Here is a 71,779-nt window from a genome sequence, read left to right as displayed (position 1 = left end):
CCTTTACTATTCAACATAGTGCTGGAAGTTCTAGCCAATACAATTAGGCAAGACAAGGAAATCAAGGGAATCCAAATGGGAGCAGAAGAGGTCAAACTCTCCCTCTTTGCTGACGACATGATCTTATACTTAGAGAACCCCAAAGACTCAACCACAAGACTCCTAGAAGTCATCCAAAAATACAGTAATGTTTCAGGATATAAAATCAATGTCCACAAGTCAGTAGCCTTTGTGTACACCAATAACAGTCAAGATGAGAAGCTAATTAAGGACACAACTGCCTTCACCATAGTTTCAAAGAAAATGAAATACCTAGGAATATACCTAACGAAGGAGGTGAAGGACCTCTATAAAGAAAACTATGAACTCCTCAGAAAGGAAATAGCAGAGGATATTAACAAATGGAAGAACATACCATGCTCATGGATGGGAAGAATCACCATTGTTAAAATGTCTATACTTCCCAAAGCAATCTACCTATTCAATGCCATTCCTATCAAAGTACCTACATCGTACTTTCAAGATTTGGAAAAAATGATTCTGCGTTTTGTATGGAACCGGAAAAAACCCCGTATAGCTAAGGCAGTTCTTAGTAACAAAAATAAAGCTGGGGGCATCAGCATACCAGATTTTAGTCTGTACTACAAAGCCATAGTGGTCAAGACAGCATGGTACTGGCACAAAAACAGAGACATAGACACTTGGAATCGAATTGAACACCAAGAAATGAAACTAACATCTTACAACCACCTAATCTTTGATAAACCAAACAAGAACTTACCTTGGGGGAAAGACTCCCTATTCAATAAATGGTGTTGGGAGAACTGGATGTCTACATGTAAAAGACTGAAACTGGACCCACACCTTTCCCCACTCACAAAAATTGATTCAAGATGGATAAAGGACTTAAATTTAAGGTATGAAACAATAAAAATCCTCAAAGAAAGCATAGGAAAAACACTGGAAGATATTGGCCTGGGGGAAGACTTCATGAAGAAGACTGCCATGGCAATTGCAACAACAACAAAAATAAACAAATGGGACTTCATTAAACTGAAAAGCTTCTGTACAGCTAAGGAGACAATAACCAAAGCAAAGAGACAACCCACACAATGGGAAAGGATATTTGCATATTTTCAATCAGACAAAAGCTTGATAACCAGGATCTATAGAGAACTCAAATTAATCCACATGAAAAAAGCCAATAATCCCTTATATCAATGGGCAAGAGACATGAATAGAACTTTCTCTAAAGACGACAGACGAATGGCTAACAAACACATGAAAAAATGTTCATCATCTCTATATATTAGAGAAATGCAAATCAAAACATCCCTGAGATATCATCTAACCCCAGTGAGAATGGCCCACATCACAAAATCTCAAAACTGCAGATGCTGGCGTGGATGTGGAGAGAAGGGAACACTTTTACACTGCTGGTGGGACTGCAAACTAGTACAACCTTTCTGGAAGGAAGTATGGAGAAACCTCAAAGCACTCAATCTAGACCTCCCATTCGATCCTGCAATCCTATTACTGGGCATCTACCCAGAGGGAAAGAAATCCTTTTATCATAAGGACACTTGTACTAGACTGTTTATTGCAGCTCAATTTACAATCGCCAAAATGTGGAGACAGCCAAAATGCCCACCAACCCAGGAATGGATTAACAAGCTGTGGTATATGTATACCATGGAATACTATTCAGCCATTAAAAAAAATGGAGACTTTACATCCTTCATATTAACCTGGATGGAAGTGGAAGACATTATTCTTAGTGAAGCATCACAAGAATGGAGAAGCATGAATCCTATGTACTCAATCTTGATATGAGGACAATTAATGACAATTAAGTTTATGGGGGGGAAGCAGAAAGAGGGACGGAGGGAGGAGGGTGGGGCCTTAGTGTGTGTCACACTTTATGGGGGCAAGACATGATTGCAGAGGGACTTTACCTAACAATTGTAATCAGTGTAACTGGCTTATTGTACCCTCAATGAATCCCCAACAATAAAAAAAAAAAAAAAGAAAAAGAAAACATAGTACCTCTCTCTCAGGTTAATTTACATGTCAACCTGTTTCCCCCATCTATTCGTCCTCCCCAGCAACCACTTGCTACACCTTTATTCCACCTTCTCCCCCTCTCTTCGAAAAGGCATCTATAAAGATATCAGACCATCACTGAGACAATGGGTAATCATTCTTGTGGTTCACCCCATGCGCATGGTATTTGGAAATAAACCTTTCTCTTATTAATCTGCCGTAATTGTGGGTTGATCTTTCAGTGAACCAACCAAGGGAAAAGGGCAGGTTTATCTGCGATTCATACACAAGATAGTCTGGGCAGTTGCTAGATTGTACCTCCAGCTAAAAAGGTCTGAGCAGTGGATTATGATCTAGGTAAGAGGTTGGGAGTCAATCTGCTTACTAGTTCTGAGGCCCTGGCTGGAGACTCTGCACTCTGGCTTCATCACCTACAAACTGGGAAGGAAAATAGCTCATGGGTTGCTTGAAACAAAGCATTTATCACACGATGTAGCTGTTGTGGTGTTAGCCCTTGGTTGACCTTTTTATTAACTAGCTGCTGTGAGATACATAAGGCAGCATGGAAACCTACAGGCCCTGGTTCCAGGGCTCACCACCATTCTCTAGCTGTGTGACCACGGTCAAGTTACTGAACCTCTTTGAACTTGGTGCCCATGTCTGCAAAGCACAGATGGACCAATTTTGCAGATCAGTCTTCAGGATGAAGGACTCCGTGTGGTCAGCGGACACTCTGGTGCCCTGTCCAGATGCCCTCAGATGGCTTTTGCTCTTTCTGCATGCCCCTCCCACCTTCAGTGGGCCTTTGCTTCCAACAGCCATGCCTGCCACTCTTTTGGGGACGACCTCTCTCAAGCCAATAGAGATTTTGCCTTCATACACTGAGACCTGGGAGAGCCTGCTGGGGTTTGCCCACCCAGGGCAACTCCAGTCTTATGAGAGACAAGAATGGAAGTATGAAAGCCCAGTCCCCTGGCCTTAAATGGGGACAAGTTCTAAGGCGAAACTTCCAACCATTGCCCTTGTGGAATCAGGATGAAGCCACTCTTCACAGGACTCTGTGAGGTCCCACACTGCCGGCCTCCTCCCCTCCCCTGTCCTGTTCCCTTCTCCCTTACAGGCTTCTCCTGGGACCATTTCCTACATTTGCATTCAAGTAAAATACTCGCTTCTAGAAATAGTGTGCAGCGTCCCGTACCCCGCTGCTTCTCACACCAAATATGTCCAAAATAGAGTTGTCCTCCCACCTGTCTACTTCCATGGCCACGTGTCATGCTCCAAGCCCCAAACCTGCTAATCACACAGGGCTCCTTGCTCACCGTCACCCTTCACCGGGACTGACTGATCACCACATCTACTGCTCTGTGGCTCTAAATAGTCTCCTGGTGACTTCCACCTGCTTGTCTCTCCCACCACTGCCTGCTCTGAGCCTCTTTGACCTTCGGGAGCTGCTCCAGTTCATGCCGCAGTCTGAGAGCTTCCATAAACACCTTTTTATCTTATTACTCTCCTGCTTAAACTTCCACTCTGTGCGCCACTGCCGGCGCCATGCACATCAACTTACTAATAAGTAAGCCCTGAGCAACTTTCTCCTCATTTAACTTAGTATCATCCTTCAAAACTCAGCTCAGGCATCACCATCTCCGGGAGGCTTCCTGGATGCACCAGTCTGAATTAGATGGATGGGCTGCTCTTGGCCCAAGGCACGCTGTACAAGTCCTCATCACTGCCCTTCCATGCTGTCCAGACGCCCTCTGTTTACTGGTGAGTTCCCTGAGGGTGCCCTGCTTCTCACTTATCTCACTGTCTCATTACCAGGCCTGGCACACAGTGGCCACTCAACAAGTGCTAATGAGGCAACAGCACATGTAAAATTTCCTGACATGCAGTGGGGTTTAAAAATCTACCATCCTCCTCTCCAGCCCGGGGGGTGGGGGGTGGGGGGGGCCATATCTTGAACTTGCTTTACCAATTATCTCCACTTGCCTGCAGATGCAATCCAGGGCAGAATCACATGTGTTATTTGTAAATGATTTGCCTGAAATTTGCATATAATTGGCTTATGCCTACAGAATCTCTTCTCAGGCTATTTGATTTTAATGCTGAAGTCACATCATTGCTATATGCAGGGGAGAAGTTTGCTCTACCCAAAGCCTTGAGCTGGTGGGACTTCAGGGTTAAGAAGAGATCAGGGCTGAGTCCAGTGGGATGCTAGCCTTTGGGAAAACACAATAGTGCAGAGCGGAGACTGGGGTCCAGCAGCAGCAGGAATCAGGGCCTGAGGCAGTCAGGAGAGATGTCAATGCTGCAATAATACCCAGAGATATGTGAGGACAGATTTTAAGGTGATTTTAATAAAATCCAAAAGCACAAGTAGATACTAGCACACTGAAGGACTTGGGGGACCCCCAGGTTAATCCATTGGAATGCCCCAAGTGTGGGTTCTCACCTAGCTGGTGGTACCCTCCACCCTAGCCCTGCTACCTCCCCATCACCTTGTACCCTCTGGGACTGCTCAGCACCTCCCCTGCCCACCATGAGCATCATGAACAGTACCCTCAGGCTGCACAGCCCACCCTTCAGGGCTCAGGCAATCTGGATTTGGGTGTATAGAATGGACCAGCCGACTGGGGCCCACCACCGGCTTGGTCTCATGCACAGATGGACACTGTCACATTTTAGCAAGTCATACCCAGCTAGCATGATATTGTAGGTAGAGTTTTCTAAACTCCAAATAGGAAACACCACGAAGTGCTGGCTGCTTCACACCTTGTTTCACCAGCCTACATGGTGCCAGACAGATGATCTCACAGCACTAAAGACACTCACCATGAACCCCAAAACTCCTGTGCTTGGCTTACATTTTCTGCCTGGCATCTAGGAAGCATGTCTTGCAAATCAGCCCTTTTGGAGGTAACATTGCTGCAGAACCAGTTGTGCTCTGGAGTATCTTTGAATACACACACACAAAAAAAACCCAACTCATAAAAAGTTATTTTCAGCTTCCTGTAGTTCTCAAACACCAGTAGCCTAAAGCTACATAAGAATCGCCTTAATAGCAATTTTTAAATGTGTGTGCTAGATCTGTCTCCCCAGAAATTCTGATTCCATTTGTCTTGAATGAGCCCTCACATCTGTGTTACTGAGAAGCAGCCAGGGATGAACCCCACCGACATACCCACTGTCAGCAAGATGAAGACCTGCCCTTGATTCTGTTGCTACGCAGAGATTAGTTACAAGTGGGCAAGGCTCCGTGAGAATAAGGTTCCCAGGCAAGCATGGCTGCATGTCCATTCAAATAGCATGCAGGTTCGTCATGAGGCAACAACTAATGTTACAGTTTCGGTAAAGTGGTGTCTTTTATGGGCAGCAGTTTAACAGTCCGCCTGCTTGAGATACAGCCATTTGTTATTTTCTTTGCTGTAGAATTTCTGGTAGAAGGAAAGTTGATCTGCCCACCCCACCTCCAGCTATATAGACATCTGAGTTGCAGTTATATCATCTTATTAAACTCAATTAGCAAAATGAATAACGAAGCCTGTGGTGCAGGATGATTTGTTTATGTTTATTTTTGCCAAAGCAAGAACTTGCCTTTTAAGACCTAGGAATAAGGTCAAATTCCTCATTAAAATATACAGAGGAACAATAAAGTCCATACATTTTGTGTTTCATCTAAAACTGTCAGGCCCCCTCACCACAGCAGGGGTTGTTTCCATGCTCAGATGAGAGGGTTGCTCAGCCTCATTTAATTAACACCTGCCCTTCAATCCCCAATATCCCTTGAAATTGACTACTCTTTGCCCAAATAGACTTTTCCACCTGTCTCAGCAATTTAGGGAGAGATGCTTTGAAGTACCTTTTCAAAATCCCCTGCTAATGATCTGGTAATTATTGTGGTGACTTTTCAATGAGGTGTGAAGTGCGCAGCTAGCTGTCAGCCAAGAGAATCCCAAGGTACTGGGGAAGAGGGACACAGCAAAGGAGAAAGAGAAAAAGTCGTGAGCCTAGGCTTCTTCCCAAGTCACAGGGATATTCCTATATGAGCAGAGGAGCAGCCCTGCCTAAGGCTGACGTGGCCACCAACAGCCCCTTTTAACAGATGAGACTTTTCTGAAGTCTGGGGACCAGTCTGATTGTAGAATCTGGGGAAACTACATAAATAACCCCCAAATTCCCACCAATACTATAGGAAGCAATGCCAAGTCCACGGCGAGCTCCAGGCAGGGGCCACACTTCTGCACACAGACTGGAACGTTGTCCTCAGTCCCCTCCCAGTTCAGCCCCTCCTTCACCTTCACAGTCTACAAGCATCTTAAAGGGTCAGGCTGCCATCCAGAGAGCAGCCAGAGTGAAAGCTGCTGATGCTTTTTTCCTGGAATTCTTGTTTTCAGATGGACCACACAGCCATCCGGGGCCAAACAAGATCTACTGTGCTGGGCACCCGAGTACATCATCCATCTCCTGACCACACTCCCCCAACATCCATCTTCCATTTGTCAAAGTGAGAGAGCAAAGCAGAGACCTGTCACAGGGTGCTGGATCTCGAACAGTCCGACCGCCCCTTGTAACAAAGGCAGCTGTGAAACACACCAGGGCGCTGTCACATCTGAGCTGGTCCTCCCTTTCCCTACTCTGAGGACCCAGCTGGAATCTTTTGGAGCAGAGGACATCATCTGGTGCAGCCAAAGATGAAACCCACTGCCCCGTGTTTTATCAGTGACACACCCTAGGAAGGTGACATGACATGCTCTGGATCAAAGCCTTACTAGTGGGACTAGAACCAGGTCCCCTAGGATTTTTCCACCACCCATGGTTTTTCCATATTTACACATATTTTCTTTGTATTTACACATGCTGGCTTGTTGGGTCTCCCCAGCAGACAGTAAGGGCCTTGAGAGCAGGGACAGCTAGGCCAGCTGTGCCCTTGGCCATCTCTGACACACCTTGGCACAGTGGGAACTGAGCACCATTGTGCAGAACCATCTACCTCCCTGACTTGGCTTGAGGGGCTCTGGACTCCAGACCCCTGCTGCTCCAAACCTGCTCCCAACACTGGCACCTTCTGTGGCATGAAGACCATGGGTGTGGTTCTAATTTCTAATTTCTTAATAGACATTCTCTTTCCAAGTTACAGGCCCTGATCTCAATCTCTTTAGTTAAAAAAACCAACAGATGGGTGGTCTGGAGGAACTGGGAACTGGATGCTCCATGCATGAGCATTTACATGTAACTTTTTCACCCTCCAATCATGATACCATGTGACAAGATGGAGAAAATAGTGTTCACCAAAATTTTCCTTAGGCAGAGTACTGTTTGTGTGGAGAATAAATACTCCAAGCCAGTATTTCTCAAAGTGTGGTCCCCAGACTACAGCATCAGCATCACCCGGAACTACCTGGGGCCCTGCTAGAGATGCACATTCTCAGGTCCCACCTCAACCTGCTAGATTGGAGATGCTGGGGTGGGACTCAGCACCTGTGCTCATAAGAGCTCTCTAGGGGTTCTGGTGGCAGGTGAGGCCTGAGAAGCAGGATGGCAGGCATTTGCAGGGAGGGCTCCACTGTCTTGTAAGGAGGAGGGGTCTGGGTGTTGCATCACCCTAGGAGGGTGATGTCCTAGGGTGAACTGGAAGGGAGGGGTTAGAAGAGGAGTACATGGCTCTTTGTGACTGAAAGAAAAGGATTTTGCATTTCCTTGAGCAATTTTTTTGTAGAGACAGAGTCTCACTTTATGGCCCTCAGTAGAGTGCCGTGGCCTCACACAGCTCACAGCAACCTCCAACTCCTGGGCTTAAGCGATTCTCTTGCCTCAGCCTCCCGAGTAGCTGGGACTACAGGCACCCGCCACAACGCCCGGCTAGAGCAATTTTTTTTTTTTTGAGACAGAGTCTCACTCTATACCCCTGGGTAGAGTATCCTGGTATCGCCATAGCTCACAGCAACCTCGATTTCTTGAGCCCAAGAGATTCTCTTGCCTCAGCCTCCCAAGTAGCTGGAACTACAGACACCTGCCATGGTAGCTGGCCAGTTTTTCTATTTTTAGTAGAGACAGGGGTGGTGGAGGTGGGGGGGTCTCACTTTCAGGCTGATCTTGAACTCCTGAGCTCAAGCAATCCACCTGCCTCAACTTCCCAGACTACTAGGATTACAAGCATGAGCTACCATTCCTCCTGGCCTTCCATGAGCAAACTTGGAGGGAAGGAGAGTGAAACAGTGAGGCTGGGTGCAAGGGAAGCCACGAGAGTGAGACCTCAAGATGGGGCACTGCAGGGCATCTGGACAACTAGAGAGCATATCAAGGGACTGTCAGTGGAATCCTCTGCCCAATGCATTGTGACCTCTTTACAGGACGTATAAATAAAGATACACAATCACATGTGTCCTGCATCCTGTGAACACCACGAGAGAGGCTAAATCTGCATGGTGGTTTCAATGCTACACTAAACAGAAAACTCTGTGAGTCTAATTGGAATGGGTGTAGGCTGTGAACATACCTACAAACCATCCCCTTATTTGTGGACATCTGGCTTATTTCGTTTTTTTCACTATTATAAACAACATATGATAAGCATCCTGGAGCTAAAAAAATTTTCTTTATTCATGATCACAACCTTGAAACACAGAGTCACAAAAGATGGGAATTCAGTTCAAATGCTCAGTACTATAAAGAACAGAAATTGCCCTTGAGAATGAGGAGGAGAAGAAAGTGTTATCCAGAGCATTTCTGAACATAATTAAGGAGAGAAAAAGAATTTTTTCTTGTTTTTAGAGAGTTATAGGTGTTCAAAGAGTAAAGCAAGGGATCCTCTAGGGATGTGAGGAGGGGGAGTAAAGGGGCTTCCCACTCAAAATTAAAGCTCCATGAGAGCTAAAGGTGTAGTGAGTGACCACTGAAGAGTTGACAGATAGCTGTTGTATTTGGTTGCAATATAAAAGATCCAATTCTAGCCACGTGCAGTGGCTCACACCTATAATCCCAGCACTTTGGTAGGCCAAGATGGGAAGATTGCTTGAGCCCAGGAGTTTGTGACCAGCCTGGGCAACATAGCAGGACCCTGTCTCCAGGAAAAAATAAGAAAAAAAGTTAACCAGGCATGGTAGTGTACACCTGTAGTCCCAGCTACTTGGGAGGCTAAGGCAGGATACCCCAAGCCCAGGAGTTTAAAGTTTATAGTGAGCTATGATGACTCCACTGTGATCCAGCCAGGGCAACAAAGTAAGATCTCATCTCTTAAAAAAAGAAAAGAGAGACCCAATTCAAGCTAGTTTAAGTAGAATTGTTTTGTTTTGTTTGAGACAGAGTCTCACTTTTTCACCCTGTGTAGAGTGCAGTAACATCATAGCTCACAGCAACATCAAATTCCTGGGCTTACGTGATCCTCTTGCCTCAGCCTCCTGAGTAGCTGAGACTACAGGCGCCTGCTACAACGCCCAGCTATTTTTTAGAGATGGGGATCTCGCTCTTTCTCAGGCTGGTCTCAAACTTGTGAGCTCAAGCAATTCACCTGCCTTGGCCTCCCAGAGTGCTAGTAGTACAGGCATGAGCCACCCCACCAGCCCTAAAATTGTATTTTAAAGCCCTCCATCTGGTCACAACAGGGCTAACACAGGCTTCAAGGCAGCTACCTCTAGGGTCTCAAAGGACAAGGTCAGGCCTTTCCGTATCTCTCACCTGCTGTTAGCCTTATTCCTTCCTACTGCACACTGGCTTTCTGTGTGCCAGGAGAGGAGGGAGCCTGGCAGGAGGGAAGGTGGGAAGAGCTACAAACAGCGCCAGTCTCATTTCATCCAGCTGGTGATTCCAGAGGCAAGAGCAGCTGCGTCTCTGCTGGCTTCATGCCAGGAAGGTCTCTGACTGGCTGGCTTGGGCCATATGCTTCCTCCTTGGGCAGATCACTGTGGTTGTGTGGTTGGGGCACCACGGTTGGCTAGGCCTCGGTCACATATCCACCCCTGAACCAGGGGGCAGGGTCCTCTAATTGGTAGCCCCACCAGAATCACATAGAATTAGGGAGCAGGTACCCAAGAGAAAGGGGTGTACCTTCCAGAAAAGAGTGGAGAAGGGATTTATGGTAGACAAAACCACAGAGATTCGTACCGTCTGTATTCCTCAGCACCCCAGCAGCTGCTGCTCATCCAGCACATTTTCTCCTTGAGCCCAGACATGGCCTTGGAATACTTTTATTTTTACAGATTTCCTGAGGAATAATTGATATACAAATAACTGAATATATTTAATCTGTACAATTTGATGAGTTGGGTCACACCCATAATACCATCACCATAATAAAGATAATAAACACATCCAGCACCTCCAATACGTTCTTTGTGTCCCTTAGTATGTGTGGCAGAAACTGTTCATGTTAAACCCTCTGAGTTTTAAGTGTGCAATATACCTTATTAACTGTAGGCATGACATCGTACGGGGGATCTCAGGAACTCATTCACTTCGTGTAATTGTAACTTCATACTCATTGAACAACTCCCATGCCCTGACAACTATCATTTTATTTTCTGCTCCTATAAGTTTAAGGATTTTAGACACTTCATATTAGTGGGATTATGCAGTATTTGTCCTTCGGCAACGGACTTTTCTCACTTAGCATGAGAAAAGCTACCCACGTTGTCACAAACGGTAAGGTTTCCTCCTTTGTAATAGCTCCCCAGTGCAAGTGTACACCACATTTCCTTCATCCAGCCACCGCCCATGGACATCTGTGTTGTTTTACCTCTGGGCTATCTCTTTGAATCCTGATTTCGATTCTTTTGGATAGATACCCAGGAGTGGGCTTTCTGGATCCGATGGTGGTTCTATTTTTAATTTTTTGAGGAACCCCCACACTGTGTTCCACAGCAGTCACGCCACTTCACATTCCCATCAACAGGGCAGTGTTTTCATCTCAGAATCCTTCTTACTTCTAGCCCAAGCACGCCTATGAGATAAACATGATTTTCCATTTTGGAGCTAAAACAGGATGCCAGGTCCTCAGCGAGTAAGGAATTCATTAAATGAGACCAGATTTAAGGAAGGAGTAGGCCATAGAAGAGCAGTTCAGAACCCCCCACTCTAGGAGCTGCCCCTGGGACGGTGGGTCACTGAGGGTATGAGTGTTGACAGACAGTAAGGAGGATGGGCCTTTGGTGGAGTGTGGGACGTTGTGAGCCTCTCTGTTTTGTCTACAGAAGTCCAAATAAGGTGTTTTCTTTCCACTTCTGTCACTCAAATGTCAGCCCCAAGTGGGCAGCTGGGGAGATCTCTGCGTTTCATTCATCTAGATTTCCACGGGAGACTGGCTTCAGAAGAGGTCTGATTCCTCCCACCTGTGTACTCTGTCACCTGGTCATCCACCAACCAAAGTAGGGAGCCACGCTAGGTGGAGGGGCAGGCTGGGACCACGGGCCCCAGCTGCAGGGTAGCACTGGACTCTTCTGTGGAGAGGCTCATGGCACACATCTCCAAAGGGTAAAGGGCTGAGCAAACCTGGGCACCGTCATGATGGAGGCTGCCATTGAGGGCGTCAGCCTGGCTGAGGACAGAGCACAGCAGGCCACCAGTGGTCCTAGCATACAGCTTTAAGCAACTGTTCCCCCTGGGGATTTTGCTAGTGTGTGAGGGACTGTAGGAGTTTGGTGAGCAGCCCAGGGACCAGGGTTAGATCCGAGTGATGGCAAGAACATGTAAGAGGAGGACAGAAAGAGACATTACCCAGGCTCCTCTCTGCTGGAATGTGGTAGGGAAGCAGGTTCAATCCCATCGGGGGAGGAGTCTGAGCAAGGGGCAGAGCCCTGAGTCTAGGTGTCCAGAGGCAGAGTCACAAGCTTGAAGTGTCCAGGGATACAGTTTATTTATTTATTTAGCACTCATTGAGCTTACCATTTGCCAGGTGTAGTTCCAAGTGCTTTACAAGTCCTATGAGACAAGTGCCTCACTGTTATCCCCATTTTACAGTCAAGAAAACTAAGGTTCAGAGTGGTAAGTACTATGTATGCCCAAGGCCACATAGCTGGCAGATGATTCAAACTCCGAGGCAACTTGTACCCTTTCAAATACAATGGCCTGGGTAGGACAGTCAGGAAGGCTCCACCCACAAACTACCCAGAATCTTCTGTGACTGGAAGGCCCAGGTCTTTGCTGCTCAGCCTGGTAATGGCCCACTGGACCCACTTGGGTCCTGGGCCAGGCTACAGATTCTTACCTATTCCTGTAGACTTCCTTAGAACTTGAGGCCAGGGTTTGTCTGGATACGCTTCCATCTCACATCTTTGTCTCATGGGGCCTGACCCAAGTCCTCGGCAGAGCTGGAAGGAACAAGGCTTAATTGCATCAGAACAGAAGCTTGCTGAATGCACTGATACCCTTGGCCCGTGCAATCAATCCTCTACCCTGTAAATCTAGTTAGAAGTGTGATTCTGGCAATTATAAACCCCATCATTTTCCTCTTCTTCCTTTTCCCTAAGTAAATTAGAAAGGCTCTTTGCTCTCACTTTGCAACCAGACCTCATTTCTAAAGTGCAGCTGTAAAAGCACTGCAAAGGGCTGTACGCAGAGAGGCGTCCACCTGATGCCCAGGCAGCCAAGGGGCTTGGCTTCCAGATCTGGTTTTGCTGCCAACTAGATTGTGATCTTTGGAAAGGCTAGGGCCCTTCTCTGTGCCTCGGTTGTCTCATGTATAAAATGAGGAGTCTGAACTAGGTGGTCCCTGGGATCCCTTCTAACTCTTCACAGCAGCTGAGTTCTGGGTTTGCCTGATTGCCAAGGATGGCTCCCTGGGGATGGGAATTTAGCTTCTTTTAAGCCAGGAGCTAGTCCTATTTCCTACATATGGTGACAAATCCCTGCAGGTGAAAATACACCAATTTCCACAGCAGTGTAAAGACAGAGGAGGAGACACATGCCTGTGTTCCAAAAAAGAGTACTTTCTGGAACTAAAAGTACTGGCTAGCAACATTCACTGAATCTGTACCCTGCGCTGAACTGATTGTTCTACAATAATGATGTCATCTTCCTCTCATAATAGAGCAGCTATTAAGCCCATTTCATAGACAATAAAACTGAGACTCAGCAAGATAAAATGGTGCATCTGAGCCAGGTTTGCCAGGCTCCAAAGGCCATGCTAATAGTCACATCTCTCATATTCCAAAATCTAAAAACTACAGTAGAAAAAGAGAGAATGGACAGACTTTCAGGTAACCTGAACAGGAAGGGACTGCCAGGCAGGACACCTGTGTGACTGAGCACACCTGAGCAAATTATAGAGGCTCTGCAAGCACGTGGTGGTCCATAGCCAAGAAGAGCTGCAGTTAGAAGGCACGAAGGCCTTGATAAATGCGTTCCAATGTTCCTGGCTCTCTCAAAATGGGCTTTTGCTTCCCCCATCTCTTTTCCCCCTGTAAATGGAATGCCAATTATTTAATTTGAAGGGAGCATTGGTGCTGTTTAGAAGCAGCATGAAGTAGATTTTTATGATGCTCGTTACTGGCTGATGAGGAACTTTCAGTTGCCTTGGCTTTGATGACACAGCTGTCACCAGGTTTGCCACACTGAAGTCCTTTGATTTTACAATTACAAATGCTAAATGCCATCTTAATTTGCTATAAAGTAGATATAAGAACCACAAAACATCATTTGCTTGAAAGGTCTTTGCCCCCAAAATTACTCTAAGTGGCATACAATTTCATAGAAATGTATGTTACCATTTTACAAAAAAAAAAAAAATTTTTAAGGAATCATTTCCATTAAGTTCATCCAATAGACATTAACTATGGAAATAAGTATGTAACAGCAGTTGTTTCACAGAAACCACTCTTCTGTCCCTATAAGTGTGGGCTAGTCAATTTCCCCCATCTTTTTTCTCTTTTTTCAATACCTCTCCAAGTAATTTGTAAATGCATTATTTAAAAATCCATCAATGTCATACCCAAAGGCTCCCACGCGTATCGGGAGCTGCAGGCTGAATGCTCTTTACCAGCAGTAACTGAATAGCTGCTCCATACCAGGTGCCATGCTGATCCTGAAGGCAGAGCAGTGGCAGAGCCAAGGCCCTCCCGGACAAGATGCCAGTAGGGGAGACATACCTGTGAGCAGGGAAACCACAGTCCAGAGCCTCAATAGGATGCAGCAGACTGAGAAGACACCCATAAGTATCTCAGTGTTGGCATAATTTATGAGTTGGAACTGAGTGCAGACAGGAGGCAGGAGAGCTGATGACCTGACCCTTGCCCAAGGCCTAGCAATCCTGCACCTCATCAGTAAAATGCGAAGATAACCACCTACTCACGGGGGTGTTAGCCATGGGGGAGGCCATTTAGCAGGGCTGCAATTAAGAACAAGGTTGTCAGACAAGGCTTGGTTCCGCCACTGTATGACTGACCATATAAGTGACTTAACCCACTGGGTTTACCTCACCTGTAAAATAGCCATAGTAATCTCTTCCTCATGGAACTGTAGCGGGATGCATTTCAGGTGCTTGTCATTTCAAGTCTGACACAGAGTAAGTGTCAGTTAAGGGCCAGCTATGTCTGGCACAGGTCCCAATGGCAGACTAAGCCCAGAAGAGGTGACCATTCACTAGGCATTTCTCTCCCCTTCAAGTTCTTTCCCACATGTAACACATGGACACAATTTTCCGCCTCCCAGTTCTCTCTTAGACGCTCCACATCTCTCTAGACTAGCAGAGGCTTATTTCCTCAAAAAGTCCTTGCTGAAATCTTACCAGATGCCCAGCATGACTACAGAAAAGAAATAGAAGCAGTGGCCCCTGCCCACTGTGCACACAGGGTATCCATGTGCAAACATTTAATGTGCCAGACAGAATTAAGTCTAAATAACAATGCAAGCTGGCAACAGTAGCCTTGTCCCAAGGGGACCGATGATTAATTACTAAATGAATTGTGCAGGCACTAACTGCTGCCAGAATTCTGCAGAAGCAACTCTTCCTTCTGATCGTGGTGGTCAAGAAAGATAAATGTCCACACCCTGGACACCGGGCAGGGACACTCTAGGAGATCACTGTGCTGCCTGGAAACAGGGCAGAGACTGTCAGGGGCTAAACCAGCCAAACTGGCGGTTTCCAGACCTCCACTCCAGCACCCCCTGGCAAACTCCAGCTCTTCAGCTGCTCCTGCAACCAGTCCTTGAGTTCCTCATCTGAGAAATGGGATTTCTCAGGGAGACAGGTATGAAAAGCATTCTTTCCCCAGTTTCCTAGTCCTCCCCCAAATATACGCTCAACAAAAATACCACAACCTTCACCAGTGGCTTTGATATAGCTGAGCCATTGGTTTCTGACCAATTCTCTTCTCTGTCCTATTTTTATGATTCCTTTGTGGTTCTTGCTTGTTTCTCAGTCTACCACGTGCGCAGTAATATCTTCCTTTCACCCACATAATAAAAGAGAACTAACGAATTAGTGTACCTGCCACATTCAGAGGTCATTGGATGAAAGGAATTCAAATAACCCACAGAGAACATTTTCTAAAGTTACTACTTCAATGGGCCTCATGAAGGACAGTGTCCTCATGGAGAGAGACACAGGAAATAAAGAAGATGAAATTACTGCACATCATTACTAATTATTTTCTTTGAAGTCATTAATTATTGCTTTTTAACAATACAGTCCATGTAGGAAAATTTGTTGTTTTTGTTTAATAGCCAAAACAGAGATTTATCAGTCTTTCATTCATTTTATAAAAATTAAAGGACTGGAGGAACTAGAAGGAGTCTAATTTGCCTTTCTTCCCTAAACTGGATGTAAGGAAGTCTAGATGGCTCTGTCCATCTCCACTCCTCGAGCCACTGCCCACCTCCTGCCTGCTGGGTTGATCTCATCTATTGAATTCACTCACTCATTCCTAAACTATTCATTGAACCACTGCTGTGTACCATGTACTGTTCCATTGAACAAAACAGATAAAGTCCTGCTTTGAGGGAGCAGATATTCAAATAAAGGAAGAGACATCAAACAAATGAATGAAAACAATTCAGTATATCATGGCCTGTGAACACCAGAAGTGGATCAATGCTTGAGGAAGAATGATGAGGATGGTGGGGACGGGCTCTATATAGAGAGAGTGGTCAGAAAGGCCTCTATGAAGACCTGACATCTGACAGAGATCTAAAGAAAGCGATGGAGCAAGCATGACAGCAGAAAGAACCATGCCTCAGGCACAGGAAATATGGCGTGGGCAAAGGCCCTGAGTCCAGAGTTTGCTCACAGTGTATATGGAACAGCCAGGAAGCCAGGACACCTGGAACAGAGCAGGCAAAGGCAAGGGAAGATGATAGGAGATGGATCAGAGAGTGGTGGGAACCACAGCTCATGAACAGGTTCCAGCCTAGAGCTCTAGCAGAGCCCTCCAGGACAGGCAGACTCACTTAGTCAGTCAACAACTGTGGGTTGAGCACCCTTTCCCCCAGCTAGCCCTCCAGGTCCCACTGAGCTGAAGGGAAGAGCACAAGGCAGTAATGGGAGGGAAAGGTGGTGGGACTTGGGGTTTTCTCTTTGTTCCCTTTCTTTCTTTTTTTTTTTTGTTTTGCAGAAGTATTATTTGTACATTTTAGAGAATACGAAAAATGCAGAAAAGAATAATGATGCAGAAACAGAAAAAGATATCAGGTAGCTGAGACTAGAAATACTTTCTCTTCTATTTTTCAGCCTTTGTGTAAGGCTGTTATATTTAAAATACATATATTTTTATAAAGAAACTCAACTGAAAGTTTATTTTTCAAAGTAAAATAGAATTGCACATACACTCCTTTAACTCATGCGCAGACTTTGCCACTCAACCTCCATGAGACGAAATGCCTCTAGTTCTTTAAAAAGTGCAAATTTTACAGACGGAGGAAACTATACTAACATTTTGGTTTTGCCACTAACTGCTGTGGTTCTTTACCTTCTCTGAGACTGGTAAAACAGATATCATAATCCATAGGATCACTATAAGATTAGAAATGAAGTGTATCAAACATCTGGCACATGGGAAGTACGGGTAGCCAGTCAGAGCTACTAGCAAATAAGCAAATTTGTTCAATCAACAAGTATTTACTGAGCCTCTACCTTGCACTAGGTACTTTTCCTGTTGCTGGTAAAAGTGGTAAATAAGATAGAAAATTACTGACATTATCTTCAGTTCTCAAATGCCAGTTATCCAAAAAAGATAGCAAATCAATCTAGAAACTAGAAGCTGTGTTATTATCTGAATGATAATTACACCTTGAACAAGGGCGAGGTGTTGAAAAAGTGGGCAGAATGCAGGTTGCTAGGACGCAGGGCTACAATGGTGCAACTTTGCAGGGAACTGCGTGGCTCCCCAAAGAGATGATTTCTCCCTTAGCTGCTGCCTTCTCTGCTACACAGAGAATGCCTGCAGGGTCTCAGGAAGCTCAGGAAGCCCCTGTCTCTGTCTGAAACCCCAAGAATGTCATCTGCTTTTATGGACAGCAGCCTGGCTCAAAATGCATCCCTGGAGCCCAGCCCTCAGGACCACCCAGTGCCCCTGTTCTTCAGCACCTGCCACCCACACAGCTCAGATGAAAACAGTTCTGCTACATCAGACAGAAGATTCTGTTCCTGATGTACAAGGCTGAAAGGTGAAGTAATTTTTAATAAAAGCATGAAAATTCACATTGTCCTCTCTGGCAGTACAACTTCCAAGCTCAAAAGTGATGAAGGCTGAAACAAAAGGGGGAGCAGTATCCTTTTGGGGGAAATTAACCCTTTCTGTAGAACCCAAGGACCATTCCAAATAGCCAGTGTGGGCCAGACTGCTACATCACTGCTACTTTACAGCGGCAGCCAGCCCGTGAGCACCTCTGAGGCAGACGCTGCGTTGGGAGGGCTTACTATATTATAGCACCCCTGCCAGGCAGGTACCACCCATCTCACCGTTCAGAAGGGGTAATCAAGACCAAGTCAGAATAATGACTTGCCTAACTGGTAAGAGGTGGGGTAAGTTGGGGGCCTATATTTTGAGATTGTTTTTCACAATTTCCTCAGCTCGGATTTGCTCATTGTTGGAAAACAAAGAACGAACCCTTCCAGAAATGTAATCAGCCGTGATGCCTAGCATGTAGTTCTGTCTTTTGCAGACCTGTGTTTTAGCTTAGCTGGTTTACAGGGAGGGCCATTTGTTGAGGCCTGTTTTTTCCTCCCTCCACCCCTTCCCTTTCAGGCTCAGGAATACCTGGTCTCAGAGGGCACAGCGGCTTCAACCCTCAGAGTCATTCCTCAAGACAGACATCAGTGAAGTTTATTTCCAAGAGCAAGATGCCAAATTACCAGGAAAGTGCTTTTCAGTATAAATCTGACCTCTTGACGCCTTATACTTGGCAGCCTTCCTCCCGCATAATATCCCAACGAGGATTAAACTGCCCCTTGACATGGATTCCAACACATACGTCTTCCATAAGTATGAGTTCACTCGATCAGTGGAGACCTGTGTCCTCCCCACACGAGATGAGAGGTTTCCTGTGCGTGAACTGTCCGGGACAGCAGAGCCACAGGACTCATACCACCCACCCACCCCCCAGCTACTCTCCACCCAAAACTCCGCAGAGGTCTTGGAATTTTCCTCAGGGTTCGCTTGCTGTGAGGAGAATCCCAAGTGGGTCTATTGTGTTGCATTAAAAACCAGCTAATCTCTCCAGATACAAGATTTTAAGAGACACTGTACAAAAGCCGAAAGAGTCGCGGGTTTCTGGCTCGTGGGGTGGCGGGGCGGAGGGCTTTTCTCCTCTCTGGTCCTCCGTTTCCCCCTCTGTAAGATGGAGGTGGGGGGGTCTGGGTGAGCACTAGGGCGAGACATCGCAGGCTTCCCTTAGGAGTGACAAAAGGGCGCTGTCGCGGCCCTGGAGCCTCCCTCCGAAGACGCACTTCCCTCGGAGCGCCAGGGTGGCAGGGCGGGTCTGCACCTGCCGGGCCCCCGCGCGGGCCTGAGAGGCCCGCCCGCACCTAGTCCGGAGCCTCCCGCCCCCTTCCCCGCCCCCGCGCGCGGAACTCCGCCCCCCCAGCCCCCGCGCCGTGCGAGCGGGGGGCGGAGCGAGCGGGGGACGGGGCGGGGCGGCGCGCGGGAGGCGGAGCCAAGCCGGGGAATCCTGCTCCCGGCAGGCGCCCGGCCCCACTCCGCAGCTCGGCGGTCCGAGGGCAGGCGCCGGGGGCGGTGGGGAACCCCGGACGCAGCCCGGTCTAGAGGGATCCCCGCGCCTAGCGAGCCGCCCCCGTGGGCTGGCAGGCGCCAGCGCTCCGCCGGCCACCGGCTCCCGCGGCCCCGTCGTCCGCTCGCCATGCAGCCGCCGCCGGCCCGGCGCGCGTAGGCGCCCGCCTCAGGCCATGCTGCCCCTGCTCGCCGCGCTGCTGGCCGCCGCCTGCCCGCTGCCGCCCGCCCTCGGCGGGGCCGCGGACGCGCCGGACCTTCTCGGGGCTGCCCCCAACGCTTCGGTCAACGCGTCGTCCGCAGACGAGCCGACCGCCCCGCGGCTGCTGGCCTCGGTGGCTCCCGGGCCCCCAGAGCGCCCGGGCCCGGAGGAGGCGCCCGCGGCGGCCCCGTGCAACATCAGCGTGCAGCGGCAGATGCTGAGCTCGCTGCTGGTGCGCTGGGGCCGCCCGCGGGGCTTCCAGTGCGACCTGCTGCTCTTCTCCACCAACGCGCACGGCCGCGCCTTCTTCGCCGCCGCCTTCCACCGCGTGGGGCCGCCGCTGCTCATCGAGCACCTGGGGCTGGCGGCGGGCGGCGCGCAGCAGGACCTGCGCCTCTGCGTAGGCTGCGGCTGGGTGCGCGGCCGCCGCCCGGGTCGCCTCCGGCCCGCCGGCGCCACCGCCACCGCCACCGCCGGGGCACCCACCGCGCTGCCCGCCTACCCCGCGGCCGAGCCGCCGGGGCCGCTGTGGCTGCAGGGCGAGCCGCTGCATTTCTGCTGCCTGGACTTCAGCCTGGAGGAGCTACAGGGCGAGCCGGGCTGGAGGCTGAACCGCAAGCCCATCGAGTCCACGCTGGTGGCCTGCTTCATGACCCTGGTCATCGTCGTGTGGAGCGTGGCCGCCCTCATCTGGCCGGTGCCCATCATCGCCGGCTTCTTGCCCAACGGCATGGAGCAGCGCCGGACCACTGCCAGCGCCACCGCGGCCACCCCCGCCGCAGTGCCGGCGGGGACCACCGCCGCTGCTGCCGCCGCCGCCGCTGCCGCCGCCGCCGCGGCCGTCACCTCGGGGGTGGTGACCAAGTGACAGCTCCGCTCCTCCCTGCGTCCGTCCTGTGTTTGCGCTCGCGGGTGCCTTTCCCTCCGGGACACTCGGCCGGTGTGCTTCGTGCTGTAGTTACCGTTAGTTGTTCTTCCCGGGTTGAGACCGCCGAGAGGCCCCGCGGTGCGTGACAAGGAAGGTTTGTGCTGCGCTCCCAGTTTCCCAGAGCGGTCTGCGAGCCCTGGGTCGAGGGTGGGATCCGCAGCTCGGAAGACCGAGAGAAGGGGAATGGGGCTCTTTCCCCTCTGTTGCATCCCCTGCCCGCCTCCCTCCCCACACCCACGTGCCCTATATTAATGGCAGAAAATGACCAAATCCTGTGTATTTGTTTTATATATTTAATAACTGTTTTAAATGAAAGTTTTAGTAAAAAAATACAAAACAAAAATATTAAATTGCTATTGCTGTAGTAAGAGAAGCTCTTTGTATCCAACATAGTTGTATTTGAAGTTTGTTGTTTTTTAATTTATTTTAAAAGGGGGGGATTTAACACCGATTTGTTGTTACTGCTGAAAATGAACTTTATGAACCTTTTCCAAGTTGATCTATCCAGTGACGTGGCCTGATGGGCATTTCTTGTATTTATGTGGGGGGGGTTTGGCTTTTAATACAGACATTTTCCTCCAGAGATGTGTAAGTAGTTTTTTTCTTTATTTGATTTAGGAAAAGGAATCCAAGAATTTCAAGATATTACCCTAAAATTCAAGAGACGGAATCTCCAAAAGGTCCGAGAAGGGTTAATTCTGTCTCCCTTACCTGACTGGAGAGGAGGAGATGAAAGCCTTGTTAACTTCCCCTGCTCGCCATTGTCCTGTTTCCCACCACACTGCTCCCTTTCATGGCCATCCCCTCCCTACTTATCATGGTGGCAAGTAGGGTTTTACCGTATTTGTCTTTTTACCCACTGTCCCAGTGTCTGCAAAACACAAAGTAAGGTGTCAGAATGGTAAAATCAATAGTCCTCTGAGCGCGATTGTCTTTCACAAACATGACTCATTTTAAAAGGCATATAGATTTCATCTTCATATGTGTGAACTTCAGCAGATGAGCACTTTTTAAAAGCTGGTTTTAAAACCTGATACATTACTTTGGTATTAAGAATTTTTTTTAAGGTGAACTCTTGGGGAATAGGTAGTAATGATCACAAGACTTTCTTCACTCCTGTTTTCCATATTAGTGTCTGGTTTTCAGAAGAGTAAAGAAAAAGTTCTTAAAGAGACACTATAACAAAAATTTTTAAAGCTTTTTTAAAAATTCTTGCTCCATCTATTCCCCCCTTTTTCATGAATACTTGAGATTTTTCTGGAGCTGTAGTTCTCAAAGTATGGTCCCTGAGCCAGCAACATCAGCATTACCTGGGAACTTGTTACAGATGCAAAACTGGGCTCCAACCAGGGCCTATGGAATCAGAAACTCTGGGATAGCAATCTATATTTTAACAAGCCCTCCAAGGGTTCTGGTACATTTCAAATTTGAGTACAGCTATGTGCTAGGGGAAACAAACCTGCAAATGTATGTAGCCTCCTTCTATCTGGAGATGTCTTTATTTAATCAAAGAAATGGAATACTTTTTTCCCCAGATGAATCTGGAAGAGAGGCTGGGTGGGTTCTCTGCAGCTTCAGCTGCTGCTCTGGTTCTTTGAGGTCCAGCCATACTCTGGCAGAGCACAGCCCTTGAGAGAGGTGGGGATGGAATGGGGGGAGGGAGGCTTTCTCCATTTCCTGGTTCCTGTATAGAAGTTCAGTGTAATGCAAGTCTGTTAGCCTTGAAAGTCACTTTAAATCTTCCCATGCCTCAAAACAAGATAGGTTGTGAACGTCACCGTTTTCCAACCCTGTTGTAACTAGCAGAAGAAAATAATTTTACTAACCTTGATCAATTTTAATATAACACTTGTAATTCTGGAAGACATGGGTATGCTTAGTAACACATAGTCACTCTACCTGCTTTTTTGCAAGATGAAAACTAAAGCAAGGGGCAGCACCTGTGGCTCAGTGAGTAGGGCGCCGGCCCCATAAACCAAGGGTGGTGGGTTGGAACCCGACCCCAGCCAAACTGCAACAGAAAATAGCTGGGCATTGTGGCGGGTGCCTGTAGTCCCAGCTACTTGGGAGGCTGAGCAAGAATCACCTAAGCCCAAGAACTGGAGGTTGCTGTGAGCTGTGACGCCACAGCCCTCTACTGAGGATGACAGAGTAAGACTCTGTCTCTAAAAAAAAAAAAAAGAGAGAGAGAAAGAAAGAAAACTAAGGCAAGGAGAGAGTCAGCCTCTTGTCTACAATCACACTGCTACAGAAGGCCGAGCTAAGTCTAAATCCAGGACTTCTCTCTCCCTGAATGGTATGTTTCTACTAGAAACTTCTTTTCCTAGGAGAATCAGGAGCTAGCTGCTCAAGGCCTACTCTTCTGCTGACCTGCCCTTACCACCATCAGATTTTGTGTAGCTACCAACCCAAAGGAACCAGATAGCATTAATTTTAAGTGAGACATACAGGCACCTAACAGAAATTAAAATATACATATAATGTATATGTGTGTGTGTGCACATGTGTATATATACGATGAGCCCTAATAAATACCTCTTTAGGGTAGGTTTGAAATATCCACATTTATTTCTGCATCAGTACACCTACCTAAAGGAAGATTTTCAGAATTGCCAGAGCAGCCTGCGTGTGGGTGTGTGAGTGTATGTCTTACCAGTGGACTGATTAATTCTAGAAGTGAGGGCGGAGCCTGTAGGACTTTTTGATCTTTTTCAGTGCAGATCACCTGCTGAGTAAAGCACCTCCAGCTCTAGCAAGTTCAGCTGTGGGGTCTGTGCCTTCTGGTCAGTTTGGCTCGCATCATCTCAGTAGTGGAACACTTTCAAGTATGTAATTCAGTAAGGATTAATCAGTAGTTCTTTGACAGAAAAGGAAGGATGCCATCTTGGGCCCAGCCCATTCATAAAGCTTCTTCAGGACAGCTTGAGTTTTCAGTAATACAGCTAAGTCCCTAGGACACCCAGGACAAATCCTCATTCTTGGTTATTTTGCTTGTCCTGAGAGAAAGTTTACCTCTGGGAAAGATGCAGTGGCTACAGTAGGCTGTCCTGCTGAGTTTTATGCATTCATTCTGAGAGCTGCGCAGGCTGCAGATCTGAACACCCTGGTCGCCTTTGAGACATGTTTTAACCAGAGAGCCACTGGACCCAAAGCCACCCCCACCCCAACCTGGGGTACCACATTCAGTGATGGATCTACACAGGGGCATAAAAATCCAGCCCTCTTGCCACAAGTCAGGACAGCTCTGTAGAGTCCTCCAAACTCCCTGCAGCCCCATCCCCACCCCATCTTCAGTTCAGGACTGACACCCCATAGGGATGGCTAAGGCTCCCATAAAAAAAGGTGTGAAGGGGCAGTGTCTATGGCTCAAAGGAGTAGGGTGCAGGCCCCATATGCCCCAGAGGTGGCGGGTTCAAACCTGGCCCTGGTCAAAAACTGCAAGAAAAAAAAAAGGTGTGAAAGTCAGCCTCCTCCATTCTCTTCCTTTCCACTGCATAAAACTAAGGGCTCTCCCTAACAGGCCTTTCACACACTAATCTCTCTTTCACAGCCTGCTTCTCAAGGAACCCACCCTGCCTTTGACAGTTTGCCTAATGGCACGACAGAATTGTTCTAGCCATCTGGTTCTTAGGCATTTATAAGGAGCACAGTCACATAAACAATTATATCATTTGCATCCTTTTACATAGATCACACATTTCTATTTTTTTCTCCTCTAGCTAGTCTTCTAATAATCACAGTTGGTAATGATATGGGAAATGTCCCCTAATGTCATTTCTTTTTAAATTATTACTCCTCACAGATAGACATGTCAAAAGAGAAAGCCTTGTTTCTTTCTCCCGCATCTCCTTATCACTCAGGATGTGCTGGGCTGTGCTGCAGTAACAAGCAACCCTAACTAGTAGCAGCTAATACATGGAGATTTTACTCCATGCTCATGCTACACGTCTGAAGGTGGCACTGCCTCTGTTCTTTGGAATCACTCAGCGGCCTTGGATGAAGGTGACTTCAACCCTACAATGTAGCCACTGTCATGTAGGTAGGAGGAGAAAATTCTAGAGAGTCTCATACAGGCAATTCAGTGTTCCAGCCGAGAAGTCACATTCTTTCTGCTTATTGATTAAAACTAGTCCTGTGACCCCACCCCATCACAAGGGAGCCCAGGAATTCCCATTTCCAGGTACCCAGAGGGAGAGGAGAGACTGATATCAGTGATATCCACAATGCCCAACAGTGATCCGCATACCTTCGTGATCTACAGGACACCCAGAACTCCAGGACTGGATTTGGTGAGTAGACAAAGGAGTCATCATAGGAGCGCCTCCTCTAGACTATCCTATGACATCCACATCACACATCCACACTGGAAGCTTCTCGTTGCTCCTGGGGGTTTTGTAGGCAATGGAGATCATTAGCCTAGTAGTTCTCCAAAGTTCGGGGAGAGGAGATTCCAAAACAACTCAACTTGGAAGCCTTAAACAAAAATACTCTCTGGATCCCCACAGTCTAGGAATTTTGAGAGATGGAAGAAGAGTTAGAATCAAAATGGGGAGAAAGGAATGGAGAGAGGTTCAGAATAAGCATCCCAGCTCTCTTGGCCTAGCCCTTCCCTCTTCCAAGCTCATTAACATCAGGGACAAGAAGAGAACAGAGGCTTCACCCTCCAAATATCTCCTCCCACTGGGGCCAAAGATTTTCTACTTCCCCTCTATGTTTCAAGTTGCAAGGACTGGGCCAGTTAAGAGCAATATAAATGACATTCAGTCTATGGCTAGGCCTTTCTCACAGGATATTGGGTTATAAGGGGACAGTGGTAGTGGTGGCAGCCACTAGAAAAAGGATAAAAATGACAGAGGCTAACTGCCCAGACTTAGCCTGGTCACTGGGGCTGGCAGCTCTTCGTGCACCTCAGCACCTCCTCTGTTCTCTCTCTGGTGGACATTCTGTTGTCCCCTGCCCCACACCAGGGCAGCCCTCTCTTAGTACCTTTGCCTTTCCGGGCTCTGCCGCCCCTCTTCCAGGACATCCGTCCCAATGCAATACTGACTTGTGGGGACTGTTTGGGGAACAAACCTTAACCTGGAGCACAGAATTCTCACTGCAGTCAATGTGGGCAGGCATTTGCCAGATACCACTTCCCTCCTGAGCACTTCCTTATCTTTGGATTTTGGGCAAAACCCCGTAGCATAGTCTCCACACATTAGATGTCAGCAGACGCCCTAGGTCTCCCAGGTGCCCCTCTCCATTCTCTGGGGCTTCTTGTTCTCCAATTCTTGGTAGTCTCTGGTTCTTACCCCAAGGACAAGTATTGCTACTGGACTTCTGCTCTCAGACATTTTCAAGAAGTTCACTCCTCTGGTCCTACAATCTTGCATCAGCTCTGAGTAACTTAACAAGATTTTCCAAACGCCCCACCCAGCAACTCTGTCCCAGGCCAGCTCCTGCTGTTTGCTCCAAAGCCAGGGTCTCTGCAGACAGTGGCCCCTAACCTTCTGCAGCCTTTTGTTTCTGGTCTCTCAGTCTTTTAAGAAGCTGCCTGCTCCTCTGCTCCTCATTTCCATTTGTCAAGAGGCCCCTAATGGGGCCTCTCTCTGCCTCCACATTCTTCAAGCCTGTGCTGACACTTGGGTGATTTCTGCCACACCCCAGGACAGGCCAAAAGTATTTTGAGGAGAGCAGGGATTCCCTGTGGTCATCTGAGGACGGTTGTAGGGCTGCTCACTCAGGACCACAAAAGGCCTCTCTCCCCATCTCACCCTTAGCAGATTCCTGGTGTTCTTCATGCCTGAGCATTCCCAGAACTGTCTCCGAGTACTGGAGTGAGCTTCTGTACCACAGGAGACCTGTTCTTTTGTGTACTTTCATGGGCTCAGTGATAAATATCAAAATAATTGGCATTCTTGGTAACACTCTCAGGTCTCCTTTTGACAGTGTGTACAACGTGCCTCCCTGCAAGCTTTCTTAGTACTCCAGAAAATAACCTACTATTAGGGTGCTCCCCACCTGGGACCCCCTTTGCTCTGGTATTAGAGTCCTTGCTAGGTTTCTGGGAAGTTCTATCAGATTCCCTGAGGCTCAGTGGGCATGGCAGGAAGATTGCTGACCATCTAGCTCTCCAACCCTCCCCAAACACCCCAGTTTGACCTCTAGACTGCCGGTTCAAAAAACTTGCTCAGAACCTAAATGAGCTCACATAGCCACCTCATGGTGGCTATGCTCCAGGTTCCTCCGAGCCACCCTTGTTACCCCGCCATTCTCAGTGGCTATGTGTTTATTCTATCCTAGAGGATAATGTCAGTGAATTCCAGCCTACCTCTAGGGCTTTCTTCTACATGAGCCACTCTGGTATGACTCACGCTATGCATGATCTAGAACTGTGGCCTTATTATTACAGTACTTTGGAATCTTATTTCAGAATATTTTATCATCATCAGGAGTCCCCTGGCTCAGGTTAATTCCATGTATATTTGTTCTTTTGGCAAAACAGATGCTGATTGTCTTACCACACTCCACCTTATCTCTTGTGTTTCTATACAACTCTGCAGCTGCTGAGGGAGGGCTACTCTAGAAAATAGTAATAATACTATATAATCATAATAAATATGATTGCTAATAATTTTTATTTTGAATTGGAGAGGGAAGGAAAAATGGAAGGAAAAATAGTAACTGAGAGGAGAGAAGAAAAAGAGAATTGAAACATCACTTTAGCACATTAACTGCCATGTGAGTTGTATTTAACTCATGCTAGTTTAAGCTCGGAGCCTCATAAAGCATATAGAATTGGTGACTAGGTGGCAAGGTCCATAACATGCATGCCTGCATGCTGGGAAGCCTCTGCTCATTATTTTCACTGTCAATTAACACATCTCAACAACCTCCTTTCACCCTTGCTCCAGCCAATCTGCCCAAGCACGCCACATGTGTTGGACTGTGTTCTCTGATTACCATAACTTCTGATTGTGTGTTTCTCTTTTTTTTCTTTTTTGAGACCGAGTCTCAAGCTTTTGCCCTGAGTAGAGTACCATGGTGTCACAGCTCACAGCAACCTCAAACTCTTGGGCTCAAGTGATTCTCTTGCCTCAGCCTCCTAAATACCTGGGACTACACACGCCCGCCACAACGCCTAGCTATTTTTTGTTGTTGTGGCAGTTGTCATTGTTGTTTTAGCTGGCCCAGGCCCAGTTTGAACCCGCCAGCCTCGGTGTAGGTGGCCGGCACCCTACCCACTGAGCTATGGCACCGCCTGTGTGTTTCCCCTTGAATGTCTAGTGGCTCTTTGAACTAAATCACTATGATAATATTTGGCAATGTGACATTGTTACACATACTTAGGGGGTATGATTTAGAGGTCATCATCCAGGACTACCAAGGACCACTCTGGACACAACTAAATACTTGTAGAATGACAAATGACTCAATTCTCATAAACAAATTCAATAAGTATATTGTGAGTCACGTACAACTCACGTGGTGTTTAGAGCAAAAGCTGATTATAGCGCCATGTGCATTGCATATAACTCATGCAGAGAAAACAATAAAAAATAAATTTTTCATTAAATTACAAAGGATCATTTTGGTTTGGAAAGTTTTTACACTTTCTGAATAAAACACCATGACCCTAAGGAAAAAGTTTTTTCTAGTCTGTAGTCAACATGTTAAGAAAAAAAGAGATCCCCTACTTCATCCCTCCTGCTCTCATAAAAAATAAGAGCCCCAAAGGCTCCCACACATGAGAGCACAAAGGCACAGGGGGAACTTGGAGCAGATGACCTGGAGCCATAGCCCAAGGCAGGCAAGGGGTGGGCAGTAGAAAGTGCAGGGAGGCTGGTGGCGGGAGCATGCATGGCCAGGAGCAGGTTCTGCAGGCTCCCCCCCATACAGCTATCCCCAAGGGGACAAACTCCATCATCTATCCTACGCCCTGAGGCAAGTTTCTCCTTCAACCTTGAAAGGCTTGGAACACTGAGTGCCAGTGTCTCACCCAGCCTCATAGGCACGTCCCATTGTTCCAGCTTAAGGCACATCCTTGAGAGGGCGCCTGTGTTGGTTAACAGCAGGCAGGTCCATCAGAGGCTGAAGAAGGACTCTTCCCTACACAGCATTCGTTGTCCTGATACTCTTGTGAAACACAATGTATATTCATTAGGGGAAGTAGTAGCCAGGAATCTGACACCAGCCTGGGCAATATAGTGAGACCCCATCTTTAAAAAAATGTTTTCTTGGGCGGCGCCTGTGGCTCAGTGAGCAGGGCGCCGGCCCCATATGCCGAGGGTGGCGAGTTCAAACCCAGCCCCGGCCAAAACTGCAACAACAAAAAAAATAGCCAGGTGTTGTGGCGTGCCCCTGTAGTCCCAGCTACTCAGGAGGCTGAGGCAAGAGAATCGCCTAAGCCCAGGAGTTGGAGGTTGCTGTGAGCTGTGTGATGCCACGGCACTCTACTGAGGGCAATAAAGTGAAACTCTGTCTCTACAAAAAAAAAAAAAAAAAAGTTTTCTTTTAAAAACTGTCCATTGTGGCACATGCCTGTAGTCTTAGCTAATCATGAGGCTGAGGCATGAGGATGGCTTTAGCCTGGGAGTTTGAGGCTACAGTAAGGTATGGCTGTGCCACTGCACTCCAGCCTGGGCAACAGAGTGAGATCCTGTCTCTAAAAAGAAAACTCATCTTCCTACTACCCCAAAATAAGCCCTGCAAACATTTTGTTGTACAAACTTCCAGTCTTGTTTTACACATGTACATGTGCCCATAAGTAAATTATTTATATTAAAAAATATAAATAATATTTTTATATTATTATATATACTGGGGGGGCAGTGCCTGTGGCGCAGTGGGTGGGGCGCTGGCCACATGTACTGAGGGTGGCAGGTTCAAACCTGGCCCCAGCCAAACTGCAACAACAATAAAAAAATAGCCAGGCATTGTGGTGGGTGCCTGTAGTCCCAGCTACTCAGGAGGCTGAGGCAAGAGAATCATCTAAGCCCAGGAGTTGGAAGTTGCTGTGAGCTGTGACGCCACAGCACTATACTGAGGGTGATGAAGTGAGATTCTGTCTCTACAGAAAAAAAAAATGGAATTTTGGGGTGGCACCTGTAGCTCAGTGGGTAGGGCACCAGCCCCACATACCAAGGGTGGTGGGTTCAAACCCGGCCCCGCCCAAACTGCAACAAAAAATAGCCGGGCATTGTGGTGGGCCCCTGTAGTCCCAGTTGCTCAGGAGGCTGAGGCAAGAGAATTACCTAAGCCCAGGAGTGGGAGGTTGCTGTGAGTTATGATGCCACAGCACTCTACCAAGGATGACAAAGTGACACTCTGTCTCTAGAAAAAAAAAATGGAATTTTGTTGTACAAAATTGTTTTTAAAACTTTTCTTTGTTAGACCAATGTTATATGGTAGAAAAATTGGAAATACCCCTCATAAAACAAATGAATCAATAGTAGCAACAATCCCATAACCCCTAAGTGACCATGGCTAATATTTATTGATGGATATTGAAATGCATATGTTATATGTATTTTGACCTCAGCAGGTACCTGCCTCTCAATAGCTCTCTGGTGGTCCCCTCTGCCAAAGAACTATTGAGCAGGAAATGTACAAAGGCTACTGACCCTCGGGTCAGACGTCTGCTGCACAGGATGTTGAAACCCTCAAAGTGGCTATGGGAGTGGGGAGAGGATCTGCAATCTTTCCCATTCCAAGTTCATCATCTCCAGACACATATCAAAGCCAGGCCGAACTTTCCGCTTCTCTTGGCAGAAACACCTCTGCTTTCGTGTCTGAGGTTGCAGATGAGGCTGATAAGTGATGGACAACTACAGAGGGGGAGCCATGTGATTCATTTCCTCACGTCATAACCACGGAGAGGCCTTGTGTTTTCTGGGTTTATTTGATGTCTTTGGTGTAACAATAGAATTCTGAGATTCAATAAGCAGGAAGGATATTGCTCCTGTATAATGAAAATGCTTCCCAAAGAGCGGTCGCAGCATGTGGCTGAGTGAAAGCTGCAGTTAGATGCCCCTGCTGAAGACGGAACACCCAGAGGCTGAGGCTCACCCTTGAGAGGAGGCGGATCAGACCAGAGGTGGGGGAATCACCAAGGACAGGCGCCATCGGTGGGAATCATTCCTGTATTCAGCAGCACTCACAATCAGTGGAAAGTGTGAGCGTCATCTGTACCCGCAAGCCCTAGAAGCAGAGCCTGAGATGGAGAGTCTCAGACAAGTGGATTGGAGCGATGCTCTCTGGAGAGGGGCGTGAGGGAAAGGAGCAAAGCAAGCGCACAGTCACAGCTGGAGGGGCTTCAGCCTCCCTCCTCCCGCTCCCCACCCACCCCGGACCTCTAGTGCGCGCACTGTACTACAGTTGCCCCACCTTGAGACTCTGGTCATTTGTATTCCCATTTTAGTCAATTTTTGGGGTGGGAGGGTCAAATTCTGGGTGGTAGGGTCTGCATAGACTCCTTGACAGCTTCCATTTAACTCAGCCCAGCTTCCTAGAGGGGGAGGCAGCTGGGAGATGTTAGCAGCTCACACTCACAGCAGCTGTGAGGGAATCTGGACGGGGCACCCACAGAGCTCCCTCCAGACCTCACCACACTCTGGGGCCCCATTCCCATTAATGGTGGGGAGGGCCGTGTCCAGAAGACATGAAGCTCAGATGATCCCCTTGAAGCTTAAACTCCCTGCCCAGCCAGCATGCCAACTTCAGGCCCTGGCCGGTCTCAGGCGAGGTCTGGCCACACGATCTTCTCTCTGGGGTTTTGTACTGGCGCCTACTAAGGTACAGCTGCGTCTGTCATGCTGGCTCTCCCTGATGAGGTCGGAAGTCCCTGCCATTTGCCTCTGCCTTCCAAGTCCTGGCTCCCCAGTACTTGCATTATAAGGGAAGCCCCACGGTGTTAGGGAATTCACGGGGCCACAGCAGACTGGTAATAACATAAGACAGGACGGCACCAGGCAGACTGTAACAGAGACCAAGGCCACTCGTTTTTTTCTGTGTGGTTTGAGGGGGGGAAATGTACACATAAGAAAAGAAGAACTTTTGGTCCAGCACCATGGCTCATTCCTGTATCCCTAGGACTCTGGGAAGCTGAGGCAGGAGGATCCCTTGAAGTCAGAAGTTTGAGACCAGCCTGAGCAAGAGCCAGACTGCTACTCAGGAGGCTGAGGCAGGAGGATGGCTTGAGCCCAGGAGATGGAGGTTGCATTGAACTATGATGATGCCACTGTATTCTAGCCCAGGCAACAGAGAAACTCTGCCTCAAAAAAAAAAAAGAAAGAAAGAAAAAGAAAAAAGAAAAGAGTATTTTTTTTTTAAAAAAACAGAATCTCACTTTGTTGCCCTTGGTAGAGTGCTGTGGCATCTCAGCTCACAGCAACCTCAAACACTTGTGCTCAAGTGATCTTTTTGACTCAGCCTCCCGAGCTGGGACTTCAGGCACCCGCCACAACGCCTGGCTATTTTTAGAGATGGGGTATCACTCTTGTTCAGGCTGGTCTCGAAACTGTGAGCTCAAGCTAGCCATCCACATCAGCCTCCCAGAGGATTACAGGCGTGAGCCACCATGCCCAGCAAGAAAGGTTTTTTAAGATAACAAAATGTTCTTTGCTCCTGGATTGTGTAAATTGGCTAAGTGGTTCTAACAATCTATAAAATCATTATGATTTTTACATTTTTCTATTAAATGGTCAGATTTCTATTAAATTTTTCAAGCCAATGAGGCCAACAAGAAATGAGAAATGTTTCACATTTTAAAAACTACTTTGTCAGTTAACAGTGGGTATCATATTCTAGGGCAGCGTCGACACAAGCTAGGCATGAGGAGGAATTAGCATGAGTTGTATACATGTGCCAGGAACTTGATCTTCCAAATCCTCATGCAACCTGGGAGGTGGGTGATATTCTCATCACTTTAATGATGAACAGACTCCCATCTTCCAGGCCCACTCAGACAACACCAACCACAAATAAACTTCCCTCAAGCACTCTCAGGGATACCAAACAACTCGCTCAAGTTCACCTAGCTCTGACACAGGGGAGCTGTCATAGGCCCACTCCCTTCCTGTGAAGACTTGCTACTTGTTGAAGCTTATGAGGGTATGTCATACCTTGATAATTCAACTGAAATATACTTTCATGAGCATGAATTCATCCAACACTCTTGTTGTTGTTTTTCTCCCTGAATAAACCTGGTCTAGATCTAACTAGGCATATTTTCACTTAGGATAACCAGTAGTATATTCTAAGCACATTTCTCCAAATTGAAAATTAAATGGTTGGTCAAGAAATGATTTGTTTTAGGGTCAGCGCCTGTAGCTCAAGTGGCTAAGGTGCCAGCCACATACACCAGAGCTGGCGGATTCAAATCCAGCCAGGGCCTGCCAAACAACAATGACAACTACAACCAAAAAATAGCCAGGCATTGTGGCAGGCGCCTGTAGTCCCAGCTACTTGGGAGGCTGAGGCAAGAGAATCGCCTAAGCCCAGGAGCTGAAGGTTGCTGTGAACTGTGATGCCACAGCACTCTACCCAGGGCGACAGCTTGAGGCTCTGTCTCAAAAAACAAAAAAAAGAAAAGAAAAGAAAAAGAAAAAAGAAATCATTTTTTTTTAAAGTCAGAATCTTTTGTGCCCAGACCAAAAGTATATGTCCTGTGAGAACAAGGCCATTCTTACATCTGCCATATAGGACTCTGAGTTCAGGGCCAATTGTTCAGAGGAGTGTGGGGAGAGCTGACCACCTGGAACTATAGAATTTGGGAAACAATGGAATAGAGTCCAGCCTCACTCCCACCCACCCCACCCCCAGGACACAGGAAGTAGGATTTGGGTGCACCACGCACACTGTACGGGGAGTGGGGGTCAGCTTGTACCCCAGAGAGCTTGCCCTAGAGGTTGCTCCCAGGTCGCCCTGACTATCCTTGTGGAGTCCCTTTATCCTGTGGGCAAGGTATGTTCTATGCCAGGGTTTAGCAGACTTCTGTACAGAGTCAACCTCTGTGGGCCATGTAGTCTCTATCACAACTACTTAGCTCTGCCATTTTTGTTCATTTAATACCTAAATGAATGAATGGGGCTATGTTCTAATAAAACTTTATTTTATGAACACGGAAATTTAAGTTTTATATAAATTTCACAATTCATGAATTAGTCTCCTTTTGATTTTTTTCAGCCCATTTAAAGTGTAAAAATTGTTTTTAGCTCACAGGTTGTACAAAAACAGGCCTGCAGGCCATTTGTGGTAATTGGCCCACCCTGATCTTCACTACACCTAAGGATCAGATGATTGAAGAATCCCGACACCAGGGAAAGAGGCAAAAGCAGTGTGGAAAATATTGTCTGCATTTGATAAGCTGTAAAGGTCATTGGAAAACTCCTTCCAATCCCTCCCTGAAATGTTGGTCTCATGAAGATTAAAAGAATCAGAATTCCGATTTTCCAAATTGATGGAGCCTACAACATACTGTTAAAAAACAGTGGAGTTTTTTGCAACGTGTTTAGAAGCCATGTGTCCTTTTCTGTCTGTCTACCTGTAGATAACAGCAGGGAACAAAGCAGATGGAAGCAGGATGGGCTTGTCTGGTGGGCTGTGCAGATCAAGGCAGAGCCTAGTGGCCTGACACACTTATTTTTCTGAGCGATTGAAAGGGGAAAAGCAATATTGCTATAGTAGTACAGCAAATTCATTCTCAATCTCTTCTGAAGAAGTCTCCTTGACCCTGATGGAGAAGGCCACACCCCTGCTCCTAGGAATCTGAGTTTCTTACCTAACCCTGACTCTTGCAATGGGGAGATATTTTTAAAATATTGTCTTTTAGGCCTGGTGCAATGGCTGGCTCATACCTGTAATCCTAGCACTCTGAGAGGCTGAGGCAGGTGGATTGCTTGAGCTCAGGAGTTCAAGACCAGCCTGAGCAAAAGTGAAACCCCAGTCTCTACTAAAAATAAAAAAACTGAGGCAAGAGAATTGCTTGAGCCAAGGTTTGAGGTTGCTGTGAGCTATGATGCCATAGCACTCTACCCAGGGTGACACTTGAGACTTTGTCTCAAAAAAAATTGTCTTTTATTTTAAAAAATAATGCAAAATGTATTTGCTATGCTGTGACCTATTTGGTTTAATAACATTTAATTATTTAAATTTATTTATTAAAGAGTTAAAAACTTTCTTCTCTCTTGGCACACCAACTATGCCTCTTGGCCTCTGACCCAGGAGCCCAGGTGTGGTCCTCAGCATGGGCTCAGAGCTAGGCAGATCCAGAATGAAATGGAAACTAATGCTCTCTTTAGAACCCTAAGCAACTTAATTAAACACTCTGAACCCCAGTGTTCTCATCGGTAGCTAGGATTTTACAGCTAGGGCTGTAAAATGAGATATCTAAACTGGATGGGGTGAGTGTGCTGGGCACCCAAAGTGAAGGGGAAGAGATTTTAAAATATGTTCTCTTCCTTGCTTTTTTATTTTATTTATTTATTTATTTTTGGGGCACAGAGCCTCAAGCTGTCACCCTGGGTACAGTGCCATGGCGTCACAGCAAACTCCAACTCCTGGGCTCAAGCCTCACTCTCCCAAGTAGCTGGGACTACAGGCACCCACCACAATGCCCAGCCATTTTTTGGTTGTAGCTGTCATTGTTGTTTGGCAGGCCTGAGCTGGATTCGAACCCGCCAGCTCTGGTGTATGTGGCTGGCACCTTAGCCATTTGAACTACAGGCGCCACGCCTTTTTTATTTTATTTGGTTTGGTTTGGTTTTGCTTTGCTTTACTTCACTTTATTTTTTGTATGAATGTATTTTGCAGGGGCAGAGAAATCTGTTCTATTGTTTTGTTTGGGGCATAATTTACATGCACTGAGATTTTAAGTGTAAAATATGATTGCTTTTGACAAACGATTGCTTTGGACAAACACACACAGCCATGTAACCCAGGCCTTATGAGGTACAGAATCACCTCTAAACTTTCCCTCATTCCCCTTCATTCCCTGGCCCAGTTCCCACAACATGGCCCCTGCACACACACAGGCTGTTAACACATTTCAGCCGCCTGTTTCTGTCTGTTGCTGCACAGTCTTCTGTTCTCTGGATGTCCCACAGCATGCGTGTTCTCCTGTTGATGGATGCATGGATTGTTTCCAGTTTATAAAACTTCCGTAAAAACTCATATATGTGGACATAGTTTTACTTTTTTATTTTTCTTGACTAAATACCTAGAGTGGAAGTGGAAGTCATAGGGTAGATGTATATTGATGTTTATAAGAACTTTTTATCATTTTATGCTACCTAAGGTTTTGTATTATTTTATACTCCCAGCAGCAATATGTGTGTTTAGGCTGCGCCAACATCCTCACCAACATAGCCTGTCTCCCTGGAGTCTGTGGGTCTCCTCTCTGTCACCCCAGGGTGCTCTGGCTGCTTGGGAAAGAGTCCTGTTATACTGCCACACTGACCCAGCATGAAAGGGCTATGGAAGGATCCCAGGGAACCATGGTGACATGGTGTAGGGCCGGGCACAGAGTGGCGTGCACCCTCCCCAGAGTGGACGGGGTGTATACACAGAAGAGGCATATTCCTGGCAGGTGAGGCCACCCAGGGCCTGGATGTCTGTGGGAGGCAGGCAGAGCAGAAAGGTGGCGGGGCTGGGCTCATGAGCAGCACAGGCAAGAACAAGGCAGGGCAGCTGGGCTGGGGGAGGCAGTGGGCAAATGAATCAGAGTGAGCAGGCCGGTCAGCTGCAGTCCCTTCCTTCCCCCTGAAGGAGAACTTTGTGGGCTCCAGACGCGAGTAGTGGTGGACTCCAAGGCAGGGCCCAAATGTCCCTTCCGTCCTGCCCTCTGCATGCCCCCGGCACACAGCAAAGGACCTTCACTCTGAAAGCTAACCCTCACTGCACTACACCTGTGAGGCAAGCAGGCCAGGCACTGTGGTGAGTGCATCACACGGGTACACTCATTTAACTTCGTAACAACCCTGTGAAACAGTCACTCTTGTTTTCTGGGATTGCCAATAAGGAAACTAAGCCGCAGAGTGGTGAAGTAACTTACCTGGCATCTAGATTTGCCAGATTTAGCTAACAAAAACATATGCACCCAATTGAATTTGAATTTCAGACAACCAGGAAATAATTGTTCAGTATTTGACTAAAAATTAGGTTTAAATGAGCACCCTGTATTTTATCTGGCAAATATGCTTAACTGCTATTCCAAAAGATTAAAATGAACCACAGGGATGACCGCCATGGATGGGGACTGACTACCTGCCGGGCGCCACGCCGTGGTCCTCTCCAGTGTAGGGCCATTCATTCCATCCCATGCCGGGTCCTTTTCTTCCCCCTATTTGGTAGAGGAGGCTCTGAGACTTTACTTTCTTTGCTCGGAGCTATTCAGCTAGTAAGAAACAGAACCAGGATCGAGCCCAGAGTTGTGACCCCAAAGCCCACAGTGGGGTAGCTAGGATGTAACCTTCCCAGCCTAAGGAGAATCCTGGAATTCTGCCATCTTGGTGTCCCAGAGACACCCCACAGCAGGCCCTCAAGAGCTCTCTGTTGAAAGGATTTGAGCAAGAATTGCGTATTCCAATAGTTTCCTTTCCAAGCTCCTTCCAGCCCAGGCTCAGAAAACATTCAGGAGAATTCCTGTGTGGCCTGAATGAACTGCAGGGGTTAAGAGCCCCTGGCACTCTGTGGGAACTAGCATTCTTCTTGCCAAGTAACACCCCTCCAGGTAGGCATCTGCAAAGAAACAGCAGCTGCCCTGGCTGTGTTGTGAAGTCTCGCCTCAATTTGGACACAAGTGCACCTCCCACATCGGGTCACCGGAGAGCCAGCCCAGGGGAACAGGAGCTGCAGACAGTTGTCTGTGGTGCCCAGAGGAGTCCACTCTCCGTTGCCTTTCACCCAGGATGCCACAAGCCCGTCTCCCAGCCCGCACACACTCACCCTGCCAGCACAGCATGCAGGTGGACGCAGTACCTTCCCTAGTGCTGAAAAGAGTTTCCATGTACAAGGAGGGAAAGGAATAGGATTCTGGCTATCACAGACCGGAGTTTGCCCCTCAGCTCTGACACCTCACCTTTCTGGGCTTTACTTTACTCATCTGCAAAATGGAGAGCATAATACCTACTGGCAGCAGGAGAGTCGGGAAGAATAACTACAAAGAGCCCTCAGGGAGTTCCTCAGCACACAGAGGGTGCTCAGTGAATGGGGGTTATTATTACTGATATCTATAAATATCCAGAGCCATTGTTCCTGGTCTTTTGGAAGGACCCTCTCTCCCAGAGCCTGCAGTCTGGTTCACTCTGGGGCACTGGGATGTGGAAAGAGGTTTCTTGAGGACATCTGCCTCCTCTTTGGCAATCCTGCTGAAATGGAGAGTCCTGACATCATGCCAGGCTTAGGGCCACCGACTCTGCCACTGTCTAGGAGCAAGAGCCTGCCACAATTCCTACCCCTTCAGCGTGAGGAGGGGGCTCCATGGTCTCCAGGTTCACCTCTCCTCAAAGTCTCTCTTTATTCCATGGGAAGGTAGAAAAAGACATACAGTCCTCCAGGAATGGCCTCACCGTCCCAGAACTGCCCCAGCCCCAACTCTTGCCACTCCCCACATCCCTCCCAAACATAGAGCCATGACCGGCCTGTTTCTGTGTTCAAATATGATTCATATTTACCTTATTCGGGAACCCCCAAATCACACTTAACTAGCCAGATGAGAGGGCAAAATCCCTGACGACTCACCTCAGCCCACCAGTTGCCTTCAGAGGGAAGCCCAAGACTCAACACTGACTCCTTCGCTCATGGAATGATTCCAGCAGAATGTGGTGAGATAATGGACCAGCCAGGCAGGGGTAGAGGTGGTGCCCAGTAGCTTTCTAGGCCTCAGTTGCCTTGCCTGTAAAATGGGAATAATAGTACCTTCCTCATAAAGATTTAAAAATATACTAAAGGGCTTCCTCCCTCCCCACCCTTTCTTGAACGTGAATCTCACTGGCGCCCCAGGTGTGCCCTGCACTACTTTGCTGCTTCATGGGTGTAGAGTTTCTGTGGGGGGTTATGAAAATGCTTTGGAAACAGAGAGTGGTGATGGTTTCACGACATTGTGGGCATAATTAATGCCACCAAATCATGCCTTTAAAGAGGGTCAAGTAATTTAAAACAAAATTAAGAATTGTACGTTATTTGTATCTTATCACAATAAAAAATAACATTTAAAAAATGATAAGAATAAGATAAAGGCTTACCTGCCTCTAACTGAGAACTAAACATGGACCATAAAAGATAGATTTTGCCCCCTTGCCCGTGGAATAACTCGGGAACCGCTCCTTGCCTGCACACTCCCAGGTTTCTCTCCTGCTCACGCTGCAGAATGGCCTGGAACATCAGGAGGGAGAAAGCTGGTGTTTCTCTGTTCTCTGTCACCAGCATGGACACATGTGGCTGTGGCACTCAGAGAGCCGAGCAGGGGCCGTGCCCAACCCTGATGCAGGAAATGGGACACTGAGTTTCTGGCTTCTGGTAGCCTGAAGCTGACCCGCTGGGTGGACAACCTCTTGTACTTCACGCAGGCATGACTGCACCTTTTCTATTCCTGCCGGTTCCCTCCTCTTTTTTCTCTGGTCTGAGTCGTGCAGGAGAAGAGGGTAAAATCATTCCCTTGCTCCTTCCTGCCACTGAGAATTATTCCTTTTATTCCAATGAGTCTCAGGGGCTGGAGGCAGCCACATGGCTTGGATGAAGTTCATTATTGGCACAGACCCAGGGCAAAACATAAAAGATTCAGCCTTGACATTTTACAGATGGAAACAAATTCCTGCACAGTCATGGTGGGGACCAAAGACAGAATTTTAATTCAGATACAGGATGAAAACTCTGTATAATCCTGGGCCAGTGGGAGCAGCAGTATGGCCCACAGGAGGCCAGTGCTAATGTGATTTGACCCATGACCTTAAACAAGGCTCTCACTCTCCATGGGCCTCAGTTTCCCCATCTATGAAGGAGGAGGCACCAAACACCTGCTGTGGGGCTGCTGGTGCACCATGGCACTCCCGTGGCACCAGCCCATGGGCATCCACTTCTGCTTTATTGGTTGTGTCACACCCTGGTGGGGGAGCAGCAGGCTTGATTGGACCACTGAGGTGTATTATAAATAGCTATTGTCTATTGAGATGTTGAGAATTTTAAATCATGCATATAGAAGACTTTGGTGGTAACCTGGCCACCCCACCACCACTTAGCATTTCTACACTTATTGGCCCAACTTCCAAATGCCATCATCTCCAAATCTGTCTTAGGACTCTTTCTGGTTGCTGGAGCCCAGTCTGACCATGTGCCAAATAGGCTGGGGTGCTGAGGAGTTAAGGCATCAAGTGTGGCCTTTAGTCAGTGACTGATGGGAATCCCGGCGTAATACCCAGCTTCCTTGCCCCCCAGGCAAGGTTATACAAAGGAGGACTGGGTGCTAGGTGCCCTCAGTGGGAAAACCTTGCTGGGTAACACACCCTTGCTGTCTCCTCCCCCTCTCCTGGCTCCTGTCCTTCTTCCCAAGTGGCTTTTCCTGGGGATCACCTCCCAGAGACCACTTATGTCTGAGTCTCTCAGGATTCTTAGGAACCCGAAGCATAATATCATCCTTTTTTTTTTTAATTTATTATTAAATCATAGCTGTGTACATTAATGCGATCATGGGGCACCATACACTGGTTTTATAGACCATTTGACACATTTTCATCACACTGGTTAACATAGCCTTCCTGGCATTTTCTTAGTTATTGTGTTAAGACATTTATATTCTACATTTACTAAGTTTCACATGTACCCTTGTAAGATGCACGGCAGGTGTAATCCCACCTATCACCTTCCCTCCGCCCATCCTCCCCCCTCCCTCCCCTCCCTCTCCCCCTTCCCCCTATTCTTAGGTTATCATTGGGTTATAGCTTTCATATGAAAGTCATAAATTAGTTTCATAGTAGGGCTGAGTACATTGGATACTTTTTCCTCCATTCTTGAGATACTTTACTAAGAGGAATATGTTCCAGCTCCACCCATGTAAACATGAAAGAGGTAAAGTCTCCATCTTTCTTTAAGGCTACATAATATTCCATGGTGTACATATACCACAATTTATTAATCCATTCGTGGACTGATGGGCACTTGGGCTTTTTCCATGACTTAGCAATTATGAATTGGGCTGCAATAAACATTCTGGTACAAATATCTTTGTTATAATGTGATTTTTGGTCTTCTCATAATCTCATCCTTTACAAAGAACCTAAGGAAGTAGATACTTTGATCTTCCTTTTACAGATAAAAAACTGAGGCTTAGAGACATTTAGTAACTTGTCTAAGGCACCCAATCCCTAAGGAGCAGGGCTTGAATTCTGGCATCTGGCTCCAGGGCTCCAGGGCTCCAGGCAAACCAGTAAACGTCATATACATGGCAGTGGCTCACCAGGGAAGTCTGAGGCTGCAGAGGGTAAACACACACATACGCACACAGGGTGGGGGCATGGGTGGAGAACGCCCATGCCATGCAGTGCCCACCAGCAGGTGGTGCCCTTGTCAGGAGGCTCCGGCTGGCTCCATAGAGACTCTGGATACAAACAAGAGCTGTCATTAGGTCCTTCTGAGCCAACATGTCCACCTTCTGCCTTCTGAGGCTGTGTGGGAGGCTGGTAGGCAGAACCTAGGCTGCAAAGTTTCTCAGAGCTCCCTGCACTTGGGCTGCAGGAGCAGCACACACTAGCGCTGCCCAGGGTGAGCAGAGGCGGACAGAGAGCTCTTCTCTCTAAAGCTGCCCACAGAGTCAAGGCGTCTAGAACCCCTGTCTGTGGTCACCCAGGCAGCCCCCTGCAACACCCCTTCTTCCCCTCTGCCTGAGTGTGTGGATTGAGGATGAGGGCTGCCGGTCAGGTATTTCAGTGGAGCTGCCCATTGTACCAGCTCAAAGAAAGGTAAATTGTCAGGCAACACCTCCGAGACTGGCTCTCCACAGAGGAGTTACAGATGCCAGCTGCTGGGAGTGATGATGGGGACACCCCCACCCCCACCCAGTAAAAGAGGACCTGAGGGATTTTAGCAGAGCATCAACATTGTCCTAGAAACTGCCTACTCCAAAGAGGAGTCAAGATGGCTTGACAAAATTATGTACAATACAAAGGGATAAAATGCCTAATTGTGGGAGTTGAGACAGTAGAGAAATATATAGATTAAAAAGTAAATCTATCTGGAAGGAAAGTTGGTGTACTAAAACGTTTCTAGATAAGGTTACATTGAGCTTCTCTGTAGCCAAAAAAGAGACAAAATTAGTTGAATGCAAGATTTATCATGCCTGCAGGATTTAGACCCTTGCTGGTTCTAGGGTTAAGAATTTCCTAAATACTGAATCCCTTTATATGAGAGTCTAGGTCAGAGTTGGTCAAAATAGAAATATAATGTATGCCATAAATGTGAATTTAAATCGTCTAGTAGCCATGTTTAAAAAAAACAGGGGGGCAGGGGAGGTGGCTCACCCTGTAATCCTAGCACTTTGGGATGCTAAGGCGGATGGATTGCCTGAGCTCAGGAGTTGGAGACCAGCCTGAGCAAGAGTGAGACCCTGTCTCCAAAAATAGCTGGGTGTTGTGGTGGGCATCTGTAGTCTCAGCTACTTGGGAGGCTGAGACAAGAGAATCGCTTGTGCCCATGAGTTGGAGGTTGCCGTGAACTGTGATGCCACAGCACTCTACCAAGGGCAACAAAGAGAGACTCTGTCTCAAAAAAAAAAAAAAAAAAAAAAGGAGCAGGCATGAAAACCCCACAATGATGAGAATATATCAAAGGGTCATAGAGCCAAGCGAAAGAGCTCCCAAGGGCCAAATGCTAGAACAAGTTAAGCAACAAAGTAAAAAAGGTATTACTAGATTATAATCCAAAGACTAAAATAAATATCCATGAATCCAAAGACTAAAATAAATATCCATGAATCCATAGTGGTATAAATAAATGATTGAATAAACAATCAATGTTTAAACATCTGAGGAAATGTCATTTGTTAAGTCCTTATATTTTCAATGTAACGGCCATAAGTTGTGTATTTAGAATTGTTAATTATTTAAAGTATATAAAGCAGTGGATATTCTTTTTCACAAACAAAAGTACCTTACACATTAAAGAATATTGTCAACTGGCTCGGCACCTGTAGCTCAGTGGTTAGGGTGCTGGCCACATATACAGAGGCTGACGGGTTCGAACCCAGCCTGGGCCAGTTAAATAACAATGACAACTGCAACAAAAAAAATAGCCAGGTGTTCTGGCAAGCCCGTGTTGTCCCAGCTACTTGGAAGGCTGAGGCAAAAGAATCACTTAAGCCCAAGAGTTTGAGGTTGCTGTGAGCTATAACACTATGGCACTCTACTGAGGGCGACATAGTGAAACTCTGTCTCAAAAAAAAAGCATCTTGTTAACAAATAAGATGCCTGAATGTACAATCACAGTTGTACACACCCACATACACACATACATAGGAAAAAGATTGGAACTAAGTAAACCAAAATGTTAACAATGGTTATCTATGGTTAGTGAGATGACAGGGTCATTTTTATTTTCTTCTTTATAGTATTTTCCCCTAAGTTTTCTGGAATAAAATTAAACTTGTATTATAAATCAATTATAATTGAAAAAAATAATATGTCATTCTAGAAGTTGTGAATATCCTATAGTCAGGGTAGAATTTGCTCAGATGTGCACAACACAACTGTTAATAAAATCCCAGTCAGATCTTGAGGCCTCATTTCCACTATAGGCAAGATCTTGCTGATACAGTATCTCAACCTCTTCTGGTTTAAAATCATCTCCTTTTGGTAATCACATAGTCTGTGGGTCTCTCCATCACTGCAAAGGTTTTCCTTTTCCCTCTTTACTCCAGGATGGCAGGTGGATGTAGGAGAAGCTATTATATCTCCAGGTCTTGGCCTCATGGCAAGGTTACCTGCTGCCCATGAAGTCGGAGGCTCTGCCTGGCTTCCTTGGCCTTACCTGGCTCTCACTGTGGCTCCTGATCACCAGGCCCACAGGAGAATACCATTTGATCCCTGGTTTGAGAAATCCACCCTGCAGCTCTCTGTTATAAAGTCACTTGCCTTCTACACGGTGATGTCCTGGTGAACTCATCAGCTGCTGCTCCAGCTACTTTGGGGGTCCCTCTGCCTCACACAGGAACTTCTGGACCCTTTCCTCAGCTCCTGCAAGCCCTCACAATACCTCAGCCCGATCCACTGCAGCACCTCCCTGGGACGTCTCCCTCTGTGGCTTGGGTGTGGCTCACGGGCAGCGATAGGCTGACCTGAAGACTCCCCCGAGAGATGTGAAGACGCTTCAGGTTCCACCCAGGGAAGTGGGGCCGCCCACCCTGATGCTCTTGGAGTCCTTCAAGCTACTTGCTGCTGTCCACCTTATACCAGAGGTTTGGTCTTGATGGGCAGGGGGTGAAAAACCAGCACGCTCACTGCCCGACCCCAGCCTGCCCCTTCTTGCCCCATTTCTCAACTTCTTCCCCAAGCCTCAAAACAGAAGTTCTCCTTCCTGTGGGGTAGAGATTTCCCTTTTGTCATATCTGAGTTCTTCCCTCCTCTGCGATTCACTCAGTGATCACTTAATTCCTCTGAGCTTTGATATTTTGATATATAAAACTCCAGCCTCGGGAGTGTTCAGAAAATTCTTTATCCCTCTCAAAAGTCTGGCTTACCAGGCTGTTGTCTTGTTATGAGACTTTAAGTCTACTTCAAAACTCAAAGCAGAAAAATGACATTTTTGATTCATGCTGTCACTATCTTCCTCCTTGGAGAGGTCTTTCTCTGCTTCCTGGCCCAGGCGAAATGGCCCAAGGGAGGAAAAGAATTATATAATAGGTAATATTGTGATTGCGGAGAAAGAAATATATAATAGGTAATATTATCTACTCCTTTATTAAAAATGAACATAAATGCAAACAAGAGCCAATAATAAGTATCATACATCTATCAAATCGGCAAAAATGTTTTAAAATCTCACTATCTAATGCTGGTGAGGATGTGCTGGTACAGGCACTGGGGGAGAGTCCAGATTTGTGAAGGTGGTGTGGAGTGTAACCTGGAGATACATGTCACTCCAAGTGGACAAACACCTTTTGCTGGATACCCAGGAATGGATACTCCTGAGAAACCGGCCTTCACAAGAACTACAACTGCAACAAAAAAGGCAAACACTGAAGAACATTCGAGGGTTGTTCTGTACCACACCTTGCACCTGGCAAGTGCACAGGCAGGCATGTAGCTGGAGCCCCCAAACCATCTGGGGTTACAAGCCCCCTCACCCCCTCTGTGAGAATGGCAGAGGGCACCTTCTGCCTGGCAGAGCCCTCGCTCTATGAGGTTAGCATCACTCCCGAAGGGCTGTCCTCCTGGGGGCGTGGGGACCAAGGAGCTGCAGGCTGGGCTGCCTCCTCTTTCTGTGACTGTCTGCAACACATTTCCAGAGACCCTACTTCCTCTACTGATGTCTGTTGCAACCTTCCACTGGGATGTCTCATCCTGTGCTGATGCCCCTATCACAACAGTTGCTTCCAGAAAGATTGTGTGTTTAATAAACACCCAGATAGGTCATCAAAATCTAGAACTGTAACTATGAGGAAAATATTGAAAACCAGGCTTACCCCTGCAACAAGAACAGCTTACTCCACTGTCCCGGCAAATGGCTGATTCTTTGTCAGCTGTGTTTCCCAGAAAGGCTTCCTCCCAGGGCTAAGCCAGCACACCAGGTGCGACTCCCTAGCCAGGTGTGTACTTCCCGGTATTGCTGCGTCACTGTTACCTGACCTACTCACTCAGCAAATACTACGCTCCAGCCTCAGAGGAGCGGGTACCCAGGTGGAAGCTGAGCCTGGCTTTTTGAGACCTCTGATGACCAGAAGAGGTGGGGGTCTTTTAAAAACACTTGTCTCCGCCTTAGAGCCAGGGGTTTGAATTTACCTTTGAAGGAAGCCTACTTCTTTGTTTGGGAAAAAAAAAGAAATCTCTAATGGGCATATCAGTGAGGACTTTTGTGATTGTTGAGGACATAAACTCGTTTCAAACCACTGGCCAAAGGAGGATTTGCTGGATTAGGTAACTAAAGGCCAGGAAGTGGGTCAGCAGCTGGACCTGGGGAGACAGGAGCATAGGCTCCCCCAGAACTTCTCTCACTCTCCCTCTGCTTCTGGTTTCTGCTGCTTTCAGCTCTGGCGCTTCCTCCTCAAGGCCAGAAACACACCCAGCAGCCCATAGCCTATAGCTTCTACCTACCAAATTCACCGCCACCTCTCACTTCACCCCGGGCCTGCACATCTGTCCTTTCCAGAAGAGAGCCAGAGAAGGCCTAACTTCTAACTCTTGTTAGGGATATAGTAGGGAGAGGAGGTCCCAGCAATGACAGCAGGTGAGGGCAGAGGTAAAGTAGGGGATGGGTAGAGGGTACATCCAGGTCTCCCAGGCTTCACAGAACCTTAGGAGTGGAGGCGAGGACCAGGGCTGCCATGAACAGCTGTGTAGGTTATGCACTGCACAACCTTAGGGGTGCCACATCTCTCTGAAGGCGACTACAGAGCATTGGCCACGTTGAAAGAACATGCCACAGGTGGCGTAAGACATTTCAGCAGTGGAAGCTAAGAATAGCCAATACCCAAAGATGGGTCAGATAAAGGTATCCCTAAGCCCAGGCAATGAGAAGGACAGCCCATAGACCCCTCTCCCAGCTGTTCTCATTTCCTCTTTCATGAGGAAAGAGGGCCCCAGCATGGAGTGTGCAATCTAAGTCAGCTGAAGGACAAAGTTATGCAAAGGGTTTGGGGCAAAGTTTTTATTAAAGGATCAGAAAAGGGCATAAATTGTAAATGCCCAACTTGATGCATTTTCCTAACAAATTAAACCTACCCATCTAGCCAGCACCCAGATTGAGAATCAGAACTTGCCAGCACCCAGAGCCCCCCAGCCCCAGTCGAGGTCACCACCTCAGGTCAACTGTAGAGTTTTCTGTGTGTTGGATAAACGTCAAGGAAAGCGTCAAGCTGCATAGGCCGGCTCTGAGTTTTGCCTGTTTTTGAACTTTACACAATGGAGCCGTGCAGTCTGCGTCTTTCGTGGCTGGCTTCTGGGGCTCACTACCATGTCTGTGAGATGTGTCATCACGGTTTGTGTGTCCTCAGGGCTGTTCGGCATCTCACGGAGTAGAGGTACCACCCGACTGTGACAGGCCTGTAAGTAGTTTCCGGGTTTGGGAGATCACAGACAGGGCTGCTCAGCATCTTCTTGGGCTTTATTTTCAGTAAACACACACGCCATTCAGGTTCAGGGTCTGCCTGGGAGCGTGTGTCTGGATCACGCGATTCACATGTGCTCAGCGTGAGTAGATACTGCCACACAGTGGTCCAGATGTTGGTCCCAATTCACTCTCCTATCGGTGGTACATGGTATAGGAGAGTTACAGTTGTCCCACAGCCTCTCCAACACTTGGAATTGCCAGCCTTTTAATTTTAGACATGCTGGTAGGTTGTAGAGGTATTACACTGTGGTTTTATGTTACATCCCGTTTCATACGTTTATGGGCTGTTTATATTCAACCACATACTGCACAACAATGTAATGGACTGCAAGATTACAGTCCTGCAAGACCCCCCACAGGGGTCCTGCAAGATTACAATACTGTCTTTTTCCTGTACCTTTTGTATGTTTAGGTATTCTTAGATACCCAAATACTTGCTGCTGTGTTATGATTGCCTACAGTTCAGTACAGTAACATGCTGGACAGGCTTGTAGCCTGGGAGATACACCATCTAGCCTACATGTGTGGGAGGCTGCACCACCTGAGTAGTTTGTGTAAGGATACTCTGTGATGGTCAAACAACACCAAAATCACCTGACATGCCTTTCTCAGAATGTATTTGTGCCCTTAATGACACAGGACTGCATTCTCTTTCCTGCAGTGCCAGTTCAATGTATTTGCCCACTTCTCTATTGAGTTGTCCATGTTGCCTATTGATTCATCCTGCTCTTTACATATTTTGAATCCTCTGTGAAGTGTATTTACTACAAATATCCTCTCTTTGTCTGTGACTTCCCTGTCATATTCTTGTCTTGTGATGATCAGAAGGGGGTTTTGTTTGTTTGTTTGTTTTGAGACAGAGTCTTACACTGTCACCTTGGGTAAAGTGCCATAGCATCACAGCTCACAGCAATCTCAAATCTTGGGCTCAGGCATTCCTCTTGCCTCAATTTTTCATTTAGAGTGGAAACGGGGTCTCACTCTTGCTCAGGCTGGTCTCAAACTCATGTGCCCAAGCAATCCACCTGCCTCGGCCTCCCAGAGTACTAGGATTACAGGCGTGAGCCACCACCTAGCCAAATGGAGGCATTTAGAACCTGTCTTACAAGGATTCTGTGTGTTTCTAAGGTCCAGACTTCACAACAAAAGCCCCAAACATTCCATTTCTAAACCTGTGATGACAATAGGAGACCAGTTGGGAAATACAGGATCCTGGAGCCAAGGACCAGGGTCAGGATGCCAAGTGGGCTGTATCCTCCCACTCAGAGCACCTCAATGTCCCTGTCTGCTGTTTGGGGAGTGGGTGGTTTTTCAACTCACCAGGAAAAGGTCCCCTTTCAGAAAACCTGCTTTGAAAGGCCCTTATGTGAAAGGGAAGCTGTGAAAAAGGAGTCTTCCTTCCCCAAACCTCCTGCAGTGATAATTACTATGCAATGTGACCTATGCTTTATTGTAATCATGTTTTGATTTTAAATGCCTGGCTTCTTGTAATAAGGCACACCTGGCAAAAGAAACAAATTTGAAAGTCATTGCAAAAGAAAAAAATGTTCAATAATGATGCTGAATAATTAAGAAGGAATAAAAAGAGAACAGACTTGATTAAGCACCAACAGGATCAGGCTGTTCTTAACATTTTACTCACTGTATCTCATTTTATTATGGCACAAAGGCAGGAATAATAACCCTCCTTTTGCAGTTTCCAGGAGCAAACAGAGATTCAGAGAGGTTAAGTGGCTTTCCCAAAGTCACCAAGCTAGACAGTGACAGAGCCAGAATTCCCACTTGGCTCTGAGCCCCCCTGGCTAGAATTACTGCTAAGAAACCAGCATGTGCAAAGCATGGGGGCCTAGTTAGTTCACTGCCACATACAAAAGGATAAACACCCCAAGAAGGAAAGGGGTAGCTGCTAATGAATGAAGCATCCTGAGGGGCGGCGAGCTTAGTGTGACTTCAGGGGAACTAAGCAGGTCCAGAGCCTCCTTGCTACCCCATTGAGCCTGCCCTTCTCAACGATCACCCACAAATGCCCCGTCTTTCCGCTGTCCTGCCTCTAGATGCTGCCCTGCCTGTCTTTTTAGGTCATTCTCCAGGCTTCTAACTAGGTTCTCCTTTTTGTTGGTTTTTTAAAAAGAAAAAAAAAATGCAGTAACTAGTACAGAGGTGTGTGTCTATAGTCCCAGCTATTCAGGAAGCCAAGGTGAGAGGATCACCTGAGGCCAGGAGTTCAGGACCAGTTTGGACAACATAGTGAGACCCCATCAATAAAAAAAAATTTTTTTTTTAAATCAAGCCTTTTTAAATCAAGCCTTAAGGCTGTCGCATGTGATTATCCTTAGCTGGAGGATGATTGGTGATGATTCACTAATTGGCAATGCGGGAGCATCCTTATATGCCTGTGAGTTTGGAAAATACTCCCTGGGAGCCTCTCCTGGTCTTGAAGTCCATTCATCTTCCCAGCATCCTCCCTCCACCTTACACTCCCTCTGTCCTCCCTGTCCGCCCATCCCCGGTATAATTAAGGATCTCAACAGTGTGTTCGATGCCCAGAGAACTCAGGGATGTTTCAATCAGCTGCTGTCCCAGAGCTGCCTGCATCTTAGTCACTGTTCTGATGGATTCCTGTGCTCTGTTCCCTCATGAGAACTGTTAGCTTAATGCCTTTTTAGGGAAGGATCACCCAGCAGCAGAGCTGGGGAGGTGTTCGTCTGCATATTAAACAGGGTTCAAAAAGAGATGAGCCAGCATGATTGAGGGCTGGGTCGGAGGAAGAGTGGAGATTAAAGCAGGTAGAAAGTGGCTGAATACTAAGCAGGAAGCAACAGTCACAAATGGAGTCTATCTTAAAGGAAGCCAGCCATGGAGGAAGAACAATTTCACCCTGCGTGGAAAAGGTGGTTGTGGTTCTGTCTTCCAAAGAGGGATGCCACACTATCTCCTGCCTCTCCAGACCCCAATGCTCTTCTATGAACCTATCATTTCCCCATCAAGAGGTGAAGTCTAATTTCCCTCCCCTTGACACTGGGTGGGCTCCTGTGACTGTTTCAGTTAATTGTGTACCACTGAAGTGACACTGTGTGACTTTGTAGGGTCATCCTTAAATGGGACCCATAGCCCTCTTTGCTACTGGTGATCCTCACTTCTGAGGCCCTGAGCCCTAAGTCAACATTTTGGGTGCCTTGAGGCCATCGGTCTGTGAGGAAACCCTAAACCAGTCCCCATGGAGAGGCCACTCAGAGGCCCTGAGGACATGCAGGCCCTCTGCCCGGCACACAGCCCCTGAGGACACACAGAGGCCCTGAAGCCACAGGACAAGGCAGAGACAGCCTGCAGCCAGCCACTGTCAGCCTTGGCTCTCCGCTATCCGGCAACAACCACACAAGAGACTAGAACCATTCAACCTTTCCCAAGCTTCTTTCCCACAGAAATCTTGAGAGGTTACAAACAGTAATTGTTTGAAGGCAGTGATTTGTTAGGTAGCACTAGCTAGCTGGAAGAGTGGTTCCGGCCAAGTCTGTATTAGGCAAGAAAATTAAGTGGAGAGTTGAAGTCATTACAAAGCAGTTGAGGAAAGCCAACACGTTTCCTGACTTTTCTGGAATTTTCATTGCAAAGCATTTTCAATTCAACTGATAGATCCTCACCAGCCTAAGACTTCCAAATGATGTCCTCTTTCCTTGCTATTACCAGATGGTAACAACTGAAGCCCGTCAGCTTGACCGCGACTATCAGCAACTGTGTGATTCAACCTGTGCTTCTGAGTCCCACTCACCTGGGGCCACTCACACGCTGCAGTGTCTGCCCACTCTGCCCCGCTTCCTGCTCCAGCACCTTTCCTCCTGGCAGGACCACTGCCCATAAGGCCATTTGGTGTAGTTTTCCCACTGCCACACCATCACTGATTCCCACGCCGAGGCCAGGAGGCCAACCTTCCCACAACCAGTGACCTGCTGTGTCCCCTGAACCCTAAAGCAGTTGTGCATGGGTCCAGAGTTTCCAAAAATCTCATATAAGCAGCTTCAGTCTCTAACCCCTCTCCATCACAGCTCAAAGATCAGAGGCCGTAGCACCTCCCCAGTGGTCCTCCTGTCTCCTCCACCCTTGCTCCAAATAAAACTCAACCCACCTCCCCTCACTACAGATCAGAAGATCCTCTCCATACAAAGAGATGCTGGGTGGGGGCAGAGTGCATTTTACACACTGGGCTCCTGCTCAGCCCAGCAAAAATGTTCTTTGAACTGGAATCATTTCAACGAATGGCTTCATCTCTACTGTGTACATTCAACATTAGAGGAGTCATAAATTAAGAAAAGAACTATTTCAATTGCATTTCAGAGAAATGGGGTTGCGAAAATGGATACACAAAACCTGCTGGCAGTAAAATTCAGTTACGGGAATCGTTCCTGGTAGGTTGTGTAGGAGCATTGTCGCAAGTTTCACTCTAGACCTGAGCAGACACTGGTGCCATTATGGAAACATATCACAACACAGGGTTATTTGCAAACCACTTTGCTTTTAAAATGCATTCAAATTATGTCATGCAGACTGAGAGGACTTTACACAATAGACCTGAAATCGCCTGAGAGCTAGTTAACCCAGAATCCTGATCTGCATGATTAGATTGGTACCTAATAGATGGGTGACCTAATGAGTAGATGGGTGTTTCCATCCGGGAACTGGAGTCTGAAAGGACAGTGATCGTTCTATGGAAGATTTTTATAATGTGCAGAACAGAGCATGAGCTGAAACCTGTAACTGTTTCCCTGCCTCGAGTCTCTAGATAAGACACTAAGGATGAGGAAATTATTTCTTGAGACCTTATGAAAATTAAAGACTTGGGGCTGGACACAGTGGCTCACACCTGTAAGCCTAGCACTCTGGGAAGCCAAGCACTCCTGAGAGTTTGAGACCAGCCTGAGCAAGAGTAAGACCCCGTCTCTACTAAAAATTAAAAAACACTAGCAGGGTGTTATGGTGGGCACCTGTAATCCCAGATATGCAGGAGGCTGAGGCAGGAGGATCACTGGAGTCTAGGAGTTTGAGCTGACACCATACCCCTCTAGCCTGGGCAACAGAGACCCTTGTCAAAGAGAGGAGAGAGGAAGGAAGGAAAAGACCAGAGAGGGAGGGAGGGAAGAAGGGAAGAAATTAAAGACTTGGAAAGAAATGAAAAGCAAAGATAAAGCTTTAAAGAGTCTGAGGCAAGGAAAGAGATGTTCAGTGTTAGAAAAAGTCAATGCAAAAGAAATCAGAGTGGCAGTGTTGAAGCAGAAGCCACTGTGATCACAAACTGCAAAGGGCATCTCACCAGAGAATCTTCCAGGGTGAGAAGCAGCATACTCACAACACTTCGTACTTGTGGCTGCTGTAGACAGACTTTCCCCAGCTCCTACCTGCCCTGAGGTTTTTCAGGAAATAATCAAAATGTCCTCAACTCACAGCAGTATCTTGCCCCTGACGTAGAGACCGGTGTGACCCACTGCCTCTTTCCTCCTGCGTCAGGGAGCTGATGCCCAGCGCAGCCCTGCCTCCTGTCCTCTGCCTCCACCTCACGGTCAGTTCATTCAGTCTAACTGCACAGACACACAGCTGGCAGAGTGAGACTCAAGGTTCTCATGGGAGAAGATGTCACGAAGAGACAGGACTGCATTCTCCAAGGTTTATGGAATGGATGGGGCAAGGGCAAGAGAAAAGCTTTGCAAGGTAGGTGAGAGTAAAAGGGAAGTACTAGAGATGGTCAGTGTGTGATGAGCTCTTCACAAGGGGACATATCATCACTGAAGTTACCAACCTGATGAAGTGTTGAGAAAGGCTGGGTTTCCTGTGGAGAAGAGTGATGGGGATGAGGCTCATGTACACAGTGTGAAGACAGAAAGAAACAAAGAAAAGAGTTTTTTTTTGTTTTTTGATTTAAAAAAAAAAAAAAAGGATTGGGGCCAGGCATGATGGTGCACACCTACAATTCCATCGCTCTGGGAGGCTGAGGCAGGAGGATTACTTGAGTCAAGACCAGCCTGGGCAAAATAGTGAGACCTGTCTCTACATAAAAATAGAAAAAAATTATTGGGTGTCGGGGTACATGCCTTGTAGTTCCAGCTACTGAAGAGGATAAGGAGGAAGGATCACGTGAGCCTAGGGGGTGTTCAAGGCTAAAGTGAGCTATGCTCGCACTGCTGCACTCCAGCCTGGGCTACAGAGACAGACCTCTTCTCTATAAGCAAGTAAGTAAATAAATAAATACATTTCTTCAAAGGATTAGGAATTAGAATGTGCAGAAACTAGAGGAAAACTTTGAATGTACCTAATCCACTCTACAGGGTATTTGAGTCAAATTTACTAAATCTCCAAGGGGCAGGAAGGCCCCGAGTGACAGTAAGATTGCACACACACCCTTGAGTTAAGCAACAGACCCAGAGCGACACAATTACCGTGTGATGAGCTGGGATCCCAAGCGTATTCTGACTCAGATCCATTAATGTAAAAAAAAAAAAAATTATTGCTCTCAATTACTGGTATTGCCATAATATTGGCTTCTATTTTATGATTAATGTAACTTTGCAATAATTTGGCTACATTCATTATTCTTTCACCCATATTAATCAACAATCTCTCACAGGCATAAGGTATTCAGGGTGGGATTGGGTTCTCAGATTCTGACATTCCTCTCTTCTACCCCTGGGATTTCTCACCCAAGGAACTGTCCCCACAAGGAAGGAGAACTCAGCAGGAAGTAAGTACTGTTGCGTAAATACACAGGAAAGGCCCAATCATGGCGTTGTTTGCCTGAAACATGTCTAGTTTGTTCCTATTTTCCCGGTGTTCTTAGTAACAACTCCCTGACCCTTTCGCTCTCGGGATCCCGGCTTGGTTGATGTATCATCTGACATCCCTGCCTCGAATCCCAGCACAGAGCCCTGGCACAAGCTGGTTGGAGAGGGTGGGTCAGGTTAGGAAGCCTGAGTGGATGCTTGATTCTCACTCACCAATCCAGCTCCCTGTGAATCTCAGGAGCGAATCTGCAGCCTCCAAACCCAGGTGGAGAAAGTAGACGAGAAAGACAGACAGGCCTTGCCAGGCGTGTGCACTTCATGGAACAGAAAGTGAAAGAGAAAAGGATGGCTGGGCCTGCTCTGAGACAACAGGCTTGGCTTAGTCACACTTAACACACGCAGAAGGGAAGGGCAAGAGGACACTCACCAAAGTGCCCTCACCTTTAATACGCGGTGACCCTACTCACCAGTAAAATCCAAACGCTACCTCAGGATCTGACCCCTCTCATGATCAATGCTTCCTTCCTTGGGAGGAGGTAGATGGGAGGCCACCAGAGAAGCCCTGCTCTCCCTACAACAGGCTACAATGGTATATAATGTAACGGGACATAATAATATCCTGCTAGGGTGCCTTCAGAATTGAATAAGACAGGGTCATGCATACCAGGACCATCTATGGAGTGGCTATAAAGTCAAGATGTAGATCATATTTGCTTTTAATTTTAATTTAATTTAATTTTTTTTAGAGACAGGGTCTCACTATGTTGCCCAGGCTGGACTTGAATTTCTGGTCTCAAGCAAACCTCCCATTCTAGACTCCTGCCTAGCTGGGACTACCTACAGGCCACCACTTCCAGCTTTTTTAAAAAAAACAGATTGAAAATCTCCCGATGATGCTCTACATATTTGGCTGTGTTGCCTGACTCTCTGGACCCCGTGTAGTTTAGTAGCAGAGAGAAGGCATGTGCACAGATGCCCACGGCATAACGCAGAGAGTGGCTAAGAAGCGTAAAGGAATACAGATTGCACTGCAGGTTCTTAGGAGAGGAGACTTCTGACTTGACAAATCTGGGAAGACTTGACAGAGGAAGGAAGTGTCAAGTGAGACTTTACAGCAAGGACGGGGCTTCAGTGCGTGGAAGTGGGGGAAAGGGTAGTTGCTCCAGAAAGATGATTTTGGGAGCAATTCAGACCACCTCATAGAAAAGAAGCTTTCTGCAGGAAGTGTACAGACTAAAGAAAATGGGAGCCTTGGCGAGTGAAACCATCCCGGGGGCCTGACCCTCCCCTGACCAATGTTTTCTTCCCTTTGCAGGTTTTCCCTATTTTCCTCTCTGCTCCCCCTTAGTCCCCCTCTGCCTTAGGTTATGCATTCAGGTTTTTGCTTTTAGCAAACACAGGTCACAGACTACGTGCCAGGTGCTGTTCTAAGGGCTTTGAACAATACGAACCCATATGACCCTCCTAACAACGCCAGGAGGTGGGTACTGTTGTCATCCCACATTTTATTAATAGGAAAAGGTTAAATGACTTGGCCAGGGATATACAGCCTGTTGGGGGTGGGACCAGGATTCAAAACCAGACAGTCCAGTTCCAGAGCGAGGTTCATACCCACTAGCTCTGCCACCTCCTGCTTGGTTCAACAACCAATGCAGTCTAGTTGATGGCCCAAGATGTGGACTGATGGCAAAATCTCTCCCCAGCAGTCACAGTTGTTAGTTGTTGGTTGCACTAATCAGACTTCCTAGCTCTTGAGTAAGGCCAGAAAAGGCCAGTCAGTGGGGAGAAGAGCCAGCTAAACAACAATGACAACTGCAACAAAAAAAATAGCTGGCTTGGCGCCCGTGGCTCAAGCAGCTAAGGCGCCAGCCACATATACCTGAGCTGGCGGGTTTGAATCCAGCCCGGGCCCGCCAAACAACAATGATGGCAGCAACCAAAACATAGCCGGGCGTTGTGGTGGGCACCTGTAGTCCCAGCTACTTGGGAGGCAGAGGCAGGAGACTCGCTTGAGCCCAGGAGTTGGAGGTTGCTGTGAAGCTGTGATGCCACAGCATTCTACCCAGGGTGACAACTTGAGGCTCTGTCTCAAAAAAAAAAAAAAAAAAAAAAAATATATATATATATATATATATATAGCTGGGCGTTGTAGTGGGTGCCTATAGTCTCAGCTACTTGGGAGGCTGAGGCAAAAGGATTGCTTAAGCCCAAGCGTTGGAGGTTGCTATGAGCTGTGACGCCACAGCACTCTACCAAGGATGACATAGTAAGACTCTGTCTCAAAAAAAAAAAAAGAGAATTTTGTTGGGTGCAGTAGCTTATGCCTATAATCCTAGCACTCTGGGAAGCTGAGATGGATGGATAGCTTGAGCTTATGGGTTCGAGAGACCCAGCTTGAGCAAAAAAAGAGCGAGAACCTATCTCTACTAAAAATAGAAAAACTGAGGCAAGACAATTGCTTGAGCCCAAGAGTTGGAGGTTACTGCAAGCTATGATGCCATGGCACTCTACCCAGGGTAACAGCTTGAAACTGTCTCAAAAAAAAAAAAAAAAAAAAGAGAAGTTGATCTTTGGGCAGGCAGGGAGAGAAATACGTCAATATGTGTTACTTCTTATTTCTGAAATAAAATAATATCTGAAGCAAATGCAGCAAACTGTAACTTCTGTTAAATCTAAGTAATTTTCCGTATTGGAATATTCATAATTTAAAATAAGTATTTTTTTAAAAAATACCTAAAGTCACGGATGGACATCATTAGACTCAAAGACTCTTTTCCAGGGGATGGGTGTAGTAAGATCTCTGCCGAGGACAGCTTTCTAGATACAGTAAATGTTGGGAGTTGCCCACGGAACTTACAGTGGTCTTTCTTTAATGCAAACCTGACCACATTAATTCCCTGCTTAAAATCCTTCCATGGTGCTCCACTGTCCCCAGAATAAGCTGATAGCCCTTGAAGATGGTGGGGCCCCCAACCTCAGGAACATCACCCCTTACTGCTCCCATAGGCACTGCGTGGCCTCCCAAAACTGAATTCCCTGGGGCCCCTGAGCATGCTCCAGCTCGGCTCTCAGGCCTGCACGTGCTGCATTGACTCCCCAGTCTCATCATCATTGCCCCAAATTCCTTTCTCTCTCTCTGGCAGGTGACTCTCCATCTGGGGCCCTCCAGAAGATGGACTGAGCTCAGATCTGAGCCTCTTCTTTCTAGCCCCAGCCCCCTAGAATTGAATCTCCATTTAAAAGAAAAACTACACGTCCACATGGCTGGCGGAGAAACTGGTTATAGGACCCATAACAGAGGGCGGTGGCACTGTGCAAACACCTTCTGACTCCAAGCAGGAGAGGTCACTGCTGCCCTGCACCCGGCAGGGTGGACACGTTGAGACCGCCCCATACTGGACTTCCAGCCCCACCAGGCTTCTATCTGCACATGCAGCCTTCACAGTGCTGGGGCAGAGGAACGAATGAGAGGCAAGACGGGCATTCAGAGCCCCTCCATATCACCCCAACCCTAGCTGCCTGTTCTGTAGATGGCGTGGCTCACATGACTTCCCCTCACCTCACTGAGGCTGAAAAGACCGGCTTGAAGCCTCTGGTAAAATGAGAAGCCTGATTCTTTTAACCAAAGGCAGATCCAGAAGTAAGAACTTGGTGGTCTGATGATGAACCCAAGTCCACCCCCAAAATGGGGCTTGCACCTCATAGGACCTCGGTACCAGGTTGGTGGTGGAAAGTTGAATTGCAGAGGACTTGAACGTTTTCGGCTGGGAGTCCAGTTCTCACGGGCTTCGTGTGATGTCTGTCTTTTCTTTCCAGATTCTCTGGGCCCCAGGGCAGCTCTCTACCCTTGGAGACTGAGAAGTGGATGAGTCAGCACATTCCTTCTCTGCCTCGCCTCTCTGGCCTGGAAGCAGAAGCAACCAACACCCATTCCAAACACACGGATTACACCATCCCACCTCCACCCAGCTCTGCCTCTTAGGGTGGCACCTGGCCTGCTCTTCTGCAGAGGCCCTTATGCTCTCTGGGCTTAACCCTCTCACGGAAGCACAGAAACAGATTCACCTGGCCCCGGAAACGCCTCCCACTCCGCAGTCAGGTAAGTGAGGGCTGGTTTGTACTGAGCATGCTGCTGAAAGGATGGGAGGCTGGTGTTGATGATAAGAAACAAAGAGACAATCCACTACTAAGACCTGGAATGAAAGACTGTAACAAAGTTTCAGTGTGTTTGCTTGGCAGGGGGCAGGAATTTCTTCTATGGGAAATCCTGATTTAGAAAGATTGCTGCAACTTAACAGAAAAATCTTGCTCTGAGCCTCCTAGCAGGCAAGGAGAAAAGTAATTTATGCTGCTCTCATTAATTTAATTTTTATTTATTTATTTATTATTTTATTATTATTATTTTTGAGACAGAGTCTCATTTTGTTGCCCTCCATAGAGTGCTGTGGTGTCACAGCTCACGGCAACCTCACACTCTTGGGCTTAAGCGATTTTCTTGCCTCAGCCTCCCGAGTAACTGGGACGACAGGCTCCCGCCAGAACGCCTGGCTATTTTTAGAGACAAGATCTTGCTCTGGCTTAGGCTGGTCTCAAACCATTGAACTCAGGCGATCCACCTGCCTCAGCCTCATAGATCACTTGGATTACAGGCCTGAGCCACGGCGCCTGGACCTACATTAACAAATTTTAAAATGTATACTGTATCTTCTCAGGGACCCAAAATCTTAGCAATTTTTTCCAAACCCAGAGAAAGTGTTCAAAAAAAAATCGTGTAGAAGGGAGAAAGGAAAGTAAACTTACTCCTCGTCTTGACATCTTGACTGCTAAACTCTTAATTGTTCACCACCTGGAGGGAGCATCAAACAAGTGGGTTTCACAAAATGTACGGAGTTATTTTCTCTGTGGTTGTTTCAAAATCAACTGTGGAGCCTGCAAGACTGCAAATTGCTAATCTAACGGAAGTCCTGGAGGGAGGGACCCAGGAATCTGGATTTTCCCTTGTTCCCCAGGGAATTCTCGGAGAACTTCCTTACACTTGGAAATTGCATTCCTAGTTGGACCTTGGAGGAGTAGATCCCTTCCCTTTTCCTCACTGCTGTGACTGAGCAGCAAAAGAGGACCCCTCTCCCAGGCCCGGGCCAGCTCCAGTGGACCTAGATGTTTGTGAGTCGAGCCTGCCCATGTAGTGTTCCCAGCCCACCCTGCCCTGCCACCATAGTACCCTAATTCTCTGAGAATTAGATGCCAAGAAAGGATTAAATACACCATGATTTTATTTCAGGAAATGCACGTGTGACAGAAAGCGGAGAGGGAGCAGAGTAGGCTGCAGTATAAGTCCGGCCCCAGGTAGGGTCACTTGATTCAGCAAATAATAGCCAGGATACCAAGGTAAATATGAATTTCAGAGAAACTACAAATAATTTCTTAGTATAAATATGTTCCATGCAATATTTGGGACATAATTATACTAAGAATTGTTGGTGTTTTATCTGAAATTTGGGTTTTCCTGGGCGTCCTGTATTTTATCCGGCTACCTAACTTTGAGTAAGGGAGAAAGGCAGGTTGAGTGGAATCCTAGACCACTTCACCATCCGGGAAAGGATCAGCTAAGCCGTCGGGAGTCAGCGAGCTAAGGGTAGGGGGCACCCAAGCAGCCCACCATCTCCCAGGAATGGGCTGGCCTAATGCCCTGCGCTCTCAGACTTACTACATGGGCCTGTGGGAAGGGTGGCCTCGCATGCACCAGGGGGTGGAATGAAGAGCTGGGGCAGGGCCCCGGGCCAGTTGTGTTCCCCGTTGATAGAGGCCTAAGAGGTGCCTGCTCCTGCCACACCCCAGTACAAAGCCCAGAGTGCAGAAGGCTCAGCAGAAGCTGCCATTGGACACCTACACTCCAGCCCCAGCTCAACCTCCTTGAAGTCAGGCCAAGAAAAATCACCTCTGCCCCAGTTTTCCCAGCTGTCTCACAGATACCCTGGAAAGATAAACAAGATGACAGGCCACCTACTTCTTGGCCTCAGATCACAGGTTGTGTGTGTACTGTGTCCAGGCCTGGGCCCCTCCTGGGGACTGGATCTTCTGGTCAGAGACATTCTGAGAACCCTGACACAGAGCCACCAACTAAGCTGCTCCTGAATTCCTGAAATTGGAAGACAATGTTTGCTGTTTGAAGCTGTGAGTTTTTGGAGGAATTTGTTATGCAGCAGTAGATGATAAATGCAAGCGCTACCGTTCCATACTCATCTCCCAGTTCCACTTACCCACTCCAGGCCGTTGGGCATATTCCCTCTGGCTGCCCCCAAACAGCTGCAGAAAACTACTGCTTAACCCTCTCATCCTGGATAGAACTCCAACCTGGAGTCAAATCTAGCCGACTAAGGTGCCCTTGGGCAGGGGTCCTTCCCAGAGGCCAGACAGTTCTCTTGTGGGGGGGACAGTAGATCACATTTCCTTCCAAACATCTTCCTTCTTACACCTGACAAAAGCTTTCGAATTTAAAGTCAAGATTTTGTTAACTTTCTTCTCTAGCAAGGCAACAGGTCCTGGTCCCAGCTGCCTGGGCTTGTGGAAAGCTCTTAGAGTAAAGTGAAGAAGTCCAAGTGCACGCAGACTCTTCCAACCCTGTTAGCAGCTCTGTGCATCCCTCCCCAGATTCTGTGTGCTTTGGTCCTCAGGGCCAAACCCTGCCACTCTCAGGTTGGAGATTGCCCCCACCCCTGGACACTGTGGCCACTTGCTCTTATGCACAGCCTGGGAGTTTTACAGACCCTGCCTACCCCCAGCAGGCTGTGGCCAATAACTGACAAAGTCAGCTCCTTTGCTTCAGGTGAGACAAACCCAGAGCTCCCCAGGAATCTGGCTGAGGCTGTCCCTGTGCCTGAACTCTCCCCCTTCCCAGGCTGCTTCTCCCCACCAGCCTGTTTTGCCCACTGCCCTATTGGGTTCTCCTGGGAACACTCCCTTCATAAATTGCTGGCACCCAGACTTCTGACTTGAGGCTGGGGGAACGTATGAGCTAGCACCTCCAGAGCATCATGCCAAGAGTGCCGTCAGTGGACACATGATACTTGGTAGTGCTGTGCCCTCTGTCTTTAGAGCCAGCTATCTACGGTATTTTTGTGCCAAGTCACAGCTGGAGAAATGTGGTATTCATTGGGAAGATAACAGCCCAGCCCAAGCCCCCCAGCAAAGTGGTATAGCAGAGAGTCTGTCTTAGATCTGTTACTTTAAAGCCACATTCTGGGTGGCATAGTGAACCTCACTGCTCTCGAGATCCAGGCTAGCCGGGAGCTGTTTCTACTTGTTTGTTTTTTTAAACATAGATGCACTTAGCTGGTTACCACAACAATCACACACACACTCCAAAGAAGAGGCAGCCCTCCAGGCCGGAGCGCCTAGGCAGAGGGCCGGGGATGGTGCTAGCTCCCTGCTCCCTGGCAGTAGAGCCTGACGTTGGGATGTAGCTGCTGGTGGAGGTGGAGACCTCAACACTGTGCCCCAGATCCCCTGGCAGGACCAAGTGGCACAGCTCTGAATGAAGTTACAAATTCCAGCCCGCACAGTCCCTGCAAAGAGGGGCAGCACCTCAGTTCTCATTTCTGTGACCCACCACATTTCGTGCTCCAGCGACCCAGAACATGCAGAGCGGCTTCACCCCTCCGGCCTTTGCTCAGCTGTTCCCCTTGCCTGCAACGTGCTCTCCGTGCTTTACTCTATAAACATTTCCTGAACGTGTTTATGCGAATGGCCATGTGGTGCAGGGCTTGGGTCAGGCTCTGAAATCCTGTGGCCAGGCTGTTTCAGTCTCTGCCCTATGTGTGAACATGGCAAGTTATTCAGCTTCTCAGTGGGGCTCTTGTCTGTACAACAGAGCCACAGGCACCTGTTACAAAGATTAAATAACAGTCCCCAGGTTACAAATGAGAATAGGTTCTGTAGGCTTGTTTGGAAGTTGAATTTGTATGTAAGCTTGAACAGGTACATTTACCTATTATCTGTGATAGCCTCTGTTCATCAGTGTGACTCGGATGTTTTAACATCCTCCATTCGTAGTGAGAGTTCTACGTAAGTTGGATGTTTGTAACTCATGGACTGCTTATGCGTGTCAAGCACATAAGCAGTGTGTCTGTTTACATGTCTATCTGTCTGTCTGCCTATTAGCTCTCATGAAATTGTTCAGACCAGGCACTGCTCCAGGGTCTGGAGAGACTGGAGTAGATGTGATGTAGACAGGGTACTCAAGATGTGGAGGAGGATCTTACTTTTGTTTTGTTTTGTTTTTTTAAGACAGAGTCTCTGTCACCCTGGGTAGAGTGCTATAATGTCACAGCTCACAGCAACCTCAAACTCTTGGGCTTAAACAATCCTCCTGCCTCAGCCTCCCAAGTAGTTGGGACTACAGGTGCCCACCACAATGCCCAGGTAATTTTTCCTATTTTTAGTAGAGATGGGGTCTCACTTTGCTCAGGCTGGTCTCAAACTCCTGAGCTCAAGCAACCCACCCACCTCAGCCTACCATAGTGCTAGAATTACAGGTATGAGCCACCACGCTGGGCCCAATTTTGTTTTATTTTTAACTGATGAGGGTTATCTTGCTTGTACCACATCCACAGTGGTAGAATGTGGTTTTCAAGACAACATTCTTGTAGTAGTGTCAAGAGCTAAGAACGCCAATTGCCTCTAACTGAGAACTTCACAGGGAATGTTGGGTTCAAATTCCAGCTCTTCCCTCTCCAGCTGAATGACTTTGGGCGAGATCTTCCCAAAGCTATTGGAAAGACCAAAAGGTAACTTGGGTAGGACAAAGTAAGCACCACACAAACGGGACATGTTAGTGACAAGTAAGTGCCATACAAAAAGGAGGTATCAGGGACAGGGGCTTCATGAGGTGAAAAAGGTGCAAAGGACAGCTTTCTAAAGGGGCAGTGTCCCGCACAGGCAGGCCCGAGGCATTTGGGGTAAGGGCCTTTGGAGGACCCAACTTTGACAGTCTCCGTGAAGCTGACTCTGGGCTTGGCCAACACTCTATCGGTCTTAAAGGCAAGGAACCCAACAGAGGAACAGAGTTATCACTCTAAAGTAGGCTGTGTCTGGAACTACACCCAGGCACTTAGCTATTTTATAGCAGCTCATTTACAATGACAACAGCTCTGCAAAGCAGGGCTCATTATACCCATTTCATAGATGAGGAAACTGGCACTCAGAGGCATGGTAACCTGCTAGAGGATACATACAGTCCATTAATCTGGCAGTGCTAGGATTCCAACCCAGTTTGTTCCAAGCCTGGGCCCTCCCCTGAGAGTGCACTCCTGCCCCCTGCAGAGCTTCCTGATAGCTTTTGGGCAACATTCTTTTTTTTCCAGCACAGTCTAGAGCAGCAGGAAGAATTGTCACAAAGGTCAGGTTTGTCATGTGCCAGGCTTTCCTTCTGAGCTCCCACTCTCCCTCCATGGTGCAATGTTTACTGTGTGTTAAGCATCAGTGCAGAGCTGCTCATCCCAGCTCCGGGGCATAAAGTTTTCACTTACAGGAGGAATCATGGAAAATTTTCAGAACACTCCCACATCTAGCACAGCACCCAGCAGAGAGCAGATGCTTCATCAATGCTTGTTGAGTGAGAAAGTGAAAAATAACAACTGTCACTTATTATGTAGTACAAAGCATCCTCCCCTGTCTGGGTGTGGTGGTTCACACCAGTAATCCTAACACTCTGGAAGGCCAAGGCGGGCAGTTTGCTGGAGTTCAAGACCAGCCTGAGCAAGAGAGAGACCCTGTCTCTACTAAAAATAGAAAAACTAGCCCGGCATTGTGGTGCATGCCTGCAGTCCCAGGTATTTGGGAGGCTGAGGCAAGAAGATCATTTGAGTACAAGACTTTGAGGTTGCTGTGAGCTATAACGATGCCACAGCATTCTACCCAGGGCAACAGAGTGAGACTCTGTCTCAAACAAACAAAAAATCTTCCTCTGTGAATCATCTTATTTGACCTCAACAACAAACTCTGAGGTGATATGGATCCCTGTGGCTGTCCCTGGAAAGGATTGGTGGTCATTTCTCTGATCCCCAAATGTGCAATGTTAATGGATGCATTTGGGAGCAAAATCCCCTTGTTGGTTTCTTGGCCTGCAGGGAGGGAGCTACCATAACAGAAGGGCCAAATGGAAGTCCCTGAAGCTACCCCTCCCCTGCCATTGTCACATCCTTGGGCACAGACCAGGCTACCCTAAAACATGCTAAAAAATGCAAGGGTGGGGCGGCGCCTGTGGCTCAGTCGGTGGGGCGACGGCCCCATATGCCGAGGGTGGCGGGTTCAAACCCGGCCCTGGCCAAACTGCAACCAAAAAATAGCCGGGCGTTGTGGCGGGCGCCTGTGGTCCCAGCTGCTCTGGAGGCTGAGGCAGGAGAATTGCCTAAGCCCAGGAGTTGGAGGTTGCTGTGAGCTGTGTGAGGCCACGGCACTCTACCGAGGGCCTAAAGTGAGACTCTGTCTCTACAAAAAAAAAAAAAATGCAAGGGTGGTGGTCACTTCCAAAAGCCCGAAGGATGACAGTGAACTACTGCACACTTAACCAAGTAGTAACCTCAGTTGCTGATGCCAGATGTGGTACCTTTGCTAGAGCAGATCAGCGAGGCCTCATGTATATGCTGTGCACTCAGTCTGGCAAAGGCATTTTCCTTTTTTTCCATCCTTATAAAAAATGGGGATCAGAAACTTTCCCTCCAGATAGGCAGCAGCATGCATTGTTGACACTGCCCGAGGGCTATGTTAATTCTCTGGCTCTCTGTCATAACGTGGGGATCCATCTCACCTGGATAGCCCTTGGAACATCTTTAGTCCTCTACATTGAGACTATGTCACTGGGACACGGGATCAAGGAGTGACAAACATGTTAGGGACGTCAATAAGACATGTGCATTCCAGAGGGTAGGAAGTAAACATTACGAGGACTCAGGCAGCCCCCAGACCGGGCAAGTGTTTCAGAGCCCACTGGTCTGGGGCATGCAGAGTGCCCTCTCAGAAGTAACAGACATGTTACTGCTTCTTGTATCTCCCACTGAGAAGGAATTGCAATGCCTTGTAGGACTCTTCAGGCCCAGAGACAGCATGTTCCATCTCGGGGACCCTGCTTGGGACTATGGACTGAGAAGCAAGTTGAGTGGGGCCCTGGGTGGGAAAGGGCACCAGGCTGCTGTGCAAGGGCCCAGCCACTTGGGCTTTACACACCCACAGACTGTATGATATTAGAGGTCTCTGGGTGGGATAAGAGAACAATGTAGATGTCCAGCATTCTAGAGGAAGCCCACACCATCTCCAGGGCAGAATTATGTACGTTTTGAAAAACAGATCCTGGCAAGTTCCTGGGTGGAGACTGCCTGGCTGTGGGACTTAAAGTAACCATGCTGCTTGAGGAGGTAAGACTGTGCCATCCCTAAATATGCCACTCTGGCATGTTAACTATTTTGATTATAAAGACACTTGAAAAACAGCAAATGCAAAAAGATCACTCCAACCTTCATGTTGTTTCTTTTCTTTTCCTTTTTTTAAAGAAACAGGGTCTTGCTCTGTCATCCAGGCTAGATTACCAGTATAATCGTAGCTCACTGCAGCCTCAAATTCCTGGGCTCAGGTGATCCTCCGGCCTCGGCCTCCTGAGTAGCTGAGACTCAGGAGGTCTGGGGGCTGCCTGAGTCCTCATAGTGGTTACTTCCTGCCCCTCTGGACTGCACATATCTCATTGATGTCCCTGACATGCTTGTCACTTCTTGATCCTCTGTTCCAGTGACATAGTCCTGAGTCACCATGCCCAGCTCACACTGGTTCTTAAAAGCAAGAGATATCGCTTCTTAGTCTTTTGGCTAAGATCAAGTGTAAAAAACTGGAGGTAAGTTTTCACATGAGGAATGCTCTCCCTACACTAGAAGGGAAGTAACATCCTTATCATCAAGGATGAGAAGGTAGGACCAAGAAAATTCTGTACAGACCTGGTTAAAATAATTCTTATCTTCTTTTAGTCTTCCCACATAATTTAGTTACTTTTTCACAACTTAGTACGTTCAGTTCAGTATGTAAGTGTTCAATTCTAACTGAGTCTTTGTTTCTTTTTGAAGGCTTCCGTGCCACATACAACTTGTATTAAACAAATATGCATGTTTTTCTCCTACTGACCCATCTTATATCAATTGAATTCTCAGGTCCAGGCAAAATGCCCTAAGAGGGCAGAGGTAAACTTTTGCCTCCCTTACACGTGAGCTGCCATCACTAGCTGGGCTCTGTCACACCCAGCAATTCGTCCTGAGACGGAAGAGGCATCTCCAAGACTAGGTCCAAGCAGGGCCAGAAGGCACAAGTCACCTGTACAAGCAGATGGCCCAGACCTCATGTCATTTGCCCACTCTAGCCACATACACAGCCACAAGGGTGGGGGAAAGGCTGCATTTGGCTCAGCCCAGCTTATGGGTGAGGGCCAAAAGTTGACCACAGCTTCATTCAGGGCAGCAGAGCAATAACCCCCCCTAAGGAAAGAGAAGTGGCCCTGACTTAGGATCCGCACAGGCTTACAGACAGTAGGGAGTGACTGGGCTGGTTCCTCAAGGGACTGGAAGAGAAAAATTGGAAGATGGAGACCAAGGAGTTCTGGGGAAGAGGCGCGTGGATGGGTCTACGGGCCTGGGCATAGGGTTATGTCACATGGCAAAGTCCACCACAGAGCACCCACCACAAGAGAGGCACTACACAGCCTGCGGTCAGTGTGACCTTCCCAGCCTCTGTCACTGGCCACACAGGCAGGGCAGTCACAGTGGCAGGTGGCAGCTTGTGCACAGGCTCCTGCTCTCCAAGGCTGACCCAGCGCCAGTGTGCTACCTGACAGCCACAGAGGCCCACACTGGGGGGTTGAAACTTCAACGTCCCTCAAGCACCGGGCCAGACGCTCAGTGCTAGGTGACTCTCCTGAGAGGCAGCAGCCATTCTCCTCAAGTGGAACTGACCCACACATGGGCTTGGATTTGCCTTTCCTGCCTGCAGACCTCAGGCAGTGCTTGCAGGATATGTGGTCTCTGGTACAGGATGTCACCCAGCACTGTGACAGACCAAGGGACCCACTTTACAGCAAAGGCAAGGGACCACAGGGCCCCAATGATACCACACTCTCAGCCCCAGAGGCTGCGGCCTGCAGGGAGCAATGGCCACTGCAGTGCCACTGAAGCATCTGCTGGGGATGGTTCCAGGGCGGGGGCGCCCTTCTAGAGACATTGTCTCCCTGGCACCCCGAGGGGAAGGCAGCACGGACACTCAGGGGTGAGAGCCTGAGTGGCCCAACTTAACCATGACTTCCAGGAACCCACCTGGACTATTTCAGTGTCCCACCCGCAGCCCTGTGGCTTAGAGATCCTGGTGTCCAGAGAAGGAGGCACTTCCACCAGTGACACTGAGAGTCCATCAGACTCTGAGCTCTGGCTACTGGGGCTCCTGCTGCTGAGGGACCCACAGGAAAGCTGAGATGTCACCATCCCGCCTAATTGACCCTGGTCATTGGGGAAAGTAGAGTGTTCTACACAGTGGCTGGCAAGAATACATTTGGTGCCCAGGTGGTCCCCAGGGTACATCTTGGTTCTTCTGCACCCAGTTTTGACAAGAAGGGGGTGGTAAGCTGGGGCTCAGGCCTCTCCAGGGTGAGGGTCTCAGTCATCCCACCGGCTAAATCACCTGGACTGGCAGAGGTGCAAGGGCAGGTGAGGGAACACTGGGGCAGGAAGGACACTGAGCATTGTTACACCCTCAAGATGAGCTGCAGGGAGGAGGGAGCTGAACTTTACCCTCTACCTTCTGTAACATTCATAAGGAACAGAAGCCCCAAAGAATCTGAAGAATCTGCTTCCAGAACTTATCACACGAAGCTAGCAAATCAGAGTGGTACAGGCCCAACTATCCTTGACTTCCAGGACTAGAGCCCATGGCTCCCCCTGAGATCTGGCCTCAGCTGCAGAGCCATCTCACCCAAGGTCACACTCTCCTCATAAGGACAGCTTGCATTCCAAGACTGGTCATTGTAGGGTGAAGAGGCCCAACACCCTCACCCCCAGGCAGGTCAACAGAACTAGGAAGAGCCCACAGCTCTCCCTCGGAAGAACTGCAGGCTTTGTCACCCTGAACTCCATTCAGGTCCTGGCCCTGGCCAGGTTTGTTCTCTACACTCCCTAGAGGTGCTGATCCCAAGCTACCCCCAGCAAACCTCTCTCTCAAAGCTCTGCTGAATCTGCTCTCCAGGAACAAACCTGAGACGAGGGAGGCTCAGCTGACCAGCCTTCATTTCAGCTTTCAGCTTTGGAATATGATTCTCTCCATGCTCAGGGCAGCAAGAAATGAGATTTTACTTTCCTACAAGTCAACCCATTCTGCTGAGGTGGTAGACCCTTGCCTTGGAGTGGAGTCCACATTTGGGGGCTCGCTCAAACTGGACTACGGCCCCTCAAGAAGCCCCCAGAAGTTCCATCCTCAGCACACAGGCCCTCTCAGTTCCAAGTTCTGGGCTCCCAAGGAAACCCTGCACTCCACAGGCCTTTCCTCCCAAACCCTCTTGCTCAGTCAAAAGTCGTGAATGGGAGGGTGGGGCAAATGTGGTTCAGGGAATTTGTTTGTACCCTGAAGTTTTAAATTAGTTATCAACATTTAAAAATTACATTTAATAAACTCCACAGTCTTCTGCTTCTCTGGAAAGATCAATCTATCCTTCGTTCCCCATGGAATCAACTTGCTGTTTCAAGCAGGAGCTGCCTCCTGGGGCCAGACTCCAGCCCCAGCCCGCCAGTTCAGTTACCTCCTCTGCCTGGTGCCAGGGGCTTTTGTTTTGCTGCCCTGAGCTCCCTAAGCACTGGGGTTGGGGCTTTGGGAATACAAGTTTGCTAATCTCTTCACTAAGGCAATGGAGGGGAAGGGAATGGAGGTGATGAGAGGGAAATGCCAAGAAAGAAAGCTCCAGCTGGGTGTAAAGACTGAAGAGCAGTGAGAAGTGGAGAGGGACCTTGGGCATGGAAAACCACACGGGTGAAGGCCTGGAGGGAGGACTGGGCCATCCCCCACGGGAGGCGAGGGGGGCCTGTTTGATCATACCAGGGGACTGGCCCTCTGCAGCACTGGGGGAAAGGCTGGGTGGGGAGACTGGGGCAAAAGATAGACAGCAACCTCAACCTACCCAAATTCCAAACTTGAGGCAGCTGGAGGCAGAAAATGAATTACTTCTCTAAGTATTTTGTGTTTCTAAATGACATTGGGAAGCAAGTGTGTTCACACCAAACTGTCCTCTGCACCCAGATCTGCACCAATCCAGATGGCAACCCAGCTCACCCAGCAATTTTGCCAGGTATCTTGTCCAAGGCTCTGCATCAGACATGAGGAGAGGGGTACAATGAAGGCCACAGTGGGGTTGAAAACATGCCTACAAGTTCTTTGACATCTCTCTCATCAAATGGGAGAGTCTAACTCCCCTCCTGCCCGCCCTTTGCATATGGGTCACCTATACTGAGGATGACGCTGTGTCACTTCTGAGGCCAGGTCATAAAAGGCAACAGTTTCCTTCTGTCTAGCATGTCCTCGGTCTCTGTCCCTCCTTCCCTCCCTTCCTCTCCGTTTCTCCACTCATCCTTAGAGCCCATGATGAAAGCCGAGGCCCTAGAGCAGTGGTTCTCAACCTTCCTATGCCAGGGCCCTTTAATACAGTGCCTATAGGTCCCGACCCACAGGTTGAGAGCCACTGCCCTAGAGGGAGGAACACTTGTGGGTGTTCCCTGCCAACAGTCTCAGCTAAAGTCCTGGCTGACAACAGCATCAGCCATTGGCTGTGTTAGGGAGCTGCTTTAGAAGATTCCTGCCCAAGCCTTCTGGCTGCCCCAGCTGACGCCACAGAGGTGAGCAAAATAAAGGTGGTGGTTACTTGAAGCTCTGAAGTTTTGGAATGTTTGTCACACAGCAGCAGGTAACTGGAGCACCCTACACAGACCCAGTCCTCAGAGGACAGACTCTAACCCACCTCTTGACAGCCTGTAGCCAAGCACAGTATCTGGAACATCCTAAATCTCCTTACCTGTCTGGTGTTTATTCTGTTGTTTTCAGTCAGAACAAAATCAGTTCCGAATGGTGGTGCTGAGCTGCAGACACACAGTTGAATGGATGTGCCATCTGGGCAGGGGAAACAAGGAAGACCTCTCGGTGAATGCATTTCGGCCACAGCTGGAGGGTGAGGAAGAGAATTGCAAGAGCAAAGGGCAGCACACATCGCAGCCACTGGGAGCTGGACGCCTGGACGCAGGGCCCTCTGGTCAATCTCAGCATCCTCAGTTAAGGATTGACAGTTCAGACCCCAGGACTCAGGCCTCCCACGTGCTACTCTGGGGTGCACCCAGAGGCTGCCATCAGTGCACCTTTCCCTGACCCATTCTGCTGGGAGGGATGTGGCTTTGCTATCATCCACCAGAACTGTGGAGTGATTTCCACTAACCTGAGTGTTTTGCATTCCTTATCCCTCCATTCCCCACCTTGACCCCTGTAAGGCCCAGCAATTTCTTTTCACTCACTCACTGCTTAATTAGCACTGGAATAAATTAGTCAGACCCCTGTCCCCACAGCCATCAGCAGGGCCTATTCTCTACCAGCCTTCACTATTGGATTGTGGTTTAGGGACAGGTGGTTTAGAAACAACTCTCCATGAACAATTACTTATTATGTTTTAAAATTATAAATACAAGATAAGTACATTATATAAAATATTAGACCAGACAACAAAGAAAAACAGTTCCACCACCCTGCCCTGCCCGTGATACCCATTTGAATACCTCATCTTTGGTTATTTATTTTCCAAAACCTATGCAATTTAAAAAACCGGTTCAAGTCATACTTGACATTTATTTGTGAGTGCTGAATTTTCCATTTAATGTTACTGTGCATGCTTTTTTCAGTTTTCTTTCTTAATGAATACATGGTAACATTGCGTAGCTGAAGCGCATTTTATTTAACCCTTATTTCACTGTTTGGCATTTCCTGCAGTAAACATCTTCCTGCCTAGAGCTTTTCGTGCAAACAGAATTATTTCTTTAGGACAGATTCCTAAGAGAAACGACTAGGTCGGAGTTGTGGGTGTGGCTCCAAGTAGGCACTGGAGTACAAATCAATCACAGTGACCTTTTTTTAAAATTTGAATTGCGATGGGTTGAAGGTGATGCTGTTGTTTACCTGAAGGCTTAGATGACCACTGCAGACAATTTGAAAATGCTGAAAGAAGTGAACAAAAGCCACTCACCTGGAGATAAACATTATCAGGAACACGCTGGGGTGTTCCTTTCCAGTCTGTTTTTCTTCCTGTGAGGGTTAGGGTTTTTCTTTGTCTCCGCGCATGTGTGAGTTCACATAATTACGATGATCCTCTAAATACATTAGAGATCATAATTTTCCTTGAACATAACAGCTACGCATTTTCCACATTATTGCAAACTCTTCAGAAATACTGAGTTTAAGAAATGTATCATTTCCCCTCGAGCAGACGTATCCTCATTTACTCGGCCATTATCCTATTTGGGGACACTTAGTGCTGATTCCACATATTTGCTTTTAAAAACATTTGCCACAAATCAATGTGCAAGTTATGGCTTAAAAAGCAATTTGTAAGTTGGGTAAATAGAAAAATGATGAAAACTCATAACAGAAGAGCCGTGTAATTGGCCTTGATTGTGGAAAAGACTAATTTATAAACTCTTTCCTAGATTCATGAATGGAATTTAAACAACCAAGCGTGTTTTTGTTTTGTTTCATTTTCTGACGATCAGAGCAAACCCAGTGAAGATTACTGGCTGGAAGGCCTGACCCTGGATTCTCAGATGGCTTTGCCTCTCTCCAGATGGGCCCTTGGGCAAGTCACGTGGCCTCCAAGAGACTTAGTAAAATGAGCTGTCAGACTGGCTGGTGCTGGCCCTGGCGCTGTTGGGCTCCCAAGCTGTTTCTTTTCACAGCCCACACGGCAGTTAGCAGCCTTCATGAAGCATTCCTCAGTCACACAGTGGAGTTGCCATCTGCTTCCTGTCCGACCCTGACTCATGCAGCAGCCTGGGGTGCAAGGTCCCCAGTCTGCAGGCCTGGGCCGGCTAGCGGTGTGCAATAGCGCAGAAACGTGCTGTGATGCCCAAGTCATTAAAACGAGTGATGTTGCTGCCTGTGTTCAGACATGGAAAGAAGCAAGAAGCTTATTATGCTGGAAAGCAAAACAACAAAAAACAAACCTAGGGGCAAAACAAAATGACAGTATGCTACTTTTTGTTGTTTTGGTTAAGAAGACACAGGCTGGGTTTGAACCCACCACCTCTGGTGCACAAGGCCGGAGCTCTAACCACTGAGCTACTGGTGCCTGGCAGTA

At 47.7% G+C, this 71,779-nt stretch overlaps 1 protein-coding gene and 1 long non-coding RNA gene across 3 annotated transcripts; both read left to right on the top strand.

Annotated features, from left to right (window-relative positions):
• Positions 1-19,164: 19,164 nt before the first annotated feature.
• On the top strand, positions 19,165-20,904 carry TMEM158 (transmembrane protein 158). Its single transcript, XM_053599613.1, has one exon. The coding sequence runs from the start codon at positions 19,370-19,372 to the stop codon at positions 20,261-20,263; it is 894 nt and encodes a 297-aa protein (XP_053455588.1). The 5' UTR covers positions 19,165-19,369; the 3' UTR covers positions 20,264-20,904.
• Positions 20,905-56,409: 35,505 nt separating this feature from the next.
• LOC128592464 (uncharacterized) lies at positions 56,410-71,126 on the top strand. 2 transcript variants are annotated; one of them, XR_008381879.1, is made up of 3 exons: positions 56,410-57,101; positions 57,199-57,481; positions 69,490-71,126. It is a non-coding gene; the product is annotated as an uncharacterized LOC128592464 (long non-coding RNA). The 2 variants fall into 2 exon arrangements; XR_008381878.1 differs by lacking the exon at positions 69,490-71,126 and adding an exon at positions 65,574-68,079.
• Positions 71,127-71,779: the final 653 nt, after the last annotated feature.

The sequence above is a fragment of the Nycticebus coucang genome, chromosome 8 (assembly GCF_027406575.1).
Source record: "Nycticebus coucang isolate mNycCou1 chromosome 8, mNycCou1.pri, whole genome shotgun sequence".
In the NCBI taxonomy this organism is placed as follows: domain Eukaryota; kingdom Metazoa; phylum Chordata; class Mammalia; order Primates; family Lorisidae; genus Nycticebus; species Nycticebus coucang.
The sequence above is the reverse complement of the archived record's forward strand: the minus strand, read 5'-3'. Positions and strand labels throughout refer to the sequence as shown.

Coding starts and splice junctions, on each gene's coding strand:
- TMEM158 (XM_053599613.1), top strand. CDS start 19,370: ATGCTGCCCCTGCTCGCCGCGCTGCTGGCCGCCGCCTGCCCGCTGCCG.